Below are 72,089 nucleotides of genomic sequence, written 5' to 3' on the forward strand. Positions count from 1 at the left end.
ACAGTCTTCACTCTGAAATATTTGCCTTAGCTAGAACTGCTGACAAATGTTTTGCCAGCCTTTCAACTCCTTAGCTTTTTCCACATTTGCTGTCACATCCCAACACCAGAGGTGCAATGACTTCCACTGGGACATCTGCAGGGACTGTCAGGTGCCTTTGAAATAAATCTCCCCATCCTTGAGGAGGACTTGTTGTCCTTGAGTGAACATGATTTTATGAGGACTCTAACTGTAAATAGCTCCTGAAAGCATTAAAATTGAAACAAGGTTTCCCTTTTATTTGGCAGTTCAAGTCTTTGAACCAAGCCAGATGTTAAATATTCTCAAAGGGAAATAACCACATTACCTTTGGATCTGGATTTTCTGAGAAAACATTTTACTGGACCAAGACCATAAAGAGGGAGTTAAAGCTGAACTCCAAATAAGAAATATGCAGGACAGATGCAAATGATGTTCTAATTCTCAGATGTACTTTGTAAATATGTTAATGATTTTACTCTGTTGTTCTAACAAGACGGATTCTGGGTTTGTGTGCAATTGCAGGGCATATTTCACTCAATTCTAACACTTCTAGATAATAGGAAATTATAGAAATTCTGACCTTTTTTAAATTGTGCCTTGAATAACATACACACATGTGGCCCAGGAGGAAACTATTAATGAAAAGTCTTCTTATTAGAGGAAAGGAGGCATTTTCTAGAAATTAACAAAGGGGTCAAGCCACTAAAAAAATTGTCAGATGTACAACTTATCTATTTTAGAGGTATAATTCCACACTACTTGTGGAATACTTTCATAGGTATTGTAAGCCAACACAAATTTCTTCAATATTATTTAAGAGTTTTAATTTTCTTTTTCTAAATAACCCTTCCTTCCTCCTTTGTTGATGATTTCTCTTTTTTATATCTCTATAAACAAAGCCTGAAAAAGGTAAATAATATTAATCAATTAATTTTATTCCAGATTTTTCCTTAAAAAAAATCTAATTAGCTATATCATTTGCATATATCTGAATTTAAGTGAAAGTGTACTGTTGAAATAAGGAGAAAAATCAAAGAATCATTGCATCAGCCTGGTTGGAAGGTACCTCTGGATACTCTCTGGCCCAAACTTCTAGTTCAAAACTTGATCAGCAGGTTACTGAGGACCAAGTACCTAATCATATTGTTTGATAGCAGTTGAGTTGTAGTTACTTGAAAGTCTTGGTTAACAAGAGACCAGAATTTATAGTTAAAAAGCTGAGTTTTTCTAAAAAGTAAAATCCTGGAATTAAAACACGGATACTGAAAATAGGAATTTGTTTTTCTTTTAATAGACACCACAGTTCTTACATGGAATACATGGATGTTCAAGAAGTACTAAATAGAAAGCACAAAGTAAGTAGTCAAGATTCCTTGCATTTTAAAATTGAGTTTCCATGTTAAAATCAGCTTTTAATGTGGCCATGATTTTGTTTTACCAAACATGAGGCAAGCTCCAAGCTGCAAACAGGAGAGAATCAGTATTTATTTCTATAGCCAGACTATTATACCCATATATCTGCTGACAACCAGAGTAACAGGTAATCCTCACCATGGGCCAAATCAATCCATAAATCCATAAGATATTGCTCTTTGATTGGATCACATTTCTACACTTTTTCTATGTCAAAGCCCAGAGGCTGTGCTGTATTTTGCAGCATGTGTACCCAGGCTATGGCAATGGCAGGAGGGCTGTACTTGTGCACAGAGCTGCCTCTAAGAACCCTCCATGCACTACTGAAAGAGCAACCACTAGTTACTGAGCAGCTGCTCAATACAGCCATGGAGGAGCAGGAAGACTGTTTCTAATTTTAAAGACTGGAAATTTGGAACTACAAACAGTAAATGCAACAAATCTGGCCAACTCCTTGATTAGGAGAGGCTATGTAATTTAGACAGAACATACACTTGGATCAGTTGCTGCTCAGGAAAAGAGGAGTCATCCTATTCCAATTTAATTTCTGCACTAATCTTAAGTAATAACAGCCATCTAGGATGAGGATATACAGAAAGTCTTCCATTCTCTCCAGTGAACAATACATGTAGATCCTAAATAGCAAGCTTTCAAAGTAGCCTTGTTTTGGATGTGTTATATATTTTGATATAGGGAGCTGACTTCATATGCTGCTAAAAGAAGGCTAATCTGATTTCTACTACAGCACTATAAAAAGCTATATCAGGTTGGAGCCACTACAGACTCTAATGATATCCTGGAACATCCACATTTACTGTAAAATCTTTTTTCACCTACAGCAGAATAATTTTATGTTGTCACAGTTCTACCGGAAAAAGGAAAAAAATAAAAAGGACTGCAAGTGCAGCCATATGAAATCATTTTACTTAGGAAGAAATGGGATGGAAACCTCTAGAGATATAGCTGGAAGTGTAGGGGTTCACACTGTAAGAAAGTGAATTGAATTTTCTTATGCAGCCTGCATTTCATCTAACTTAGAATAAGCCAGCTTGTTCTCAGGGTCTGGGCCAAATTATCAAAATGCAGTTTTGATTTTTGCATAATCTTCTCTGCTGATCACCTCCTGTAAATAAACTCAGTAGAAAGGAAACACCCTCTTGCATACAATTAGTATTTTCTTTCACTAGTTGTCCCACTCATATTTCACCTCCTGTTATGCAAGGAGATTTGTTGTGTATTTAAAGAAAAAGAGAGACACAGAATAAATATGTCCGGCATTACTTTGCTCCCAGCAGTAAAAACAATAACTATAATTCTCTGTTACACATTACAATAGGAGTGTAGTCATTACATCATTTCACTATTCCATATCCAGTGATGTCTGATAAAGAATAATTTTACCCAGTCCATGATTCAAACATTGATATAGCTCAAAAGAATTTGTTCTTGTTTACATGTTTGTTTAAACAGAACAACAGCATTGCTTATCATTGAAACATTTGTTCAAGAGAACAATGATCTTGTAGGTAATGCACTATCTGTCTAACTTGGTTATACTGCAGGAAGCACTGAAAATTAAAAGTAGTTGTTTGAGTCTGATGAAGGAGATAATATCATATATTATAAAATATATTATAATATAAATATATTTGCATTATCATATATTTTCTTGATATAATATTAATTAAATAACATATTTAACATTATGATTCATTAATAAATATTTAATTAATAATTTAATTGATTTATTTATAATTTATTATATAATTATGTTTTGCTAATTATAATGCATTTTATTAAATTTAATTTTATTATTATTTAATATATTAATTCTATTAATATATAATAAATTATATTATCAATAAGAACATCATGGGTCTTTTGTTTCTTTACTTCCCTGATAATTCAATCAGAATGTAAACCTCTCCTAGTAGTAAACTGGCATAAGCTCCAGTGCCAACAGCAAGTCTGGCTTTTTGAAGACACCACGTTATCAGACATACAGAGGAATTGAGCATTGCAAACAGGGATTTAATCAAACAGGATGTTGCTATCCTTATCTACAGAACTAAAGATACTAAAATGATTCAATTTTCCTGAAGGTTTAATCCTTTTGGAATTAGTTTCTATAGGGAGACAGGGATGAGATATGAGATAGGGACATAATTTCTTTTCTAACTTGGTGCTAAAAGAAAATACGTAAATTTGTTAGGTATGAGAAGTATTCATTTTCTTCTTTTTTGACAAGTTGCCTTACAACCACAAAGCTGTCCTTTCCATTTTAATAAAACCCATTGGAAATGTTATTGTGGCAACTCTGTTGTACCACTACACATCAGAATTTTCCTGTACTATTGTTCTGAACCTTTGGGATCAATAGGTCAGTTATAAACATTTATTGTTCCACCCTCACAGTCCTTAAACTATGGGATCCTGTCTGTTCATGTGCTGGAGTTAAGTGCATTCAGAAAGTCTGGAAGGTTGACAGTGGACAAATGTATGAGCCTGTTTCCTTTTGGGAACAAAACTAAACAACTCAAGTAGACTCAAGTTCAGAGGGGTCAGAGATCACCATTTGTATCAACATAACCAGAACAACATCTTTGCCATGCAGTAAACATAAAGTATTTTCATACAATCAAGTTCTTCAGTTATTTTAAAATACTTTTGTCCCTTAGATAAGGAAAATCTAAAGCAGACACTGTCCTATTCAGGATCATACATCCATTGTGAGGCTTTTGTATAATCATCCTGCAACCCACTGAGCCAATTCCAATTTCATTGACGTTGTAAGCTTCTATAAAATTAAATACTTCCCCTTTCTTCTTTACTATATTTTTCCATTGCTTTTACATTGTTGACATATGGTCTTATACTCCATAATGTGGCATGTACTGTGTTCTTTATTGCCTCTATAATCCAATGGGTTAAATTCTGATTTCTGTAGCTGTTTTTAACTTGGGCAGTATTCTTTGTATGTGTATTAATTATGATAATGTCATCACTTACACCTATACATTTGTAAACCATTTCCCACTCCTTTTATGTTGCTGAATCATTTGATTTTGATTAGAAAACTTAATTCTAAAGCAGAGAGACAGGAATCTGTGATAAGGGAACATATGTCTGTGGCCTCTTCATCTGTTCTGACTTAATATCTACCCCTCAGGGAACCACAGAGGTAATCAATTCTGAAGACTGGCCTGCCTAAAGATTGTATAGTGCTCTAGTAATGCAATGAGAAAGCAATGAGACATTATTCTAGAACACCTAAGTATCACTCAACCAAAATACTCAATAATTTTTATTGACTGATACAGTCAGATACATTTTAATTGTGCAATTGCTTGAAGTTGCTAATGGTTTACATCTTTTTCCCCTGCAACTTTACCCTGTAAAATCCTGTGTTTTAGTAGATACCAGGTAGTAGTTTTCCTAAAGTCAGATAAAATTTAGATAACTCACTAGTTCACAGAACGGATCTTTAAGACAGATCTTACCCCAGACTTATGATTCCTTCATTCAGCTTTGACTGTGAATTTTTAAAAAGTTAAATATTTTCCTGTTTCGGGAAAAGGAGGATGTGATTCATAAACAAAAGTGCAACATTTCCATTCCCCATGTGATAACTAGCAACTATACTGGGGTCTCCAGTTTCACATAAAATGAACAGAGCCCAAAGCCAAACATCATTCTTGGATCCATATACTCAGCAAGCCACTGAAAGCCTTTCCAGAATGTAATGTTGTTCCTTGCAGACTCTATGACAAAATTAAAGTTGATCTATACAGCAGTCTGAGTACAGGATTTAAAGCTTATTTTACAGCTACTTCTGCCCAACGATGAACTGAAAAAATAAAACAGCTGTTGTGTAGAATATTCTAAAAGAGAATGGGTTCCAAAGCAAAGATACTGTAAACTCCCTGAGAACAGTGAAATATAGTCAAATTACATTTGGATCCAGCTTTTCCATTACAAATCCCATAGGAAATTATAGTTTGCAGATGGAAACTAAATGTCTCAATGAGATGTGATCTAAGTGGTCCAGAGAGAGGTATTTATGAAAAGAACAACTAAAAAAAATAACAAATATATTATTGATTTTTTTTTTCTTAATTCCTGTTTCTCTCTCACACTCATTCAAAGTCTTACTCTAATTCATAAAACAACCATTAGTTTCCAGGGATGTTTTAGATGCTATTTTACAAAATAAATGAGGTAATTTTTTTATTAACATGATATCCTTATGATATATCAAACAATACATTTCATTTAATGAACCAAAATCCAGATGCGGAATGAATTTTTTTCAAAGATTGCTCTACTGCTGTCTTCACAGATTCAGAGAAATCATCTTTTGCTGTTGAAGTCATTGCACACACCCAGTCATAGTAGTCAATTCATGTGCTGGAATTCCAATCAAGTTGTCAAGCACTTGCATCGAAAATATGTCAGGATTATTGTAAGTGGAAGACTTGCAAAGATCTGCTTTATTCAAAGTCCTTTAAAGGCTTTTTCTCATGAATACCCAAACTTATTTCAGTTTGGTACCACCAGTGATAAGAGTGGTAACAATAGCTTTACTTTCCTTCACTATTCTCTTCAGCTTTATAATTTTTCAAACCATAAGCTCATCTTCAATAAGCAATTGTTGTACAATATCTCCAAAGTTTCCAAACAAGGACTCTTCTCCATTAAATCAACATTTCAACAAATGTATACATCACTGCCCTGTCTTTATTCATCACTTAGCTTCTCTTGATTATTGCAGCAATTTCTTGCAGACTAACTACGCACAGGGGAGTTACTGGTTTATTTACTTTGGGGCCATAGAGCAAGTACATGTTTTTCCATGCAATTACTCATGCTTATGATTCAAACATCATCCTAGGTACGTAATAAAGATACATTCATGAGCTTTCCAAGGGGAAAAAAATAAATCAGGCAGATGCAGACGAAGAACTCATCTCGCAAACTGGTAGCTAGACCCAACATGTCCTTTTTACAGAAAGTCCATTGCCTTGCTTTGATGCAAGAGGAAGTGAGCACTGTAACATGGAGTAACCCATTGGTTCACAGCATATTTTATCCTCAGTGGTTATCCAATGCAAGAAAAAGCCACAGTTTGCATTGAGCCAAGTAGATTTTTCCAAAGGCCAAATAAATTCTGGATTATGTGTCTTTCATGATGTGGAAGCTGACACTGTCTATGTCCCTATCAGGAAAAGGCCTGCAACCCAAAACTCTGCCTCCCAGGGAAGGCAAAATTCAGTTCTGCCACAGAATGCAAACTGTGAATATTAGGATTCTACACACACAAGTATAAAATGCCAAAGGATTTCTCAACAGGTAACTAAATTGCTGTAAAGAACTGGAACATGAACAAACCTATAAAAATCTTCAGCATGCAACAGAAGGGGACATAATGAAGCCTAAAGATTAAGAATAGGATGCATACCTTTTAAGACCTACATTTTTAATTTTTGACACAAGACACTAATATTCTTCCCTGTACAGTTTGCAACTCAAATGGGGATGTTAGCAGTTCTGTGTATAGCAATGGAAAATATCCATTGAATTGTCCATCCAAGTCATAATAACTGCTGTTATTTGTACACAACACTTTTCATTGATTATGTGGCACAATTCGCTTAAGTTGTCACACCTTTACTGATTCCCAGAAGATGACATTGGTGAAGTAAGACATATCACAGGGTTCTTCTTCATTTATGGCTATGGCAAAGAAGAGAATGTTTTCTTAAAACCTTTCAATTACTTTTTCTTTTTTTTTAAATAATGTACCACTGTTTGTTAACAGACCAAGGGAATTTTTGTTTTGTTTTTACATAACTGAATCCATACAGCCAATTAGTAAAATACAGCTGTCCTCATCTGGGGGACCACCTCAGTAGACAGTCCTACAAAATTAGTGTGCTCTTTGGGTAAGAAAAGCAGAAGCCAAATGAGTGTTTCACTTATTATAAACTCAAAGTCAGAAAGAGTCAATTGTCTTAAGTTTATTTGCAAAGTAAAATTAGTTTTCCAATTGAAAACTAATTCACAAGAGGAAGCTCAATTAGAACATAAAGAACATGTCTGTATCCAAGAGGAAGTGAAATCATTTGAAGTAGTACAACAGGGCAAAAATTTGCAGAGCTAAAAAATTAATTGGAATGCACAATGAACAGCCAAGCAAAGATGATTTTGGGGGCAGGGCACTAGACTTAAGTTCAGAGGCCTGGTTTCTACTATGAGCCTTAAAGGACCTGGTTTTAGGAAGTACTGAGTGTCCGGACTCTGAGAAGTTGGCCAATTTAAAGTAATAGGAAATCACAGACCACATCAGTTGATTCTGGAAGCTCCCTCTTTGCTTACAGAAATAAAGTATACCCAAGATACAGTTCTGAATTCATTAAAGTATAATCCCTTCCCAAGCTCTGCTCTATGTACCTCTTTCCCAAAAGACATATTAATTTATTTCCAAAGGGATCCTGATAGAGGCAAGAATGTCAACAGCAGTACTGCAAAGCAAATAATAAATTCATTGGGCTATCCAATCCAACCCTCTACACTAAAGCTTTTCCTTTAAATGCTACCAGTTTTGCATCTTTTACATTCATGGAAAGTGTGTTTCCATACATAACTATTTATTTACTATATAACTTTCATATTCAAAAAATTTTAAAAAAACAAAAACCATAATTCATCACCACTGATCTTTATTGCAGAATTGCTCGGTCAAATTACTGAATATACTGCAGGATAAAATATTGTGATGATAAATCAAATTCTTTGTCTGATAATTTCAGGTTATCTGTGGCCAGTGAAATGGCAGCTGCATACAAAATCACTGTAGCAATCAAATATTGACCTTGGTTTCCCTGTAATTTGCAGCATGATTTAGAAGAAAAAGTCACAAGGAAATTTAGGCAGGTATTAATCTAATGGGAAATGAGGATCATGGGGATTAGGTTATGTAAGCAAGACTGTGACCAGGCAACAAAGAAACAATCCTCACAATTCATGACAAAAAAAAAAAAAAAAGAAAAAATTCAGTTGCCTTACTGAGAAGTTTTGAAAATAGTGAATGAGAAGATTAAAAAGAACGTCGATACCTGATCCACAATCATACAGGGTTTGCATTCTTCCAAAATCAAAGGTACATTACTCTTGTAACAATGTTTCACATAACAGAGTATCAGCATAAATATCTTGGGGAATTTGGTAATTTGTTTAAACCAAGGCAGTCCAGGATTATAAATATGTAATCATCAAACCCTTTGATTCACTACATATATATATATATATATATATATATTTTTTTTTTTTAAGTGACAAAAAATTAAGCCAGAAGAGACATAGAAACATAGAATCACAGGATGATTTGGTTGGAAGGGACCACCAAAGGCCATCCAGTCCCATTCCCCTGTCAGGTGAAGGGGTATCTCATACTGGATCCAGTTGCTCAAACCCCCATCCAACTAGATATTGAGAACTTACAAGGATGGGGCATGCACAATTTCTCTGGGCAACCTGTTCCAGGGTCCCACCACCCTCACCACAAAAAATCTCTTCCCTATATCCAATCTAAACCCACTAGCCTTACATATAATTTCAAGTCCTCTCAAAGATAGAAACACATTTTGTTTGCAGAGAACAAAGCATATTGCTTAATACAGAAAGTAATTCAGATTTACAGATCTAAGTGAGCAGTAGCTACTGGCCACCAGAGCCATCCCTACTCTAGGGATACTCCACATACACTGCAAACATATAAAAGGTTTCTTGAAATTAGCTCACTTGTAACCTGCTTGCTCTCTAAGAATAATCATTAAATGTCAGGCAAAGCAGGCTTACACTAAAATACATCAGCCAGTCACTTCACAGTCAGACAGGGCTTGGATGTGTCCAGATTTCTTTGTTTTGCTTCTTTTTTAACTCTCAGTAGCTTTTCTTTTGGAAAAGCAAGGGAAGGTTTCAGGATGTGTTTATTGTGAACTCTTTTCTCCTTGTCTAATCCTTTCTTTCACCCCCACAGGAATCTCTCTGGCCAATGAGCTAAAAAAATCTCCTTTAGGGAAAATTTCACTTCCGTTTCATGTACAGTTTTCTCTAGACTAAATGACAGTTCCTAATTTTCTTCTCCGAGGTCATACTCAGGAAAGCTAGCAGTTCTTCTAAACTGCCTTCTCAATCTCCAGCAGTCAATATATTTATTTGACTAGGGAAAAGAACACAAAGATATTGTATATTAAAGAGACCAAGTGAAAGTCGAAAGTTATACATCAATAGAAGCATTAACACAATTATTTGCTTCGACTTCAAAGACACACTCCGAATTATACAATTTTTATTTAGATTTTGAATCAGAAACCTACATGGACTCCAAAATTACCAATAATTCCTTTTTGCTTTGGTAACTTTAATATTCTTGATTTCTGTACAGTAAGTCTGGTTTTTGCTGCTCTATCTTTCTCAACAAATTCCTGGGCCAATAAGTTCCACAGTCTAATAATATTTTGTGTGAAGAAGCCCACCAGATTAGAATTTTGAACCTATTAAATCTTCTTAATATTTCCATAGCCCATGTTATGCACCAAGGAAAATGTGGTTAATTAAAAAACCAAAGACTCTTCACAGCCTCTACTGCATTTCATACAAAACTTACAATGTATTCTTTGGCACCACTCTGTCACCACTGGTTTAAAAACATTTGGGCAGAAACATTAATAGAAAGTTTTTTATACTCACAACATGAATATACTTCCTTCTAACTGAAAATAACTCTGTTTCAAACAAAATCAAGCAAATTATGACTACGGCCAAATCTACTGTGTGCTTTTGTTTCCATTCAGCCAAGTTTACTGATCTATGACGTCCTCATAATTCATAAAGACTAATTCCCAAAGACCATGACTATGCAGTTCTCATCTTTTGATCCCCAATAAACATTCCCCAGAAAAACAAAAATTTTTTTCAGTGTCATTGTACTATTGCTTATATATTTGTTAAGTGGCAAATTACTTCTGTGGACTTTTATTTTAAAATAATTATCATAGGCACACAAACAATTAATTTATTATTTTAGGGGTTTTTGGTACAAATTTCCATCCCCTTAGAGCTGTGTTTCATTAATGGATTATCTTGGTTTATCTCAAAATCCTCCAGTGTTCATAACTGTATAGCACACATATAGCACACCAGGACTCTACTACTCCACATTTTGTCCATGGTTTTCAGGTAAATAATAGTAGTTCATGATTGCAGTAGACATACTAGTTTACATGCATGATGTGAAAGCAGGCAAGCATGATCAGTGTTGCTTGGCCACTTTTCTTTTTTTTCCCTTATGTAAGAAATAATTTTGGAAGAGCATATAACCAGGGATATAAGCAGTTATCTTCACAGAGCATACAAGAGAATTTGTGTGGCTCTAATAACATATGTATAGATGCAGGACTCCCACTGCCCAGACCTATAAAGTCAATAGAAAGTGGTAGACTATTCTAATAATTTGCAATGGGTTGATAACCTGGGTGCCACCCCTCAATACTGACTGTATTGGCAGAGATCCAAAACATGTTACCTTATTGAGAAAGGATCAAATCACTCCCTTGAGCTCAATGGTTACATTACACACCTTAAAGCAAAGTCATTTTCAGGCACCACAGTGAATAAAGAGTCAAATATATCCACCAGGCCAATATTCAATCTTGGTTCACATGGACAAATTTGTGCAAGGGAAAGCTGGGGAGTGCCTGGTTTGCACCCAAGCTTCAGTGCAGAGAATCCACACCAAGCATGGACATTCACATTAAGGATCAGTTCAGTCTCTTGTGTATTATATGGTCAGAGTGAACTTACCTGGGACTCTTCTTCCTTGGAAACTGTCTCTCAAAATACAAGCCAACTGAAATAAAAATGCCCCAACTTTCTTCTGAATTATATTATAAGCCATCTGCAGTAAAAGTGACCCTATGCCATCATGTAGGTTTCTTATGAACTGCACCTGCACTGTCCTTGTCAAAAGCTTGACTTTTTGTCAATCAGTCTCAAAGGAGAGCTATAAATAGAGAGCAGTTACTGCACACTTCTGATCCACTGCAGCAGCCAGGAACCCTGCAGTTTCTTAAGAGAGAAACACACAACACAAAGCTATAAATATTTCTATTTTCTTTTTTTCTCAGGCATTTTTTCCACCCCAGAGAGTGGAAATAAAACTGAGGAAGCTGATCATATGGCCCTGGGAGAACTGAAATCATTGTTCTCATATGAAAAGTCTTTGGTAGGAGCCTAAGGAACAGTGCATTGGTGACATTGGCAGCAGTCATTAACTTTTGGTCCTGATCATCAGCCCCAGGAAATCTGTGGCTTGCAGCATGCCTCATATTTACTGCTGCTGGTCTAATACATGGTTTACCACTACAATCTTCCACTTTGGAAGGCCTGGGCTGTCTCAGATGCAGCATGTTTAGTGGGAGAATTTAACAAGAACTTGTACTCAGTTTTTGAAAAAGGGAGAAATGTTTGACACAGATTTCTGTGATTTCAGGTGTATTTTCTGTTACTATCTGTAAAGCTGTAAGACAAGATATTGTAAGGGACAATACAATTCCAGTTAATTTTTTCAGTCCTTTTTTTCTATTACTTTTAAATCTCTTGTATTTTTTTCCTTCAAAAACAAAACTCTTTAATAGACTAGTATCTACATAATGACTACCAGCCCACAGACTAATAATTTCCATGATGACTGATGACTAATGCAAGAAGAAGGTATCTGGTTGAAAGTTCTTCTGCATCTGGAAATGTTACCTTGCCTTTCAGCCTCACAATATTTGGAGCTGAATTTGTGATGGCATTCAAAAGACTAAATTGAGGTTACTAACGTTGAATCAGATATTAAACATCAGTCAAACCTTATTTTGGCATTGCTCTTTCTCTTCCATCAGTTTCAGAGCTGGATCCAAATTTTTCCTTATACATGTCATAGTTCTGGTATGATCCAGCCAAAGGCAGGTCAGTAGATCAATTCAACTGACTTCACTGGTGCTCAAGTAGATTCTGAAGTCATTTAAGAGCAAGTCAGGAAAGAACCATGGAAATGTACAAGCTTACAACCAGCTGAATCCATCAAAGACACTAAAATCTTGAGCAAAAATAAACAACTTCCCAGATCAAGGACTATATGCCACCCTTGGAGTACTGACTGGTGGATTGCATTGTAATAGATTGCACTTTAATGCAGGTTTGTTTTCTGGCATCCATTCAGTTAAAACACTCCCAGGCTAACCAGGCAATTTAGCTTTACTGCTCTTATTGCCATTAACTTACAAACATTAAGTGACATTTGCCCTGGACACTGCTCTTATGTTACATACAGCTAATGCATTCTTTGACTCAGATTTGTAGGGGTTTCTTTTATGGAATGGAATGGGAGAGAAGCGTGTCACTGCTGTTGATAATCACAGGTTTGTGAGAATGATGTCATGTCCTTTTGAGGCATGAAAGTGTGTATAAGAAGTCAGTCGGTGTCTCCCTGGTGTGCAGGTGTCAGGGAGCAAGGGCAAGGCAGTGCACCCTAATTCCTCTGGCACATAACAAGGTGTGGTGTCAGGCACCCACCAGACGGCAGGGACATGCCTGGGATGTCACCTGGCTGCAAGCTATGGTGGCAGGAAAGACCTTTTACAGAAAACTTCACTCTTAATGTCATACTTGGTTTTCATCAAGCATGAATATTCTCCAGCCTAGCTATCAGTGCAAGGTGATATTCCCTGAAGTCACACTTTAAAAATTGACTTGGAAAACCTAGTGCATGAATTAAAAGTGATAACCACCCACCCTAAGAAGCAGATTCATTCTCCATAAATAAAGTGCGTAGCACAAGTGCAAAAACAGGGCCAGCTTCTGTTGGTTGCTCATCACACTGTATTGTCTGGCCATTTTCAAATTCCACCAGTTAGGCATCAATTCTCTTGCCTATAGCCTTGAACTAAAATAATGCTTCAAAAGAGACACCATGAACTGCATTTTTTTTATTATTATTCCAAGGCTTTTACTTTGGATAGTACTTTACAGAAGGGTAAATGGTGCATTCCATTTATAACAAACATTTGGAAGGACAACAGCTACTTTTTTCCTTCCAACTCTGTATCCCCATGAGCAAGAATAGCATATATTCAAAAAAGAGAATTATGCTCTATTTTTGTCTGTGAGCTGGGTGGTCCAATGGGTTGCTGCATTGGCCTTTCTTCTCTGAACACTTTGATTTTAATAATAGCTTTGGGCACAACAGAATATGAGTATGACAAATTCATTCTATGTGTCCTGACTAGTGTTACAAAACCCCTGTGCAGTGCAGAAAACCCCTATCCACAGTGTACTTTAATGTACTGGGGAAATTTAGAAACCAACTTCTACATAAATTAATTTTACAAATATAATAAAAATTTAAATGAATGCTTACATTGATTATATTATTTTTGACACCACACTTGTTACTGGTACTGTATAATGTCTTCCAAGTTTTACATCATCTGGAAACTGTAATTTTTTTCTCAAGCAATATATCTGTTACCTTTTACTTCTCCTTATATGCACCTTTCTAGCTATCTAGAAGTCAAGATAAAGGGGAATAGATAATATTTTCCATTTGCTAACATTTATAATTACCAGCAGCATTTTAAAGGAACCTTAAATGCTGCTTGGTATATTTCTGAAGGGCAAATATTTTTAAGACTCTGTAGACTGCACTAAGAATGAAAGAGAATTAAGATATGCAGTGGTGGAGATAATGCTTGACTGACATTTGTTTAAAGCCATTAAGCTAAAATTAATGTTCACCTGATTAAAGGAAATTGTTAAGACAGGCACATGCTGTGATCCAAAGGGAAAGTTCTTGTTCTTTGAATTCTCCAGACTGCAGCACATCCTTGTCATTGGGCTCAAAGGAATTTGAGCCCAACAGAAAGGATGCACTGCTCTGCCTTTACCACACTTCTCCCTGAAACTTATCATGGCAATTGGAGTGATATTAATTGTCCAAAAAGGACACCTTGTGTTTCCAGACCCTTTTTGTTACTCCCCTGAGAGCAAGGGAGTCCAACTCTGATTTCTTACCAAAAGTACATTGGCAGAAAATTAGCATGTTCATAATGCTCTATAAATACCATACAACCAGAGAATGCAAAACAAGAGTTTGGACCTATACAACTAACCCACCTCTAAGCAAGTGAAACCAAAACTTTCACATTTTCCAGCCTAAAGTGATAAAAAAAACTGATGTGGGTTTTTCAAAGCAGAATTGACTGCATTATGGTCTCTGGAATACACGTTACTTAAGTTGCACTGTTTTGTAAATTTTACTTAATTGGCTGTGTTTCTTCTTGAATTTCAAGTTCTTAAAACTTCTGGAACCCAGGAGAATTAATCATAGCAATCCACAGCAGAACAAAAACATTTGACAGACTCAAACCAAACACTGTGGACATTTGGGAAACTCCAGCAGCCAACACAGATCTAGGTCTTTGCTTTTCCAAGCATTCATCTAACTGTATTCCTGCTTGTCACCAGGGCTTGGGTTTCATTTTTTAATGAAAACCTCCACTGGCATCATAAACTATATTGGATCCTTTCTGTAAGCAAATACTAAAATGTTGATTTTTCCTCCTGTTTCATTAGTATACTTTCGCAATATTAGAAGTATTTGTGACCTATTGCTGCCCTTGATTTGTATTTCTAAACTGTTGCCCTAGAGTACACGCTGACAGTACTGCATTTTACACCAAACACCATATCTTTAAGTCTTATACTCTGCCAAAGTATGTAACCAAAGTCAGAAGCATTTTCCTTCACTTTTTGCAGCTACACAAAAATAATGTCATAATTACTTCAGATTATACACAGCATACAGATGGAGAGGATCCAGTGATCAATCACCACATCTGAAGTACTGAAATCATGCTTACTGTTTTCTTCTCCTGATAAGAAAATCAAAGTGTATGCAGCAGATTTATGAGAGCATTTTGTGTTCAGTTTTAAGGCTTTAGTTATTAGAAAGGACAGCTAGTTCTGCTACTCTGCTCAAGAAAGTACTCCAAAAACATGCTATTTTTGCTAGCAAAACCAAATTGTTGAAAGACAGATAAAAATAGGTAGTCTTCAGATGTTCTGCCAACATGATTGTCAAATACAGGTGTTTCTTTAGATGTTTTAAAAAGTAGTTTTAATGTCCAGATTAATGCCTAAAATGGGTAAAATTTACTGTCAGAGCTCTTCACTTTAAAATAAACTGGGACAAATTAGGCAGTCCAAGAGAACTGGGATTCACTCCCTGCTGACAGGAAAATTCATTCCAACCACCTCATAAATGTTGTACTCCAAGCAATCTCTCCTTAGAGACTCAAACTCAAGGGAACATGCTCATCCAAAATCCCAGCATGGGGATCCCAGTGCACAGGTCTCTAAGATGCTGATCCTGTATCTCTTCTATAAACTTCAACTTCAATCACTAATAGTTGCCCTTAAAAATTATTCCCTTTGTCAAAACACTGCAAACTCAAGTCTTTCCAAGTGAGGCTTTTCAGACTGCAGAGTGACTCCAATAGCCCCAAGCAGCTCTGTACTGCAGTGCCCTACTAGGACTAAGAAGATTTCCTTTATAATCTGACTATAATATTCCTTCAGGTCTGCTGGCTCAGACTGTGACTCTGTCACAACTGTGTCCAGTATTTTCATCAAAAATAAAACAGAAAGCAAGGCACCACTTGTCCATTTAATTACTTCATACCTTTGAAAAATTATCCATACTGACCTTAAAGAATATAATTTACTTTAATACAAAGTCAAAATTGCAAAATAAACCAGAGCGATTAAAAATTATTATTTTAATAAATTAGCAAAATTCTTGATACTTCATAAAATAATTTTATTTTTTTCCTTACTCTTCTGTCTCCATTCCAGTTAAAATTCATGTAAAGGGCGTAACTTTGCATACATTATTTTATCTAGAAGCAAATATTTAGTTTAATTTGATTTCTACAGCTCACTCAAATCCAAGTCTCATTTCAGTAATTTGAAATAAGAATGACTGAATGTGCTACTGCTTTCAATTTAGCTCCTATCCAAGTTCCTAACAAAACAATCTGTTTGTTCAGTTCTCATAAAAGACATATCTTGTCTTTTACAACAATTGACCAATATCATCTACCAAAATCTGAGTATTTTGGTGGGTCAGGAGTCTGATGAGACACAGGTACACTCCATGACTGGTATGAGTTGGTCTCCCCAGGTGTCTTGGTTCTAATGAAGCTTGGCTCTGTGCTCATATGTGCCTCCAATGGCTTCTCATGCACATAAACCTGTGGGATTTCCTCTTTGCAGTGACAGGCACCCACATAACATTTTCTGGTTTATATAGAATTTATTTATGCATCAAAAGTTGAGCAGATACACCACTCACACTCAGTCACGGAGTCTCCATAATGCATAAAACAACTATTACCTGGAAAACAGCAGCACATTCCCCTTGCAGTTATGTTACAGTCCTGTTGAAGAGAGGGGAGAAATAAGGTGCATATTTCCACATATAAGTAGGTTTCTCCAGCTGTTTTTGAATAACAAGATAAGGTTGTTTTTATGAGGTGAGCAATTAAATGTATCATGATTTCTTAGGATTTTAAGTGATTTGTGTCAGTGGAATTATCTGTGCTCCCACTCATTGTCTCTACACCTATGCAGTTCTCTGGCGTGCTCTCCAAGAATAGTTCAGTTAGTTTCCAAGTCACTAACATATTTCACTTTTAGCTATGTGCTAAAACGCTTCCATTGTTGTCATTCTGAATCTTTAATGGTTTTGAAACTGTCAGGCGAAAACTGCATTCTCCTGCAGCTCTGAGCAGCAGGAGAATGAAGATGACAAAAGATCCGTGTTAATCTTAATCATAGATGAGGAATATAATGGCATTTTTCAGAAGCTTAGGGCTCTGCTTCAACAGACACAGGCTCATCATTTCCCCCTTCTAGCCCATTAATTTTTAAAAAAGAATAACTCCAAATAAAACAAGTAACAACAAAGAAAAACAATTAGCCAAATAGGCTGAATCAGGAAAATTCTCCCTGCATATATTTCCCATTGATTTTCTAACTGCTGTCATTTTGAATCATTAGACTGTTGTATGTTCTATAACTCAGTATCTTTAAGTAACTTGTGATCATTCACTTCCTTATGCTTATAGCATCCTTTCAAGATTATTCCCTACTCAGACAGGGCATGGAAGAAGAGGTCTAAGGTACCTGGAACATGATTAACATCCTCTGTAATTTAAATGTCTACTACACTGTAGCTGAGCCTACAGTGAAACTGTCACTAGGATCCATTTGATGGTTCTTTGAGAGCATTTCTGACCATTAATCTCACCAAAATCAAGAGCCTCCCTCATAATGTGGTGAAGTATGAGACCCTATTCTATGCAGATATCCACACCTTAGATATAAAAAAAACTTTAAATGAAAAAAATATCCCACCATGAAGGATTTAGACAGAACTCAGTTATATCTGAATGTCAAATCTTAAGGAGCTCCAGCTATGCTGCTGCTATGGCTGCAAGTTGCAAAGGAAAAAAAAAAAAAAAAAACCAAAAACAGTAGCCTGGCAGTCTTGTCTGTATACACACACTCCAGGAAACTCCACAAAGGCACATCTGCAAACTCATTTGAAGCTGTCTCCATTCCAGTAGTCAGACCATCAGTGATGGATTCTGCAGAAGGAGAAAAAGGCACATCCCTCAAAACTGAGGGAGGAGCACTCTGATGTGTCTCCAGACACTTCTGAGCAGAGTCAGCTCCACAGCAGCTGCAGGGTGGCACCTTTACACTGCCTGTGACCACCTGGGTCTGCCTCCACTCCCCAAGGGATTCAGCACAGTTGGTGTTGACAGATTATGCCTATTATGCACATTACTATTTGTGTCCTTTCAAATTGTTCTGCTGAGAGTTCAGCCAAGATGAGGTAGTAGCCTTGATGCTCCTCAGATTTCCTACTGTGCAGAAAAATTGCTTTTCTTATCAAATCCACAGTTATCTAAGGGTCTCAGATTATTTCAAAATTCTGTCAGAGTGGCTGAAGCACAGACGATTTAACTAAAATTCAGTTGGTTTTTCTATGTCCACTTCTAAGTATTAAGACACCATTGCATGTTCATAGGTATTTCTGTCAAAGCATGCAGAGAGCTCCATTCTTCTTGTACTCAGAAGCAATGACAGTCACTAATTGTCCTTATCCTTCCAAACCACCCATGAGCTAAGAAAACATGTTTTCTTTTTCTCAGATGGAACTCAGACTTTGCAAATACAGCTTTTATAAAGCTTTTATACCCCATGGAAATACACACTTCCCCAGTTGTTACTGAAAGCAAAAATTCCCAAAACTCACAGCAATTAGCAATCTCAGCTAGCTGTTACTTCTCTTTTGTCCTAAATTTTTCTGGGGATCAACCACTATTCCAGTTCTAGGAAGGATTTTGAACAAGTTATTTTCTTCTTTTTTGAATATTCATATTCCTGAGACTCTGTTGGGACATAAAACTAATTTGCAATTAATAAATGAGCCAGGTAATAATCTGGTACCAGATGTGATTTTCTTGCAATGGAAACAGGCTTTGGGGGAGAGGTAACAAGGTCCATGCAGCAGAAAATAACCACTAACTCCCATTAAAACATAGTACAACCTCTGTCAAAAGATTCAATAATTGTCATTCTGAGTCTCTATTCATGTACACAACTGTAAAGAACTAACTCCTGCAGCTGCTTTTCTGCTAAAAACACCATAAATAGTTCTCAGATTTAAACCACTGAGGCCACATTAAATAATCAGTGTTGTTTCCCATGCACTGTTTCAACTTCTCTGCCCTTCTTCGGTGATATAAAAAGTAATGGAAGATCACACCTGGATGAGGAAGAAACACAACTATGACTAAATTTTCAACTGCAAAGCACAGATTGGTGTCAGAATCCTCTGCTCCTACTCCATGGCATATGAAGTAAAATCTACTAGTTCTCCTTCTTTGAACCTTACATTTTTAAGGACTCTTTGAACTGGGTATTTTAAACATGGCATTCTTTTTAAGATCACAGTACACATCTGGTGATATGAAGTCATTAAGCTTTCTTCTTCACTTACTACCCAGGCCAATCTTATTTTATAAATGAAGCTTGTGAATTAAGCTGACTGAGATCTCTCAGGCGACCATCAGGTGAACATAATTTCAAATGAGTCAAAAATGGTCCAGAATTTGCCCCAAACATGACAATTAGGTTGAAATGAATGCAGCTTTTCAAAAGTCAAAATTTTTGGTTTCCAAACCAAAATTTTTAAACTAGCCTTGAAGCTTGCTGAAGTTTAAGCAAAATGAGGATTAAAACAAAACTCCATGCAGAATATAAGACTGATTGGTTTTGGCCACACAAAATTCTTAACCAAACAATATTTTGGATAAAATGCACAGGTTCGGCTTTTTAAGTGACCACTAGTTTTGGTGGTGCAAAGCATTTTAATACAAAAAATAATAGATAAATATAAAATTTAACCAAAATCCTTAGTACGCTATTTCACTCTTCTTTTTTACAAAGAGCAATTTCTGCTAGCATCTAGAGAATGAGGAAGAGTCTTTAGAAAACCACACAGGAAACACTTTTGAAACTGAATTATTCCAACATTAGTGTAATGAAAAAACAAGTTGCCTTCAAACCTTGTGAAAGGACATGAAAACAAATCAGTACAGCATACAGGGGTTATTTATTTATCTATATACAATGAACAAATAATCTAGCAAATTGAGCACTTCTAATTCGATTCAAGCATGGAAATGCCTTTCATACTCACTGACTTACCTATCAAACACAGAGCCTGAATCTTAAATATAAAGAAAGTCTAAAGTATATAAAATGCAATTGCTTGGCCATTCAACTGTATTTTATTTGTGTGCATAAGGTATGGAAAAATGAAAATTCACTTGTCATACAAGAGCACTTTGTGAAAGGCATGTTGTGAAAGGAGGGTTTGCAAGACAAAGTTCTTTTGTTTTGAGCATATGATCTTTATTTCAACTATTACATAACTTGATAGAATAAGATTTCTGAGTTGGATTTTTTCTCTTTCCTTCTACTTCTATTCCAAGTTTTGATGTTCATGCTTTAGTTCCCACACTCTCCACAGGACAAAGAATTTTTTATGTACAATACTCTGAAAGGCACCTCAATCAACATGACACCTTTATATTTATTTTTAGGATATCACTTGCACAAATTGAAGTGAGTGTGGGGAGTATACAGTGAACACAAGTCATCAAGAATTATAATTATAAAAGAGGAAAAATAAAGAGTCTGGCATATGAAAGTTTCTTCATTACTTCTCAGTATATTTATAATAAACCAATTTCCTCTCACATTTTCCAGCTCTGTAAAGTAAGACCTGTGAATCCTCCCAGAGTTTGTTTGTAAGACATACAATTCCAAGCAGCTGTGCTTAAAGGAATTTTATAAACTGTTTTATAATGTGGCATGATAATTTCCCTGTGCAGATAGTCACTGGACACATAAATTGTTTCTTTGCCAGAAGAATACTTCCCAGTTTTGATAATGATGATTCTAGGAAAAGCTGCCACCTGGATCCACGTTAATCAGTTAACCAGTTGATCAGTTCCTTTGCCAGTGATCTTGCCAAGTCACGGATGAAACTTCGAATGTCCTACACAAAACCTCAAGAGATGTAATCTCCCCCACAGTCAGTATTATACACATACAGCTTTGCAAAACTTTACCAGCCAGCTTTACCCATAGAAAAGTAACTTTATCCCTTTTGCAGACAAGAGGTCCATTTGCCTGGGAACTTTCCTGTTTCTGGGAGCTGCCTGTGAATTCCACGCTGATGAGGCTCAATGGAAGTAAAGTTTTCCACCAGCAACACTCATGGTCAAGGCAGAAGCAGTGACTTGCAACAGCAGCAGGCAGCTCTTCTTTCACAGGAGCATCTCAGCATCTCGCTGGTTCCATTGCAGCAGATATGAAATCCTTATGCCAAGTTCCTCCTCTCTCAGTATTTAGGAAATAAAGAAATTAAGAAAAAGAAAGCCCAGAGGAAGGACTTACACCAGGATATCACTTCTCTTGCTGCACCATACCACCAGTGTTATCATGGCACATGTCAACATGACTGGGATCAAGATCAGTGTTATGAGAATTTCATCCGGTGGATCTTCCCAGTGAACCTTCTCTGAAGTACAGTTTGAAAAGAATTGTTTATGAATTCCAGTGATAAAGCCTTCTGCAAGGGGGTTTGGCCAAAAGCAACTTGCATTGTTGGCTTCACGTTCTGTGCACTGGGTAAAGTTGTCATAATACCTGGGAGAAGAAGAAAATTAAGAGAAGTTGAAATAGAATGTACATGCATATTACACTAAGAGAAAGCCATGAAGGGCACAACGCAAAATCTCTAAGAGTGTGTCTATCATGTAGATACTCTGCTGCAGGACCTCTAATGGAAGCTGTGGCTATTCACTACACAGTGAGGCAGAAGGAGACTTCACATGTGAAGGTCTGAGACTCCAGATGGACAATAGTCAAAAGCCCAACTACAGCCAAGACCTCCTAATGCCACTTCAGCGAAAACAGAACTCCCTCACTACAGACATCTACAGATTCTTCAAAAAACATGCACACAAATGTGCCAAGAACAGGATATTTTGAATGAAGTATGGATATTTCATGCCTTAGCTGCCACTGGACATGATGTTGTGGTGAAAACTATCATGTTGCCACAGGACTGAACCACAACATGCAGTACTGTGTAAACATTTTGGTTCTGTTGCACTCTCATGCAGCCAGAAAATAATGGGAAAATAAACACACAGAAATTTAGCTTTTGACAAAATTCCTCTTCTTTCCAACTCCAGCAAATGCCCAGCAGGGAATAAGTAAATAAACAATTTCTAATTACATGTTCGCTTATGAAAGGCTGGGAATTCCTTGTAATACCTGACATGTGATTTCAATGTTGCATGTGCTAAAATTTACCTGTTCAGGAATAAATTATATTTACGAGAACTGGCTACCCCTCAGGGAAAAAAAGGAAACAATAAGCCTAAATGAGTAATCATATGGGCTTTGTGGTGTTATTATAAGCCAAAGAAATTCAGGAAGGGAATGGATATGCGGGAGGAGATCGGAAATTAGGAAGACGAACAGTGTCTGGTCAGTGCATGAATAGGGCAAGAAACAAGGAAGCTGAATTATTGTCTGTCTCATTTATTTTAGTCCTGCATGACTCAACAAACTCACTTCAAAGGGGAGCTAAAAATAGAAAGGAGGGAGCAAAAATCCACATGACACCTCCAAGGACAGCATCCTTTTATAGCATCTGATGACCCTGCTCTCCCTATAGAGTCCATATAAATATGGTAATTCCTGATGATTGACTCCTTCTGACATTAAGTCCTACAGGAATTGTTGACTCAATGCTTTTCTGTAAAGTAAAGAAGAGACATTCAGTGTTTGGGCCAAGACTGAAGCCTGCTGTGTGTCTGTCAGGAGAAATGTCTGCCCACCCATGCTACACACACACAAGTTGGGAACACAGCCTGCTGAGCATCTAAATTCTCATGGCTGTGTTCACAGAAAAAGGAAAAGCCTCACAGAAAGGGCCTTCTGCAAGTTCCTTGCAGTTCTCATTCTCAAGGATTTTGGACCAATAGTGCCCCATTCATAGACACATTGGACAATCTAACACCAAACTCCAGATGAATATGTATATGCACACAATGTATGTATATTTTAAGCAAAGCTACTAGAAAGGAAGCTTTTGTGACATCAGCAACCATAGGAAAACAACAGGAAATAAGCTAAAAATAAAATACAAGTATCAGCTGCTTGCTATTTTAACAGTTTCATTCTTCTGTGTGACCTGATGGATCCATTCTTTGTGTCCTTGGACTAAATTAGAAGCTGGAGATGTCTAGTTGAATGGGGGACATACAGTCCCAGAGGACCTGAAGAGCAGCAGGTCTGAAGGCCACAGGGTTCAGCAGGTTGCAATGCAGAGATGGAGGAGCATCCAGCTGCCCAGACAGGTCAGTGCTCCATCTGGCACAGGCACCAGGCAGGACCCCAAAATGCTGGACTCTGCTCCAACCTGCTCTGGGCCATGCTCTTATGGGAACCCTTGTGCCATCAACTGCTGCTGTTACAGACAGCTCAGTAAGAAAACCAACAATAAGTACATTTTTTCTGCATAAAAGTACCCTAAGCTCAAATATTTGATGATAGAATTTTTTTCCTCTGTGTTTAAAATCCTACAGAAAATTCAGTGTTTTATCAAGAATTCTGTAGATTTTTTTTTCTTAAATGTTAGGTGTTGTGAAAAAAATAAAATTCCCATTGATTTTTGATTGCAAATACAACATAGCTAGAAAAAGCTGTTTTAAGTGCTGCCAAAAGGCTAGATAAAAATAACTTGTGACATACACTGTATTTGAAATAGTGAATCCCTAAGAGCCAAAGTAGAGTAAAAATGTTATCATAATAGCTGGAATTCTGTACAATTTTTCCTTAAAACCTTCTCCCATGAAAAAAAAAAAGGGGGAAAAAAGCTACCTGCACTATAACTCTCAGTTCACCCAATTGTGAGAAGGTACATCAACTAAAATCTCAGCTGCTGGAGAAGTGCATGTCTGCCAATAAAGCTGAATTCACTTAAATATTTGTGTAGTTTAGTAATTTAGAGTTTATGCACTGCAACAGAAAGTTCGTATTTCAAAAAAAGATTCTCTGAATGGAACTGTGGATCAGCTGCCTCAGAGGGAGCAACTGCATCCTCATTACTACAGCAAGGATGTTTTTGTAGCCGACCAATTGGTTTGCAAGTTGTTGGGCTTTTTTAAGAGGGAGATGGGGGTTAATAGGTATTTAATTCCAGTTCAATTCTCCTACACTTAGTTCTTTTATGCCTTATGTAGTTCTTTTTATTCAGATGGTAAAGGCTGGAACAGGAAACCTTTTCACTCTGTATAATAAAACTGCTGTGACAAAGATGTCCTGGCTTCTGACTGGAGATACTCCAAGAGGAATGCATTGAAGTTACACAATTTGTGAAAGGAAAGAACAAGAAATGGTAGTTTCTACTTTTTCCCAGAATTAATAACTGGAGAGCACATTGGAGCTCAAGCTCCTTCACCTCTCAGTTTATAACAGGGTGTGAGAACATTCTTACTCTTTGTGCTGAGACACATTTTCATCTCTTTCAGGCTAGCTACAAGAGACATAGGCAGCACTCAGGAAAGGGATATTCACTGGGAGCCAGGGCACAAGCTTTGTGACAAATGGGCCAAAAAACAACTCAGCTAAGTAGTCCAGTAGAAAAAAAAAACAAAACAAAACAATATCTAAGCATAGTCTGAGCAGCAAAATTCATATAAAGATGAATGCACTCAGGACAACTCTAGTTGCTATTGAGGAACCAACTCCTTGGTCATACTGCACAATATTGGAAATACTTTCAGAGAACACAAAAAATAATTCCTTTCAGAGCAACCTCTTAGCTATAACACATTTTTCATGAAAGACAATTTTCAATACTCTAGAACAATACTTCATTTTCAGAGTACACACACTTTCTCTCCTGTACTATATCTTTCCACTAAACCAGATAATAACATTTGTGTCACTGGTTTGGAGGTTTTTTTTGGCTGAAACTGTGGAAGATTTTATTTTGTGAGTATTTTAGCCATGAGAAAATATATTTTTACTATAAAACATATTTTACCTATAACCAAGGACCTGGACAGTAGGCAGTTATTATGAGGAATGATAGTGGACACATTTGCCTTAATGGGACAGTGTTTCATGTCTATTTAAAAACATGAATGCTATCTAAATAAACAGCAGGATTTATTACGTCCCATCCATCTCAGGGTACACAGTTGCCTCTCAGGGCACTTCTCAGTCTAAGTAGAGCTTGAATCTCATCTGTAGTTTCCCACATCCCCAAAGAGGAACGTGGTAAATTCTTGCTCTTTCTTCCTCAATATCCCTGCACAGGAAAACTGCAGATTGTTGGTTTACAAAAGCACAAAACCCACAACCGTTTCCTCCACATTTTTGTGAGACTAAGAAAACAAATAGATTGTTTAACTGAGAGTTTTAACAAACAAACATTTTCCAATGCAAAATTGTTATTTGAAAGAATCCCAAACAATTCTCAGGAAGCCAAATACAAAATATACCAAATATATATGCTACTTAAACATTTGAGGCCATTTTCTGGCTGCAGCCAGTAGACCCACTGTCAGTTCCAGTAGGAGAATCTTTCCACCTCTCCAGCACTCATGGATAGACCACCACAGAGATACTCAGCACAAAAGCAGTCAGCAATGTTTTGCAGTTGTTTGATGAGGAGGGCCAGGAATTAAAAACCAAAACATCACACTTTCTCTTCCCCACTTTAAATAAATCAGTTTCATGATTACTGATATAATTGTAGTAGTACAAGATACATTTAATACATTGTGAGTATTTTTTGTTATTTTGAGTCAACTAAATACTCAGAATACAATGAAAAATCTTTCTAGTATAACTGAGTCTTGATGCAAACTAGGTAATAGATACACCAGGGACATTCACTCCTGCTATTCTACAATCCCAGACAGCAATCTAGAGGCACTGCTCCAGGACACTACAAGTCATGTTTTGAATTCTAATAAAGATGCTTTAAAACTATTTGCTTTCGCCCAGATTATTGAATAAAAAATCTCTTTATACACAGTCATATATAATATTGAATTATCAATTGAATTACCCTTGTAACCTCCTCCCAGACTGGAATATGAATGCCAAAATGTAAAAATACTAACAAGAAATATATTACAATGAGAAAGACTTTTCTCTCAGTATTTCCAGGTGAAGTGGAGGCAGTAAGTAGCAAAAAACTTCACAAAACTAAAAAGCCTATTCTCATGTGAGATGCAGCCAGACTCTATAGAACTTCAGGGTGCAACAGCCTGGATGAACTTCAAATAAGGATCTGAACCTTAAAATGATAATTTCCTGAGGTTTCACCACCATCTTATAAGGACAACTTTAATTTTATAGTGAGTTAGGAGCCTATAAATATGATGGATATTTTTGAGATTTTCTCACTCAACATCTCTCAAATAGATTTGTGTCTGTGTCTCACCATTCCTTTAATCACATATTTTCTGCCAAGTATTCTCACAGTCACATTTTTACCTCTTTAATCAGATCAGATCTACTGTTTTGCAGCTCCAATACAGAATTCAGCCTCAAGAAAATAAAGTGCTACAAAAACATAAGGAAGGAAATTAATGAGGGAGGGGGAAAACTGGTTTAATGACAAAATTATAAAGCATAGTTTACTCTCATGTCACTAAATAATGAACATTGTGACAGATTTGCTCACTTGGGTGAAAAATAATAAACATATTCTGGTAACCTTTGAAGTAATTACAGATCTTCACCCTTAATTTCACATCAACAGCTGTCTGGAAAATGCAAAATGATTGAATAAACATAACTAAAGACCCAAAAATACACAACTATTACTACATTGTTGTAAATTGCCTAAAGATACAGCCAGAAAATAAAAATATAAAGAGCAACTGTAGATGTAAACAGTTATTTTATATACCTGACAGTCATCTCTAATGAGCAGCAGGAACAACTACATTACACAAATGTAGAACCCACAGCCTGATATCAGGTACTATGTGAATAAAATCAAATATTTTGTAGCACCAGAATTCTACCCAGCCAGAAACTTCTACTGGCAAGCAGGCTATACCTTCCACCCCTCCTGACCTAGATTTTAATGATTACTAAGTTGTACATTCAGCCCATTTTTGGAGGACACCCAGTAAGAGGGGAAGCAGTGTCTGAAGCCATCAACTGCATCATGTTTCCAGAAGCCAATCCTGTAACTCCTTTGAATTAGACAAAAATTAAAAGAGTAAGTGAAGGCAAATCCTAATCCCACAAACAATCCCACTTAACACTTACATATCCAACTTCTTATAAGCACAGTATCTCTTAAGTAGCCATCACTGATGATGTGTGGAAGAAGATGTCCTTAATAGCATGGATACAATCATTATATACCTACCCCTCACAGTCAAGGACATCAAGCTTGTGATTCTGTCACAATATTAAATTTTAAATAAATTTTAAAACTTCTTCATATGGATCAAGTTTCAAAGTTTTTGTCAAGCTGGTCAACTAGGGAAAGCCCTCCATTTTCCTAGGCTTCTCCAAAGGAGACAGAATGTTTCTGGGGGCAAACATTGAAACACATCACATGTTTTTGTGAACATCAGTTTTTGAAATTTTACAACTATATTACAGTTTTGCACTATAACATGTGAAGGGAAGCAGGAAGCTTCAAAAATTCAGATCCAAATTATAAGACTGTCTTTTGATCTCCAGTAAACACTTCTCAGTGCTGAAAATGGCAGATGCACAATGTCTGCTACCTCATCTGCTTTTTCTCTATTACAGTCAATTATTTCTCTATTGAATTCTGATTGCTTCACAGTGATAGGGCAAAGGCAATACCTGACTAAGATCTGGATTTTTTTCTTTCTCATCAGCTGTGCATCTCCCCTCAGTGTCATTAAGAAAGTCAATAGCATTTTCTGGTGCACATCCTCCTTCAAAGGCCAAGCATGACAAAGATGAGAGCCCTGAAAAGCCAATAACATCATTTGGAAGCACATTCCTGCTATTTATGGTCATGTTCCATTTTAAATCAAAGTTCTGCATGCTTAGAAATTATCAGTGGAGACACTGGAATAATTGTAGGGCATGATACACAAAACAGCTTCCTTTCAGACTCCCCTGCCAAGGAAGAGAGTCCAGGACAATTTGTACAGATGAGTGCCACACCTGTTCTGCTTAGCAAAAATAAAGCCTCACAAAAAAAAAAAGAAAAGAAGCTAGTAGAGCATTGCACTCAAATCTGCCACTGTAGTGATGGAGAGACACGCAAGCAGTACACAATCCTTGTATCTATCTCAGCTCAACTCCTTCTCCAAAACATTTCCACCCAAGTCACCAGGGATATGCATAATCATCCAAACCTTGGGAGGAGCCAGAGCCAGGAGGAAAGCTGCTAGCCCAGAGCTGCTCTGAGCTCATGCCACATTTCTGGAGCTCAAGGCTTTTCTTTCCATCCAGAGGAACCAAGCTGACAGGTGAACAGAGAAAATGTGGCTTGAATTCAGACTGGTGCTGCACAGCTGGGCCTCCAGACAGCAACCCAAAACAAGCAACCACGAAGATAATCATTTTTCTGACCAACAAGACAAAAACTCACAGGGAAAGAAATAACAGAAAGGTCTTTCTTCAGTCTACATCTACAAACAACTGCTTCATCTTCCATTTTTATGAGGATATTAGAGAGTATTAAAGTGTCACCTGCTGAGTGGAAGCTGTTATTAGACTCCACTTAGTCCAAAGTAGTTTTATAGCACTGTTTCTTCAAGTGGAAAGAGGGGAGAGAAATACCTGGCAATATGCAGCTATGAAATATAAATCATCAGTTAATCAGGCTTACACTTTGAGAAACACCCACTGTACCATCTCCACAGACTGAAAAATTAAAAAAAAACCAACCCAACAATTAATCTGCTTCTAAGTTGAACTTTTCATCATCATTTTCATAACCTTCTTCACATAATTTTTATGAGCATTTAAAGAATGCACACTTTTAATGATTATTTATGGAAAATTGGTTTTATATAAACTTAAAAATTCCTGTAAAAAGCCACTTGCTCTGAGTGGAGAGTAGCTGCAAGCAGAGCACAAATAATGGGAGTCAAAAATCAGTCGACTAATTACAGATCTTAAGCTTCAGATTATGTCAGCTACTGGACTAGTTAAAGAATAAATCCTTTTTGCAGTCTTGCATAATAAATGAATTATGTGAAATTGCAATCTAAGCACAAGACAGTTCACAAACTAGACCAAAATTGATGAAAAATTAACCATAAAATCAGAGGAACAGTAACAATATTAGAAATTAATTTAAAATTAAGCATAAAGACCATTAGGGAAGAACCCTATTATATAAAATTCTGCTTATCTACTATTCAAGTACATGATTATGTTAATATAGAACCATCTTAAGATCATTGTGTTTCTTAAGCTACCTTCCTGCATATAAAAATTGGACTCAGCATCCCACTGGTAACTCCCAGTCCCACAGGCAGACATAGAATGCAATTGTAGATGCCAGCATACTCATTTTAACATTTCTATGTTTATTTTACAATGATACCTTAATATGAAATTTAGGAGTCAGTGAAATGCATGAAAGGTATTTGTGTATCTGAGAGAAAGGCAAAACATCAATTTCTTGAATGCTGCAAAGAACAATTGTTCATCAATGCACTATGCTTTGACAACCTTTGATTTCCACTCCTTTTATATTCAGCACTTATCTTAGAGAAAACTTTTAATTTTACAAAGCTGCCAAATCTCTGTTACTTTTTATAAGCAATACAGGAATGTCATACATTGCCTTCAAGTTTGTCAATGCACCAGCAACGTGTCTGCCTTTGGCAGATTACACAACAGGCTAAAGAGGTGATTTATGTGCTTAAGAGTGCAGAAGACTGCATTTCTTGTCTTGGAACTACTTTCCAACACTGAATTCTATACAATTCTGTAAAGATAAATAGAAATCCCAGAGCCTTGGCAATTAACCATATAAAATACTTTTTTTTTTAAAAAGTGTTATTACATAATAAACTTCTGTAATTGAAACAAGACCCTGAATACAAAACATATTAGTATTAATTCATACCTATTTTGTTTTCAACAGTTAACCACATGAACAATACCACATGTAGGAGTTAAGAAAATCTATTTTTTTGTCTCTGCTGAGTTAATTTCCATTATTGTATGATTGTGGTTGATCCATTTAGAAAACAAGAATGTAGAAACTGTTTTGCAAACCAGAAGTACCATAAAAGGTGCATTAACTTTTCCTTTTCATAATACATTTTTATTTTCATTTTCACTGCCTCTTAAAATATACTGTCCATTATATATGACTTTCATAATTTATACCAATCTATCAAGTTATACTGTATTATTTTACCACCAAGCAACTTTACACAGAAATCTTATGCAATGTTTTTTAAATACAGCCTTTAATAATAAGCTCGATAAAGACTGTTTTAAATTGTTGATCTTACCACAATAAAATTCAAAAAGGTCACGAAAGGTGTTGAAACCCATATAAACTGCCAGTCCTGAGATTTAACAGCAGACTGCTTTCTAACATCACCTCTAAATTCCTTGCATTATTTTTTCCAAGTGACTTAAAATTATTATATTACTATATTTTTACCTATTTGTTAGTTGACTTGGAAATATGAGCACTGACATACTGATGCTACTTTGTGAGTATAAGCTATCACCATTAGTCCAAGACAAGAAGTCCAGGACAAGAAGTCCAAGACTTCTACTGAAGTACACATTAATTTGACTCACAGCACCCTTGCTAAAATATTGCTACTGGGATCTTCAGGTGACATCAACTTCACCAGAGTTGAAAACTCTTCCAAAACTTTAAGAAAATATTGATATTGACTGGCCACTTGGCAAATGCTAGATTTGACTCCCTTTTTGGAAAAAAAAACAAACAAACAAACAAACAAACAAACAAAAAAAAGACTAAGGACAAATAAATGTAATAAGTGTTGAAAACTTGCTGAAAAAAAACCACTTGAAAAACTGAAATCTGACATAAAAAACTGAAAACTTTTCAGCTCTTGATAATGAAAAGGTACTTCTCTTCCTTCTTAGCAGCAGGCTCAGAAGATCCTTCTCTTTTTTCATACTAACAGAACTTTCACAAAGATTATCAAAATTATTGATAAACTGAAGAACAGAAAAAATTGAGCTCTTAAAAATCTTGAAAAGATGGATAATAGGTTGAAATAGCATATTATTCTGGCATGATATGTCTCCTGTGGTTTAACAAAGGAAGAAAGTTATCTGTGATGAATAACAAATTCCAGTCATTCTCTCCCTATTCCACAGCACTGGTATCCCTGAATGGTGGCTTTTGTAGACTGTGATTTCAATATGCATTGTGATATAAAAAACAAATACATAGTTTTAGTTCACCAAGTCTGAGTTATTGATACTGTATATAATTCAGCAGCCTCTCAAGATATTGGCAAATTTCTCCTAATCCTCTACAATAAACTCATTTACAGGTTTCAAGTGAGCTCTTCAAACCAAAGTTTTGGTTGCAAAAAGCAAGATTTTTCAGTGTCTAAAATGAAAACCCAAGAAATCTCATCAGATGAAAAACTGATAAGGCTTTGGTAGTTTGTACATAGCTATGTCTGCAGAACAAAATGATGGCTTTGCATTTATAAGCAAAGTGGTCTGCAGGTCATCACAGAATTTAGAAATGCCAGTGTTCTTAATATAGCATTACAATTCAGAAGTCAGAGTAATTCACTAAAAATTCAACATCCATGAATGCTTTCCACCACCCTTCTGCACCATCTAAGATGGCCACAGCAAACACAATTTTAGAAATGCATAGCTGTAATTCTGCACTAAAGAGAAAAAAAAGTATTAGAAATGAGTATCCAAGCATCTCTTATCAAATACAGACTTTCTTTTCACAGTCATGTATTATATAAAATGCCTGTGCCTCTCCCTTACAGCAAAGGTGATATTTATAACTGCACTGAAGAACCATATTTCAGCCTCTGCATCCCTCAGAAAGAAAGCAGTTATAAGGGAATGAAATATTCCTGCCTCATGTCAAATTCTGGTGTCTGAATTCAAACTAACCCCTTTGTTTGTATTCATCAGGACTATTCAATATAAAATAAAGCCAATACATTTCATATGGAAGTATGATCTGAAATATAGATCCTATGGAAGATATTCTACTATAGCCCCATTAAGGGACCTGCTGTGCCTTTGCATTAACTTCATAGCAATGAATTAGGATGGCTGATCCCAAAACAGCACATGACTGCATCCATTCTCAGCACAGCCCTGAAACTGGCTAGTCCATGAGATTTTATAAAATTTAGGTTCCTTTCATTCCCAGTGTTTTAAATAATAGAGGGCAAGCAGTATTTCTGCCATGAAAAATTGCTATTGTCAGTTACCAGCATGATGGCAACACAAGTGCTCAAATATGACCATCTTTTCCATTGCTTTACTTCCTCACACCTAATTGATTTATAAGCTGCTTTGCTTTTGAAAAGAAAGGCATGAGTCACAGAAGGAAAACAGTATGTTCTTGGGGTAACAATTACCAGCCTGGTTTTGCCACTGCTGACATGACCTGTAGGAGTTTTTAGATGACTTTTTAAGTACAAAACTACTGTAAGTTTTGATAAGCAAAGAAGTGAAAGAAATATACGGGTAAAAAGCATTAAATATCAGCATCATCTGCATTTCACTGAGAGCTCAAAAAAAAAGCACCAACTGTATCTATGTAAGAAACTCAAAGGGAGACAATGCTACCAAAGATGATGAAATGCTGGCATCTAACACATCAGTCCTTTTCCTGTACCCCACTGAACACTGAATGGTAAATCAGCTGCACTGACCTGAGGCCACACAAAGTCCAGGTTTACTCAACCTTCCTTGACAGAAACACTGAGTTGACAAAGAATACTTCCTTCTATAAAAACTGCACTAACAAAACTGGGAGGATTTACAGCTAATAAGGGTTTTTGGTCTCCTTTCTCAGCTAGATCTTCAGGGGGAAAGATACTACTCTTCAGACCATACAGAACTTTAGGCAATAACGTCGCAGAAAATTACCCAGAGACCAGGCAGTAAGATGGCCTTTTGTTGTGCAAACACATTTGTGATTTGCAGCATTTCTATCATGACTTTGTCCAAGTAAACCATAACTGATGTACTTGTCTGTCTACAGGGATATGTATCCCACCATACATCCCAAAATACAGACAGCTCCCTCCTAATACGACACAAATGAGGAAGGGTGGGACTCCCTTCAATCAGTATTGTTCTGGATCTAAAATTGTATGTCACCCAAACATCCAGTTTCCAGCAGCCCCAGGCTGCCTACCACATGAGAAAATCACATGCAAAAATGCAGAAGCAAGACTTTCCTGAAAATATTTAAAGAATGAACCAAAGGTGTCAGTTTTCTAATTGTTAGACCATTACCATGGGAACATATTAGCTCACATGAATCAGTGGCTCACCTCAGCTGCAAAACAAACCCAGTGGTTTGTCCAAGATATTCACTAGGGATTTGTACTGAGATTTGATACTAGGGAATATGCCAACCCTATTGGAAGGAAATGGAAGAGGTGCCTACTCGGGAAATGAGAAGGCTGAGGTACTCTAATGACTTTTTTTGACTTAGTCTTCACTGGAAAATGCTCCAGACTCCATAACTTCCAGAACACATAGCAGGAATTTGGAGAATGAGGAACTACCCACAGTAGGAGAAGATCAGGTTCAAAAATATGTAAGGAACCTGAAGGTCCACAGGACCTGATAAGAGGCATTTGCAAGTCCTGAAAGAACTGGCAGAGGAAGTGGCTAAGTCACTGCCATCACATTTCAGAAGTCACACCAGTTTAGTGAAGTTCCTGCTGGAAAAGAGGAAAGAACTCCCATTTTTAAAAAGGTGAATTTAAAGGAGAACCTCCCCTCTGAAGACAGGCTGAGATATTTAGGGTTGTTAAGCCTGTAGAAGAGGCTTTGTGAAGACTTTACTGCACCTCCCAATACCTAAAGGGGACTAAAGATAGCTGAGAGGAACAGGAGTGACAAGGAGGAGTGGCTTTAAAATGAAAGAAAGTAGGTTTGGATTAGATATTAAAAAAAAATTCTTTACTTTCTACAAGTTGCCCAGAAAAGCTGTGGGTGCTTCATCTCTGGAAGAGTTCAAGGACAGATTGGATGAGGCTTTGAGTAACCTGGTCTAGCAGAGGATGTCCCTGTCACAGCTTGGAACCAGATTATCTTTAAGTTCCCTTCCAACCCAAACTACTCAGTGATGCTATGGTTTTCACAGAACATTCCTCCTCTGTAGATGTTTTGTCATGAGCAGCTGGATTCTGATCGGTGTCTAAATTTGGCTTCCTGCAGCAGTCAGTGGGGAAGATGAAAAAACTCAGATAACTGACCAAGAAAATTACTCAGTTTGGAGGGCTCTTACATACACACACAGCCAGCAGAGGTTCTTAGCTCCAAGCCTCAGAAGTGTGGGCAGGTAATTTCATATTGGGCTGCACATATTTCTTCCAGAGTTTGCCTTCCTGTTGATGTTAATGTGATCTAGCTTTCTTTTACATAATATTTTACATGGTTTCTTTGAAAACTAGGCACTGTTACAATTAGCTCAGTTGGGCCAAATTCTAACAGGCAAAACTCCCACTGATTCTGAAACTGAGCAACAGGATTACTTTTCCAGATTACATCAAATTTAGTCATACAAATTTTTTCCTTAATTCTTTTTCCAAATTCTCAGCATCTGTACAGAATATGGGTGGACTCCCTCATCATCTTCAATGGGACAGAAACTGTTTATAGAATTAACATTCCATGTAAAGTGTTGTGGGAAAACTGCACTAAGGCTGTAAAGAAAAAAGAATCATTATTTACATGGGTACAGACCATGGACCACAGCAGGTACACACACATACCTGCAATGAATCTGCTTCAGACATACAGTTAAAGAAAAAATGAGCCCTCTCCTATTCTGCTGTGAACTGAAATTTAAAATATGAGAAAAATCAGACTTTTAACATCATCTGTGTACCGTAAAGCAATGTCCCACAGCCCCTGCTTCACAGCAAATTAGGGACTCCTAGAGCTGTGAAAACAGGCAAAACTAAATTCAGGGATTGGAGGAAAAAGTTTGTTACGATCAGTTCTTTTTCTCAGACAGAAAGTCCAGATCTGACATGTGTTACATGCATTACTTTGCTGGAACTCCCTTCCAAAACACAAATTGCTCTTTCACCCTTGGACTCTAAATCCACAGCTACTCCTTGGCTGGCAAACACAGAATGACTGACTGGGAGCTCCCAAAGTAGCAGGTATGCAACCCTAACACTTGTGAGATGAGTGCTGCAGCAGTAGTATTGGCTTGGAATAAGAGAATGCCTCACCTGTAACAGATGACACTCTCTGTTTATAGATGTGATGGACCAATATTAATCTTTCAAATGAAGAGTGGATGCCTTTCCATAATACATTCACTCACTCTTACAGGGTTTAGAATAGTGACTACTGGGCAGATTGTGTGGCCTGTATTATGCAACAGTGCAGACATGGCCACAGACTTCTCTCTGGCCTCAAAAGAACCTAAATGCTGGTAACTACACTCAGAAATATTTGAGAAATGGTAATGTAGAAGAGAGAAGACTGGTGCTTGGGAGCAGACCCAAATTTTAACAAGCCACTGAAAATCATCTTTAGTACATTTTGGTCCCACATTTCCATAGGGGTTAGGCCTAGGACAGACACAGATTTGTTTAGAGACTGTTTGTTCTGGCTAAATTGTTTCCAGGATCCAGTTAGAAGGATTTGAAAAACTGTTTCATAAGCTAAGAATAGAAAGTAATCTAAGCCATTACAATAAAGGACATTTTTCCAGGTTCATGTAAGACAGCTCTGGGCACTCTTGTCTTCATCTGGCCATTTGCTTCAGGAATTAGTCATACCTGGCCTCTCAGCTGTAGTCCCACACCAGGATTTATCACAGCACACTAAAAAAAAAGTCTGGACTGTTAATAATGAATTTTGGTTTGTGGACAGTAGCTGATTTTACATATTCAGCTGTAGTTGCCAAGTATTAAGAAGATAATACAGAAATATAATACATAGTTATTATATGTAATGCAGCACTAATAACATACATGTTACTCTAAGCAGACATAACAGAAATATTACACATGAAAAATAAAAACCTTTCTGCAATTTCCAGTCTTCTTGCAAGTTAAAACTGTATTTGATTTTGTTAACTCCCCATATCATCCACACTTTAGTCTCTGGTTACTCATTTGCCATGTACAAAACTTTGAGTCTTTTAAACAACCTCATTGTATTTTTATCTTCACAGGTCTCTCTTAATCATCTAAAAGCCTCAGCAAAACTGTGACTAGGCAAACTCCTTCTCTTCTGTCAAGGAACACCTCTGTCTGTGTATTGAAGGTTTTACCTTTCTTGTAAGCTGTTTCTGGTTGGCCTTCATATACTGATTTCCAAGCTAGAACCACTGAAACCAACCACATCCAAATGACTTTAAATATTTTAAAATCCCACTTTGATACCTCATCATATTTAAGCTTTCAAATACCTTTGGACAACTTGACCCAGAGTATTTGCATCCTAATTGCAATTAGGATACTAACTGCAAATCCTCACAAAAATGTACGAAAATTAGAAGGAAAACTTTCTTCTAATAGTGTTCCTGTAACTCTTTACCTGAGAATTTACTGTTTACATGTGATTATTTCACGTTTGCAGCAAGATCAATATCAACTGTGGAGGCTAAAAGTCTCATATTGGTTTGCAGTACCAGCTGCCACACACAGAAGACTCGTGTGTTCAAAATCAGTAAAAAGGCTGCTTTTTAAAGAACACAAGTTTATTAAGAATGTCAGAGATGTCAGAAAATCTTACAGTTTCATTAAGTTACAGCAAATTAGAGTCACTGCAAATTCTCTCACAAATGCTTGGCAAAACACTGAAGCTACAGATAATTTCTATGTACAATCCAAAGGACAGCCACTTACACTGAAGAGCTAAAACTCCTCCACCAAACAACAAATTTAGAAAATTACCAGATTTCCATTAACTGTTACATTTCAATACCAGTTACAAAGATTTGTTTCTAAAATTAAAACTGTCATGAAGAAATTATTGCATGAAGAAACAAGTTTTTTATACAAAACTCACAGTTTTAACCCACTGTCTGATCCAGGCTGGTTAATTGTTACTGCTGGAGACTAGATATAAAATCAGCACAAACTAATACCACCATGTTTAAACATCTGAATTTTAAGTGCCCATGGCTAGATATACCAGGTTTTCATTAATTTGTCAGATTACTCCAAAGTAAGAAGTGGTTTTGTCCCATCTCTCAGGGCTCCTCCAATGAGCTGGAATAAAATAGCCTCTATGTGTCCCTGTCCAAGGCAGGAGGTTTGGAACTCAAAGATCTTTAGTCACTTCCAAACCAGCCTGTTCTGTGATTCTATATGCTTCTTACAGAAAGCATGACATCAAATAACAATGTGTATTCTCAAAAGAGTAAAAATCTTAAAAGGTAGACGCACATTTGCTGCTTCTTCAGTGCAATGAACCCCTATGATAAGTTTGTAATCAGACTTCTAATGCTTGATTAATCCTTGATTCAGAAGACAAATTTCAAAACAAATTCATGCTGCTACTCTCTCCAAAGTAGAACTTGAAACATTAAAAAAAAAGGTTTTTTAGGAAATGTGTATTATATAAAAATGTAAAAGATTTTTCTTCCATAAGAGCCTTCAATTCTTCTGGTACTGCTTTTGAGCTAAAATGAGCAAAGCCTCAGACTGACCAACTTCTTCAGAAAAAATTTCTTGTACAGGGAATGAAAACAACATCAAACCATGAGCACAACTAGACAGGATAAAATCAAGGCTGATTCTTAACTCTAATTAAAAGTTGAGAAAACTCAGACACTTCAATCGTCTCCAAACCTTGAAAAATTCTTGCACCAAAATATGTAAATTATTGAAGAAATTTTAGCAGAAATCTTACAAAAAACTGTCTGTTTTTTCACCTGCTTTAATAAAGGCATAGTCTAATATTTAGGCTCCTGTAGGTACTTTTCATTGCTGCAAGTAATCCCATTTAGTTGAGGTCACTTATCAATTCAAACAAGACATCAGCCAACAACTCTTGTGATCATAAAACAATTGCAATGAAGATAAAATGGAGAAAAATTACAGTGTTTCCTTCAAAATAAATAAAACATACTGTACCTAGATGAATTATAAAATTGAATTTGTTGCTCTGTAACATACAGATATTTATTAAATAAATTTACTAGTACCAGCACTGCAAGAATTTTCTTTTTCTTTGTATACACACACTTCTCTGTCAGATTTGACTGCAATTTCTTCAAGCTGGTTTAGAAGAGAGAACCATCTCTTGTTCTTCCCCACAGCTGGAGAGAGTTGCATGAGTGCATCTTTCATTCCAGTGCCACAGGATTTAAGAATTTACCTTTTAACAGACTGCAAGATTTTAAAGTCATCAAAGTGTGCAAATAAATGTTCTAAGAAGGAATCACATCTAAATTGATAATATGCTGTCAGATATGAAGCATTATCAATATATGGGGCATTTCAACACAGGTGCTGGTGCCAAGGGAGTCATGGGGAGCTGCTGCAACACAGCACTGCAGTCCAACATTTCATCATCTGTGAGTCTGTTGGTGATGAGCTAGTCAAAGTCTTGCACCACATGACATGACACTAAACAGGACACAAGACACCAATGACCCTACAAGAACATCTGGGGCTCAGTGACACTGTAAGAGGTGTGGTGACAGCTGGCTTGGGGCTGCTCTGCCTCCAGAGCAGCCTCCAGGAACAGCACCAGCACAGTTTCAAATGCAGGAAGATATTCTGCTCCAGGCTGGCTCGTACCATACCAGCTCTTGTTCACTTGAGTCTTGTTTTCTGAAGTGCTGAACACCTGCAGTTTCCTCTGATTTCAGCTGGTGTAGAGGGTACTCAGAGCTTCCAAAAATCAGGCATTATGCATGAGTAGGCATAGTCTTAAGAAGCAGATGTTTCATAATGCCAAAAATGCCACCAATTTCACAAACTCTGTGAGTTCTCCAGATCAGAATTTGAAGTGTGCAGCTTTATAGAGAGATGTTTAGATATCTTCAATAACTACAGATCAGGAAAAGAGATTAGAGAATAATAATACCACCCTCATTACTGTCAGTCTTGCAGTATTTTAGACATAAAACAGAATGGGTGCTGCTCACTCTCTCCATGCTAGCTGGCAGGCAAAGAAACATATGCAGCATGTTCAATAGGACAAATAATTTTAAATTTGGATAGGGCAATTTCCTATGAGGTGAATTTCTGAAACAGTGTTATCTAACTGAAAAATAGGAAATCAGAGGAGGGAACTGCATTGCTGTCAAGAAAGAACAGCATGATTCTAAAAGCATTATTGCTTTAGTGGCTTCACAGAAAATAAATTACTTAGGGATTGTCGGTTTAAAAGGCACAGAAATATAGATTAAATTCAACATGACTGTCTGAGGTAACACAATAGCAACCAGCATTTAATAGCCCATTGGTTAGTTTTCATTAAAGTGGATTATTGTGCACACTGTTTGAGTTAAGAGCTGGGTGTCTCTGTATGCACATGGCCCTACTGCAGGGCTTAAGAGCTACAGCTTAGCCCTCTGCAAGTGGCAACAAAAAACAGAAGGTTTTCTGTTTTCTGGAGCAGAAATATTTTATATGCATTATGCGAGAACTATTAAAACCAAAACTAACTCTTACATGATAAATTCTGTCAGGTTGCACCACTTTTTTGAGTCCACTTTCTTCATCATCTCTTCAAAGAATTTCCCACAGGCAGGCAACTTTTCTAACATGAGAGATTCATTGCAGAGCTCAGTCTGTTGACGTGCACCTAGGAAACATCAGAAGCACTTTAATCACAAACACTGAAATAGAAGCACAAACACATCACTCAGATTTGTTCACACAGTCCAACTTGCCACTTACATTCTCATAAGATTAGCATTTAATTTTCTAAGCAATTTTAGAAAATAGACAAAATAAGTATTTACATAAATATGTTAAAAACATAACTTGGCATAAAAAAACTAAAGGTTATCATATATTGTACGTCTTTTAAACCTAGCATAGAGGAACCTATCTAATAACTTTTCTAATCTTATTTATCTACTACTCATACCATCTCATTATCACCCATTTGCATTTTTAGTTAAAAGCTAACTGGATCTCCCAATCCCCCATCTCATGTAGAAAACACTTTTCAAGCTTACACAGATGCATTGCATTCAACTAACTATATTACTTTAGCATTGGAAATATTTGTATGTCTTACCAGCTAAAGGGTGTGAATTTCCACAGTCACAGCTTTTTCTTTAGTTTAGCTGCTAAACAAACTGTCTAGAGAACAAATCCTAAGAGTGGCTGAGGGAGCTGGGGTTGTTTAGGGTGAAGAAAAGGAGGCTCAGGGGAGAGCTCATTGCTCTCTGCAACTTCCTGAAAGGAGGCTGCAGCCAGGTGGGGTGTGGTCTCTTCTCCCAAGTAACAAGCAACAGAACAGCACAAAGTTCTGCCAGAGGAGGTTTAGATTGGATATTAGGAAAAATTTCTTCACCAAAAGGGGTGGAACAGGCTACTCAAGGAGGTGGTTGAGCCACCACCCCTGGAAGAATTTAAAAGTGTGTAGATGTGGAACTCAGGGACAAATTTTAGTGGTGGACTTGGCAGTGTTGGAGAAACACTTGGGACTCAGTGATCATAGAGGTCTTTTCCAACAGAAAGAATTATATAGTTATATTAATTCTGTAATTATATGAATTATCTATAGTTATCAAATGAAATTAAAATTACAGCATATAGCTACTTGCAAAGAAAGAGACTTGACCTTGACTTGAGCAAGCCTGCATCTTTTTCAACCTATAATGGCAACTCCAGTATATTTAGTCAGTTAAATGTTTTTCTCATCCAGCACGCCTGCACTGGAGTACAAAGACAATATTTTGATGTTTCTTATACTTTTCAGAGTAATGTGTTTGATTTTGATAAGCCTGAAACATGTTTTTTTTGACCAAGCCATTAAACGTCTTCCTTTACAGATGCCACTATTTTGACCATTCTAATGCATAAAAAATGCATTAACATTGAAAATTACCTGTAAATATATGTATAGAAACATCTTTAATACAAATGCCTACATTAAATTAGTAATTTAAAAACTGTGTAATTTTTCCTCTTCACAGCAGCTCAAATCCAAGAAATGTATTTGCAGTTTAACTCCAGCTGTCACAGCTGACTCCTCAGCTGGTGGTCACTCTCCCCCTGATGCTGTATGACAAATGACAACCATCTCATCTGGCCAAATAAACACTTTGCTTTCACATATTTGCCAGGAGCAGCAGGCCCATAACAGGACAGCCTATGCTGCACCTGAAATAAGTCTCCAACTTCCTACAGACCACAAACCTCTCCAGGTGCATGGCTCACTTACCTGGGACCTAATCCCTGCTCCTTCATCATATCTGACTGTCAGTGCTCCTAAAGCTGTCATGAAGCCTTCATCCAAAAAGCCAGAACTAAAATTAATCACCAGTGATAGAAATGGCAAAAATTACCACACAGGGGCAGCACAATTTTATCCAGGAGAAGTTAGCAGGTTAACATGGATCCTGCCTGCTTAAGTGTTCCTGTTAATTCATCTGGCAGCTGCAGCAGTTACCAGTTACACTTTCCTCAGCTAGACCTGCAGATGAATGCTAAAACCTGCAGAATTCAAAACCACATGAAAATTGCATAGCTCACAACTTAAATCCTGCACTGATGCTTTGGCAAAAGTTACACAAAGCTGCTCTTGCTGGCAGGGTATTCTAAATAGCCAGCTATCATTTGATTTATAACCAAATCCAACAGACTACAAGTTTTTCTTCCACTACATCACGTGTGCTGACAATTTAATCCAGCCCCTTCCCAGCAGGGTGCCTGAATGGATTTTCCATGCCCTTGGTATTTTTGGTTGTCTGCATTTAAAACTGTAATATTTTTCAGGGCCATTTAAAAAAAAAAACCTCTATCAGAGTCATTTGAGCACAATCTGATGACACAAGGGTTTCTGTCTAAATCCCTGACCAAAAGAGATCAAAATAATGGATAATTCTGCAGTTTCACCATTACTATTGAGAACAACCTTTACAAAACACTACAACACTCTCTCTGCATACAGCCAGTGGACAAGACCAGTTGTAAAAAATTGACTAATTGAGATGAGATAGGATGGAAGGGTTTCTCCAAAGTCAACCATTAGCAAAACAGAAACTGAAGTTCGAATTTTTGAAGTGACTCACCTGCAAATCCAAGCGTCATTAGACCGTTAACTAGGAAAAAAAAAAATATATGAGTTAGATACTTACACTCTTATATAAAAGGATTAGTGTGATTACAAGCCAAGTAGAGGATAACTATGTTTCAACATAATATTCAAAATGCTTATTCAAACAATAGTTTTGGTTTTCTTAAAGAGAGTGTCTGAATGAAATAATGAGCATTTAGAGAACATTATGTTTTTAAATTCCTTTCTATCTATCCTTTAAATGGCTGAGTCAGACTTCTTATGGGATTGTATATACCACTCCTTCCTCTAGTTTCTAACATTAAGGATTAGGGACAGGGCTTCAAGCTTCTTAAAGGTGAAAAAGTTCAATAAGATAACACATACACTCAAAACATAGGCATGCTGCACATTCTAACATGTAGAGAAAAAAAATCCTTTCGTTGTTAAGCAAACACAACACAGCCATAAGTAAGTGTGTACTCACTTTGTGAAAAGCATATTGCTGTGTTTAAGTCTCCAGCTTTTGCACAGTGAAGTCACACAGTTTCAAAAACATTACAATCAAAACCTACAAGCTTCTAATGCAGAAGTTACTCTGACACAGGTATGTGCTATATTTGGAAGAGCATCCAAAGAGAAGCAGACTATACCAACAGAAGAAGCTTTCTGATTAGTGATTTGCAGTATATTCAGATGGATTAAATTAACAGCAGCCCACTGTGTTTGCACAGCTCCAGCCACACCCAGGATATTGTAATAGCTAAGAGAGACATGGCTTCAATTATTTTTGATGTCCCACTGAAAAATAAAAATTGCTGAGAAATTTTTATAGCATTAACCTCATATCAGAAATTAAATGCATGATTCCAAACAGATGGGTGCCTCCCTGTTTGTACAACACATGGTACCCCAGTAAAACAAACCAAGATACACATAGCAGAGTATCAGTACCAACCATTAATCTAGGCCATGGTCACTGGGATGTGCCAAGCTGTCAACTGAAAATTATGGTGTACATGCATGCAAGAAGAATTTAGACCCTTCTAAGGAACATATTTTTCTTCCAGAAAAGCATTAATCTCTGTCTTAGTTACTAACGAGCCAGAATGTACTGTTAAGAGCAGGAATCCACACATCGGAAAATTGTCATGCATCCAAACACACAGAGATGAAACCCCATAATACACTCTGATGGCTGTATGTCTTTCACAAATAGAGCATTTTCCTCTCCAAGCTATTAGGAGATGGAGCAATAAATACACTTGATTCCCTGGGTAGGGTTTTCCTGAATTCTCATTTGAAAAAGTGCCTTATCGACCACAGAAAACTGAAGATCACACTAAAAGCACATGCTTTGCCATGAACCCAAACCCACCCATTCTGGGTTAACAGTGTAGGGCACACATAGATACCCCCCTGTAAAATCACAGACTGCACCTCCAATTCTTATTCCATCAGTTCCTATCACTGTGCTCCACATCTTCCATAGTTATGGCTGCAGTGATCCTCACAAGACCACAGCAATGCAAATAGAGGGTTTACAACTGGAAAGAACCAGCCTGCCCCAAGTGTCAGTGAGGAAAGCAGAGAAAACCCAAATACTGACTAAAGGCTTAAAGGTTAGTGCTCAAAAATCCTCCTGCCCACAGAAAAAGTGCCTTTTGCATTTTTTTATCATCTCACAACAAAGTAACACAGGATATTTTTCAATACCCACACTGTCTTATAAAACTGATTTTAAATACTGAAAGAGCCAATCTTACAGCAGTTCAGTGTTTCTCCAGGTATTTAAATGTTGAATAAAGCTCCCTGTTGCACAGGTACTACTGAGGATCATGTTAAAAATTCAACAATATTTTATGCAAATCCCAAGTCTTTGTACCATTACAGGTACTCTAGCAGGAATGCACAGACACTTCAGGGTATATAAGGCAAAAGAAATTCCCTGTGAAAATTACTTCTCTTATCCTCTCACACAATTTTAAGAGGCATTCTACTACATTAAAAAAAAAAAAAAAAAAAAACACTGGTTAAATTGGCATAGGGTTTCTTTATTATCTGTTTCCTGGGCACTCATAATTTTAAGAGATTCATTTCACTACAGTCTGTTTGAATACAGAAGGACAAGATGAGCTAACACAAGAGTCACATGGTTGCCTTCCAAAGACTTTTCTAAAACTCCTCTACTTGGGTCAGGTCAAATGTACATGGCCAAAACACAACACACTCTAAACAGGCTAAGAAATCCTACAACTTGATGAGAAAGCCCAGAGGCCACTATAAAAGTGGAAGGAAAGGAAAAATAATGCTATTGGTACAAAAACTAAACCACCTGTCACTCTTTAAATAACTCTCTGCACAATATACATGGCTCAGAAGGTCATCTTTTGTTCTCAGCTACCAACTGTCCTTTTGACACTTCTTCTTAAGAGGAGTAGGATGGGGAGAGGGGGACAGGGACAGGACGCAAGAACAACATGACATGGTATGAAAGCAACCAAGGAAATGAGGCAACTGAAGTTCACAGAGTCAGGCAATGACAGGAACTCAACACAAAGGAAGGATGCCAGGAATAAACAGAAGCTTGCCATAAATATAGTACTTGAAAGAAGTGTTACACTTGCATTAGAATTGGCCCAGAAAACAATATGTCTCAGTGTATGGAGTGGCAGGAGCAAGGTAAACCTGTTGGCAGGGTGCACTGATCTATCCCTGGGTTCAAGAAATTTTCTTGAGAGCTAGCATAACAAGGAACTCAGCTTTGCATTGTCTCCTTCTTTCATGCTGAATCCTTTTTCAATGTTCTTTTTAATCCCCTTGTGTCAATGGTATGGAAGATGCATATATAGCCATAGAAATACAATATTCAAAACTAAAAGGGCAGCTCAATGCTTTATCACAGTTTGAGGCCCTACATTATTGTTTTTTAATTGTGAAGGTAATTTTAGACTGTTAACTATTTTGGACATTAGGGTCTTTATCCTGCAGAGCAAGAAAAGCATGAAAGGAAGTAAATTAAGCCTTTTCATTTCATCAGTAGAAATCAACAGGGAATGCATCTGAGGGCATCAGCTGTTCCAACCCATGCTGGTACAATGCTCCCCAGCTTTCCAGTGACTGCTGGAAATGTGGAAATGAAAGGAAATGTGACCATTATTCTGAAATCATGCTTCAACTGAGACTCTTTCAGAGTACCAATACAAATTACTGCCCTTTACATTGTTTTTTTCAAGTTCTTAAATCACTGCTGGCAGCATATTAATAATGAGCCACAATTTCTGAGCAGTCTGTCTACTTCCAGAAGAGTTGGATGGGTTTTCTACTACTCTGAAACTGGTATGCTCTATTTAAATAAATATATAACCAGTATTTTTAATAAAATATTTCTTTCTCTATTAATAATTAATCATTTAACAAATAAATAATTAAATTAAACATACCAGTTCAACAACTAACTTGCAAAGGGATTTCTTAGCCATACACTAAGATCTGTACTGTGCTGGAAGTTGCACGGCTCAGTCAAAAATTTAACGATGTTTTCTTCAAGCCCTTTCTGTCCCATTACATTTTTGATGAAGCAGTATGTAACTGAAATGTAAAATACATTTTTTTAGAACCACTGACTTTCAGACAGTAAATATACTAAAATTCCAAGGGCAGACTCAATTGCTTGAAGTAAACTTTGTTCACACCTTTACAAAAGTGGCATACACAAATATGATCCTTGATTAGAGATCCATCCTTCCAGAAAGTAAAATAAGGAAGGGTAAGAGGAGTACATTTGTCCTTATTCTAGAAGGAAATCTGTGGCATTAGAAACTGTTTAAAGATGGCATTTAGCAACAAGCACCGCATCACCAGCTGGTCCAGGGGGTGCTTGTGCCACTCTATGCTGCTGTGGCCTCACCTCAAGTCCTGTGTGCAGCTATGGGCACCTCAACATAAAAAATACATTAAGCTATTAGAAAGCATTGGAAGGAGGGCTGCAGAAATGACAGAATCAGTTAGATTGGAAAAGACCTCTGAGATTATCACATCCAACCTACGACCTTGTCAACTAGACCTGAGCACTAAGTGCCACATCCAGTCTTTCCCTGAACTCTTCCAGGGACGGTGACTCCACCATCTCCCTTCCAATTATCAAATCACCCTTTCTGTGAATAAATTCTTCCTGACGTCCAACCTAAGCCTCCCTGGCACAGTTGAAGACCATGTCCTCTGTCGCTGGTTGCCTGGGAAAAGACACCAATCTCCACCTGGCTACACTCTCCTTTCAGACAGCTGGAGTGATGAGGTCTCCCCTGAGCCTTCCTTTCTCCAGGCTAAACACCCCAGCTCCTTCAGCCACTCCTCACAGGAGTCACCCTCTAGACCCTTCACCAACTGCACTGCCCTTCTGTGAACTCATTCCAGCACTTCAATGTCCTTCTTGAAGTAGAGCCCCAAAACTGCACACAGCACTCAAGGTGTGCCCTCAACAGCGCTGAGTACAGGGTAAGAATCACTTCCCTAGTCCTGCTGGTCACACTACTGCTGATACAGGCCAGGATGCCATTGGCCCTCTTGGCCATCCTGGCTCATGTTCAGCTGCTGACCAGCACACCCAGGTCCCTTTCCACCAGGCAGTTTTCCAAACACTCTGCCCCCAACCCTGCAGCACTGCATGTGATTGTTGTGGCCAAAGTGTAGGACTTGGCACTTGGCCTTGTTGAACCTCACCCCTATTGATCCAGCCTGCCCAGATCCCTCTGCAGAGCCTTTCCACCCTCCAGCAGATCAACATTTGCATCCAACTCGGTGTCATCCAAAAATTCACTAAGTGTAGACATGATCCCCTCACCCAGATCATCAATAAAGATATTAAACTGAGCTCAACACTGATCCCTGGGGAATCCCACTAGAACCAGACACCAAGTGGCTGCAACACCATTCACCACAAAGTGAGCACCTGTCTAAGCTGTGAGCTGCCAGCTTCTCCAGGAGCATGCAAGGATTCAAAGGCTTTGCTGAAGTCCAGATGGTGAAGGGGATGCCATATGAGGAGCAGCTGAGGTCACTTGGCTTGTTCAGCCTGGAGGAGACTGAGGAGAGACCTCATTGTGCTCTACAACCTCCTCAAGAATGGAAGCAGAAGGCCTGGGAGTGATCTCTCCTCCGTGGTGCCCAGAGACAGGACCTGAGGCAATGGCCTGAAGCTGTGCTAGGGATGGTTTAGGATGGTTATTAGGATAAGGTTCTTTATCTAGAGGATGGCTGGGCACTGGAACAGGCTCCCTCAGGAAATGGTCACAGCACCAAGCCTAAAAGAGTTCAAGAAGAATTTGGACAATACCCTCAGGTACATGGTGTGAATATTTGGGCTGTCCTGTGCAAGACCAGGAGCTGGACTTCAGTGATCCTTGTGGATCCCTTCCAACTCAGGTTATTCTATGATTCTATGATATGGAAGGAAGAGAGTTCCAGATGATTGCACATAGAAGGTTCCTCTGGTCAAGCAGATAGAAGCACAACACTCCTAAAAACCCAAATTCACTGAATTAACATATGTGTGTGTAACCTAAGCTGTAAGGCAAAGACTGTCATTCACCATGTATCTGTGGGCCTGCCAAAGGCTTTGTGTTCTTGTTTCCATCTAACTTCTGCCTGCAAGACCTGGTTTTCTGAGTCTCAGCACACAGCAGTTGCCACAAGTGTGTAATATCTAGAACAACCAGACCACAGCTCTTCATGATTTATGACTACAGATAAATACACTGCTAGCAAATGGAAGTGACAAATCTTTCTTTCACCCCTGAACATCTCTACTTCAGGTTCACTACAGCCTTGTGAGGTACTGCTACTGAGGTCTCCATTTTAGATGAACTATGGAAATACTGACAGAATTAGTAAGAAGTCTGTCTAAGGTCACAAGCAGAAACCAGCACCAGCCTTAACTACAGTGTGAGCCAGCAGCAGTCTGGTGCCAGTACCTATTTCACAACTATCTCCCCTCACAAAATGTTACCAAAGCAACTGAAGAACACGATCTCTCTGCCCAAAGGATAATTGTGCAATATGTAAGCTGTGCAATTTATGGGAAAGGTATGTCAGCTAATGAGACAGCATAATTCTGATTCTCTGCCCTCAACAGTGAGATAGCTTGCAACTACTGTTGAGAGTCACACACACCCCAGAGCACACGAGAACTGTGACAGCCCCTGAAGTTGGCCATCTGCATCCAGGAGCAGCTCCACACTGTATCATTTGATCACCTGGAAGCACCAATGGCTGCTTATTATTACAACCCAGATGCCTGTCATTAGTGAAAGAGGCAGGAAAACACAAAAGAAAATGTGATGTAAGGTTTCCCTATAATAAGAAAAAAAGTCAGCACAATACAGACTTTATTCCATAACTAACCACCTGTGAAAGAGTGTGAAAAACCAGTCCCTCAAGGCCAATAGAAGCTGCAGTTTGCTCCTGTGAGGTAGCAAAGAGAGATAAGTCAAGCAATCTTTTTTTTTTTTTTTTTTTTTTAATAACTTTGGGAAGGGGAAATGACCCATGGAGATTTCACAGACAAGGGTCACTGCACACTCCCTCCTGAGGAAGTGTTTAAAACCATGGGATACTTGAAGACATTTAAAGTTCCTTCGTCCCTTGACAGGCAGAACATTTAAATCAAGATACTACCATCATAGAAGGCCTGGGAAAATTTTTTCCTTTTCTGACCAGATGATAAAAATTCCCACCCTGCAAATCCACCTTCTCTTGATGTTTCATGTAACCCTCTAGCAGATTCCTAATGCTGTTACAATGCTGAGACATTACATTAACGTGATTCCAGTGAATTCGTGTTTTCTTTCAATTCGTTGCCTACTATGAAATACTAAGTTGGCCTGACCATCCAAATGTGGGTTGTTTCTCTTCAGCAGCCCAGCTTGACTACCAGGGTTCCAGAGCCCTGGATATTCACCTATATCATCACAGAATATTTTAAATGACACGTTGCCATAAAGAACTCACAAGAACAGTGGAACACTAATAAAATTCCAGAGCTTCACATGTCTATTTATACTGCTGTATATGTACCTGCTCATAGTAGGTGTGAGTGGCTTTTCACAACAGCACCCTTGCTTCAAGGAATAAACACTAAAAACAGATCTTTGCATGGCAGATGATCCCTGCACACCATAATTTTTCCTAGGTGTATACTGGTATATAGGAAACTGCAAAGCAACAGATTCTGGCATAGGAAATTACTTAGGCCAATCTACTGGAGTAAATCATTCCATCAGGTGTCTATCAAGCCACTCTATTACAGCCCTCCTCAGCAGGACAGGAGATGACAAAATATAATGAAAAGCTCACAGGTCAAGGACAGGGAGAAATCACTTAACAGCTGTCATCATGGTCAAGAGATTCAACATGATAAAAGTAATTTAATTTATTGCCAATTAAAATCAGAGTAGGGTAATGAGGAATAAAACCAATTCGTAAAATACATTCCCTCCTACCTCTCTCTTCTTCCTAAGCTTCATTTCACTTCTAATATCTCTATTTCCTCCTCCTGGAGGAGTGCAGAGGGATGGGGAATGGGGGCTGCAGTCAGTTCATCATGCTTTGTCTCTGTCACTCCTCCCTCCTCAGAAGGACAGCTCCTCACACTCTTCCCCTCGTCCAGCGCTGTGCACTTCCACAGGAGACAGCCCTCCATAAACTTCTCCAGCACAAGTTGTCCCTGCAGTTCTCCATGAAACTGCTCCAGCTTGGATAATTCCACTGGGTCTCAGGTCGTGCCAGGAGCCTGCAAGCTTCCCACAGGGTCACAGCCTCCTTTGGGCCCCCATGTTTGGGAATGGGGCCCTCCAGGGGCTGCAGGTGGATCTCTTTACTGCATGGTCCCCGTGGGCTGCAGGGGCACTGCTGCCTCACCCTGGTCTTCAGCACAGGCTGCAGGGGCATTTCAGCTCTGGCTCCTGAAACACTCCTCCCTCTCCTGCTTCTCTCACACATGCTCATTCCACACTTGCAGCTGATGTTCTGCAGCAGACTTCTTCCCCCATAACTAGGTAATCCCAGAAGAGTTCCCACTGCCACTGATGGGCATTGATGGACTTAGCTGACAGCAGATTCAACTGAACAATACTGGTTATTCTCTATTCATCTATAGATCAGGGCTTGTTTAGCTCCAACAGTATCAATGGGTCTGAAAAACAATTTACCTAAATCTGCCTGCTTTCACAGTCTCAGAGATGCTCTAAGGCTGATATTTTCTGTGGCTTTGCTCCCATATGGCAGGCAAACTTTTTCATCTAAAGCCTAAACAAAATCCTCCTAAGGAGTTTGGAGTCATGCAAGAAATAAGTAGAAAGGAGAGTAGATAAGAAAGAGCACTCCCTTCCCTCTAGTTTTGCTAATGTGTCAGCAATAGTTTTACTCATGAAGTTATAAAAAGCTTAATTTATTTATACAGCTGTGGAGTGGTACAGTCTGACACCAGAAGGAATCCCTAACATCTTCCAGATCTTTTGTAGAACAAGGCAAAGAAGGTTTTACAATAATTTCTGGACCAAGCCTAGCACATCTGCTCAAACACAGATATGGTTCATCAAGATTTCCAGTGTACATTTCAAGACTGCAAGAATCCCCAATTTCCTACAAGAGGTGTTTATTTTACATTGTTCCTACCAGCACTTTTTATTTCTTTGAAAATTTTTTGTTTTCTAAACCACTGCATATAAAGTATGAAGTAGCTGGGAGGAAAAGAAAACCTAAATATTGCACAGGCACATTTGGCATGGAAGAGCACGAGCCATAGATCATCAAGCATCCTTATGGTGTTGCAGTGCACATTTACCTGTTCTGTACTGCTCCGTCTGAAAGGTAAGACAAAGAGGAGTTAGAACCTACTTTAACTAAAACTCACTGAAAATAGGAAGTCTAAAATGTCACATTACTTCACAGAGATTTCTCTCCCCATTTTCAAAAATATTTAAATGCAAGAAAAGAGCACTAACATTTATTTCCAAAAATTTTATAATATAGAAAGAAAACAAGTATTTTGAGGAGCTTAATTTTCTTTTGACCTTTACTTCACAATGCTCTGACTTTTTTGCTGTTTCGGGTTTACAGTGGAGCCATTTAAATAGAAATTGGACTGGTGGCTATTCCAGCAATATTATCTCTATTTCATTGTGCATCACTAAGTGTTTCATGGTAAAAAATTCTCACCCCAAACACAGCCCTGCAAGGATGATCAGCAACCACCATACTAATGTCAAAGGTTATAATTCCTGAATGCAAATCCACCTAGGTCCACTGGTCAAAAATAAAGAGATCTACATTATTTTTTAACATGACACAGTCAGTTCTGACTTTGTGCCAGCTTGAAATACAGACATAGCTAATAAAAAAACTAAATATTGATCTGCTTTCTAAAAATAAAACAGGTACAGAGGAGATTTCACACATACTGAATGACAGTTGATGACTCCATGGAAATAAAGGCTTTGAGCATCTCTTCACTGAAAGCCAAAACAAATTTATTTTTCCTCTTTCTCTTGAAAACATAAGCTTAATGCTTTATCATTGTAAGTTTACAATACACAATGCTAAAGCAACCTCTTCTAATATTAAATTGGACAAGTTATGTTCTTGGTACATGGAGATCCTTGAGGAGCAAAGCTGAAACAACTCATGAACTCAGGAGTTGTGGAAAGACAGCATTACACTTGTAGCCACTTGTCAAAACAAACTTGAAGAGAAAATCTCTTCCACATCCCCCTGTGGCTGCCAGACAGCAAAACCCTGATGAGGAGACTGAGATCCTCTTCAAGCAAAGAGCCACCTCCACTCCAAAGCTGCAGAATGCCTGTCTGGATGTGCCAGAGACAGCCACAGCTCCCCAGACAATTCCAGCTGCAAGCACCCACGTGGCTTTCACGCCACCACATCAGCAGAACAGCCCTGGGGACACTCTCCAGCCACAGAGTGGGGGCAAGACAGAAGATCACAGGTCAAAGCTTGAGTCCAAGTGCTGAAGTCTCAGAAGAAACCTGAGCTTTGTGTCCTGTTGACGACCACTTGAATGACTTCTTTAAGGTTCCATTTTCGGTTCTAGTATCTCCCCATCTCTTCATAACATTTTATAGCTGTGAAATCTCTTCTCCATTCTGCTAAAGGCAGGAGGACCACTCAGAAAAAAGGCGGCACACCCCGTCAATCTCAAACTATGTATTTTGATAAAACAACAACAAGAAGAATGCAATAATATTTTATAACAATTAGAGCCTCTAGCATGAATCTCTGGACACAAAAGGATGCAAAAGGAATCTGTCACTTGTGACATTTGGAAACCAAATGATTTCACATAATAGGTGACATTCATTACAGGCCAGTGTTAATCACACTACTTATTCTGACACTGCCCACAGATAATGCTCTGCAAAATAAAGGAAAATTAGACACATTTATTAGAGTGTGAAAATCTTAAGACAGATGTTCCATTGTAGGGCCCAGTGCTTCTGCAATCCTTTGATCACCCAGCTTAATCTGGTTAGATGCAAACGAGATGTGCTTTTTGAGTCTGGTGCTGTGCTAGGGTCTCAGCAGTGCCTCTCTTCAGGTGAGAGTAGAGGGGAGCAAGTGACACCTGATCTGCAGCAGGCCATCAATCTGTCTCCAAAGAGTCAAAATTCCGTATTCCTGGAGACAAACTGAGGCCAAGGGCTGCTATGCAGGCATGCCCCTTGTCCAAGGCAATATTAAAGCTCATGTTAAGTGCTCTGAAGACAACAAGGAATCATCCTCTCCACCATTTCTAACAGTGCCACTGCATTTTCTCTTGAGGTTCTTAGCAAGAAAAAGAGCTGTGTCCTCTTTTCAGACTGTTTTCAGGGAAGCCAACATACAAAGGGAGATTAAGCCTACAAATTTCGGAAAGGGCACCCTTCTCCTATTCCACTTTGCTACTCCTTTCTTTCCTCATACTTGCACATTTCCACAGAAGACCTAAGAATCCTTCAAGCAGCTATCAGGTTGCTCTACATATATATTCATATTAAAATAATGACAATTTTTCCCATTTATATCTTCTAGTTTATCTCAATGCAAGCCTGGTTGTGAAGAGATTCCTATTTTAGAAAAGACAGGCTGTTTCCATAAAACACAAAATAATACACTTCTAAAATTGTTCTGAAATAAAATGGTTCATGTGACAGCTTCCACTAAACTAAAAAGGTGTGAATTAAAACAGGTTTCATTATGCTTGTGAAAATTAATCTCTCTGAGCCCCAAATGAAAGCACAGTTTGCTTTTTTCATGTGTCTCTCAGGTACTAATTTCAATAGCCAAGACACAGATGGTAGCAAATGGTGTTTTGTAAGGGACCACTCATTGCATTTTTTTCCTTGATACGGTAAACTGGAAATTGATTCATTTGTCTGCAGTTCAAGCCATGAATCATCTCAGTTGCCAGTAGATAGGTGGGAGAAACAGAAACATAAACAGCACAAAAACTACTGGTGGTACAATGCTTCAACACAACCCAACTGACAAAACCTCCCATAGATCCCCTTGAGCTCAGCTCAAGACCCTGTCCTTCAAATCATGCAGTTTGTGTGTATCTGCACCTATAGCAGCACCTGTCTATCTCAGACAGTGTAGAATTCCATCTCCACTTCATAGTCTCTTGTGATTTGCCTCACAGGCAAAACAAAACTACAGGCGAAGCCCTGAGACGCCAAAGGTATTTAAAACCTTAATGAGGATATAGATAGCAGGATCTTACTAATTTAGGAGCAAGACCAGCATCAGATCTCATTGCTGTGCATCAGGATTTAAAAGCCCAATTTCTCCTTCATACTTTCAGCCAGGAAAATTATTCAAAAATGCAGCACCATTCCTCCTGGGACCAAGGCAGCTGGAGACAGCATTGAATGCTCTGTGCTACCACCTGCAGTCCCCTTGCCACCACAGAGACAGCCCTGCCACTCACCCTCTCAAGGGAACTGCTGTGAACCATCCCCTGTTGCACATGTACATCTTAGGAGAGAAGCAACACCTTCTTGACAGAATCAGGAGGCACAAACAGGCTGAAGGGTGGTGGGAAGAATGCCTGGATTCAACAGCAAATTGGAACACAGGCTGCATGTACAGCAGGATCTTTGCTTTCAGGATGGATGGTGGTGGGGTCTGCTGCCTGTCTTCCTGCTTGCCTAATGTGGAAAATCACGTCTTTAGAAAATGAAGCACCAGTTTGGTAGAGAAGTGTATTTGTTAGAACTCTGTGGTCTGTCTCAGAATAAGATGTTCTGTTTTGCAAAGGTTTCTTTGTTTTACACACACACACACACACACACACTTGCCTGGGTCTATTAAATTCAGAACTCCTACGACAGTATTCTTTTTCTTTGTTCCACCCTTTGCAGCTGCAAAACAGCATGATATTCACAAGAAAATAATGGAAAAAAAATCCCTTGATTCGGTTTTCAAACTTTAACCCACTAAAATTGTTTCCTGTTGGGTATTTTTTTTTTCATCATTGGAATCCAAACTCTCCAGGACTCACATATGCCATGTTTCACACCAGAGGAGTGCAGGACCTTACAGAATTTGGACTTTTATACACAGTGGGGGTTTTTTTCATTATTGTTTGCAGATGAGATATAGTCTTTAAAACAGAAATTAAAAAGGTAATTGGAACCAGGCTGTTTCCAACTGTCCAGCTGGTCACCTGGGACCAAAGCACTAAGCTTGGCTAACCCCTGTGAAAACAGGATTAAGAAATGCAAAAACCTACCAACTGTCTTTGAAATCTGCATACAAGAACTGCTCCAGATAAGGATGACACCATCTCCCTTGATATGGGTTTACACAAATATATTTAGAAAGATTACTCTATAATTTTAAAAATACCCAGCTTTATTCCAATAGCATCTTTAATTCAAACACAAATAGCACCACTGAAATGCAGGTGTTACATAAAGAATGAAGGAGAAACATTTGGGCAGGAATTCTGAAACAATGACCTGTGTGAAAAACCCACTTTGTTAAAAGTTTTGGTCAAGCCCTTATGTTTCTTACCTCAGCTTCCATACATAGAAGTAGAATAAGAGAATTTGCTATGATGATAAATACAACACCTTTTCTTAGGTGCTTTATTCTACAGTTAGTAGGTGTCTTCTAAGTATCTACAGCTCTGGGAAGCAAACCAGAGGATTTCACTGACAGCTGGTATTTCCAGCTCTGCCCCAGATGCTACCAGCACTTCACAGAACATGACCCTGTACCAAACACCTCAGCTGATGTTTTCTTTCCCCTGCACACTCAGCAATTCCAGCTTCTCCTACAATCACTGAGTGAACACACTGCCCTTTTTTTTGCCATCCTTACTAAGCATGGACAACACAACAGGTAGTTATGCACAGAGATAATGTGTCAATAGTCCTAGGCAGAAAGATACAGAAAGTAGTGGTCTGAGGTTACAGAAACACAGTCTCTCACCCCACCCAGATGGGCTTCCCACTGCCTTCAGTGGGCTTAGCACTGAAGAATGGAGGTTTCACCTTAATGGCAGAGGTCACAGCTCTCTGCTTAATCAAAAGAAGCCATTAGGAATGACCATTCAATTAAAGCAAAAATTCTTCCAAAATAACTAGTTTTAAAACTGTTTGTATTCCCAAAGAAGAAATTTCTTTCTGTGCCACTTCAGGCTTTTCTTATTAAGAAACCTGGTTTCACATCCTTGAACTCTACGTTTTTCCTACTAGGAAATCAGTCTCATTTCATTAATTCTTGATTATATCTACCCTTTCCAATTCCAAGCAAAAGTAATGCATTAACAGTTAAGAGATATTCTTAAAATCTTTTGTGTTCTTTGTGTTATTCTATTAGGAATGGAGCTAGCACACTTAAAAATGTCTAGCACAATTGATTTATCTGTGCCTCTCTGGTGAAAAATGTCCTTCTTTAGCTTCCTGAGCCACAGGGACACTGTCCCTCACTCCAGTAAATATCTGAAAATAAATCTCCAGTGGGAAATTGTGCTTTGCAGAAATCATAGTTACATCAAGACATCTCCCCATACAAAAGGACTATTGCCTAGTTCCCTCAGTTCAAGATTGCATGTTCCAGACAACTGCTGGCTATCTTTGTATTCCTTTTCAGCTGAGGAATAGCAGAAATCTGAGCAACTAAGACAAGATTTTAGAAGTTCTCAAGCTACAGAGGACCAAAAACTTGTGCATGTGACATGTCATTCTTTTGACAGACCAGCTAGGATGATGCTACTGAACCCTGTTAATACAATTGTCCATTTGTTTGTGAGTCTTTCCATAGAAATATGTGCAGTGCTTTCCAGCTTTGTACTTTGGAAGGAGTCTAAAATAGCAAACAAAGTTCAGAAGTCCTCAGACACATCTTCTAAAGGTAGCAGGCCGGAATATTTGTCCCTTAAGTGGGACTCACAGGGAATCAACTACATCTCTTAGTTTACTGTTGAGTGAAGACGGTCAGAGCCGACTTCTGGCAACTTTACATGACTGCAACACATTAAATCTGAGAGCCCTAAAACAACCTTCCTCACAAGGAACAATAAGATAGTTTCTCCAGCAGCCGAGGCACTCTAAGTGAAAAATCTGACGGATACCTGTGCGTGGTAACGCCGTGCTTGGAACGCAGCTACTCCAACAGCAACCAGCCCTTCAGTATGCAGGAAAAACCTTCCCCAATAGCCACGCGCACCTCCCCAGAATCCATGCGGGATCCAAGACGGAGAGCCCGACTAACGCTAGAAGTTCGAGATGGCTTTCCCTGGTACGGGGCGCCCCGTTCGGGCATTCCCCCGGCGATGTCGGCGCGATGCTGAAGGGGACCGGGGACACGGCTCCGCTGCCCTTCCGGAACGCTCTCGCTGCCTGCTCGGGATGGAGAGCCGCGGAGGGAAAGAGAGAGATCCCCGCTGCGTCCCGACCCGCCGGCAAGGGATGCCCGGAGACCCGCTCCCAAAGGGATGCTCCAGCCAAAGTGGGGGCGCTCCCACCTCCCCCGAACTTCAGCCCCACGCCGCGGCAGAAAGCGCTGCCCTCGGGGACCGCGCACACGCGAGGATGCTCAGCCGGAGCCGGTGCAGCAGTCCCGGCCAGCCCCACCGCGGGACAGCCCCGCCGGACACTCACCCCAGAGCAGCAGGACGGGGAGCGGCCGCCGGCGGCTGCCCGGCTCCTCCATCCCGGCGCGGGCGGCAGCGGCGGCGAGCGGCCGCGGGGGACGGAGCCCGCATGGGGCGGCCGGTCCGCACCGCACAGGGCCGAGCCCGCCCCGGCCCCAGGCTCAGCCCTCCCGCCGGGGCGGCTCCTCTCCGCGCTCGGCGGCCAGCCCCGGGCGGCGGCGGGGCGGGGGCGGCGCGCAGCGGAGCGGCTCCCCCGCCCCCGGGGCTCCCGGCGCGGCGGGGCGGACCGGCCGGGCAGGCACGTGTGAGTGTGAGCGTGAGTGTGAGTGTGAGCTCCGTGAGTGTGAGTGAGTGTGAGTGAGTGTGAGTGTGGGGGAAGGTTCTGGCCTCAAGTGTCCGAGGGATTCAGGACTCTTGACCCCTTGCCCTGGGAGCCAGAGCAGCTTCTCCCCTCCTATCACAGCATCCTGGCGATGGGGGTGAAGGCATGAGGAGCTGGAGGGCCACCTGTGTTAGCCCACCTCGCATGGCACCGACGCGTGCTCAATATTCACAGCTGAACGTGGGCAGCGAGCTGGCTGACCCCACACTGACCCAGAGCAGCCCGGAGTTCTAAGATGCTAAGTGTGTTTTTATGTTGACATTTCGTCTTTGCCTGTCTCTTTTCAGAGATGGTACAGCTCCTGATTTTCATCAATATTTAAAGGCTGTGTTCCTGGAGCTCTCTCTCTAGGAAATTACCATCACCAAGAAACACCGGACTAAGAAGCTGCTAAAGACTTCTTTTCTTACCTAAAAATAATAGCATTGCTCAGTTACAAAGACACAGAGTGTTCTTCTGGTTACATGGACACTCCACCTGAATTCAGCAGAACATTAAATCACTGCCATTATTAAAAGTCAAATATACCATAAATTTTCAAATTTCAGAAGAGATTTTTCAAGCCACACACATGAACAAAGGGTACCTTTAGGTATTAGTCAGGCTGTTCACATAGACTTGTATGTGTGTTTGCCTAGCACAATGCTTCAAAGCACTTTTGAAGAGTGGGACCCCAGCACAGGAGCAGAATTTTGCATTGCATGTGCCTTTGTAACCACTGTTTTCAGGACACAACCTTTGTCTGATTTATGCTGTTATCTAGGCTGACGGAAATGGAAAACTTTGGAAACCACAGAGAAGGCTGGGAATCCAATGTTGAAACAGCTCTGCAGACATTTAAGTGTGTCACTTAGAAAGAACCTCCTATCACTTGTGTGCTACTTACTCCACTTAGCTGGAAACAAATCCTGTAAAATACCATAAACCATAAATAAACCATAGCTCAGGGAGATCATCCTTCAGCAGAGGGGCTGCCATTTCTGCTCTGTAAGGAGTGTTTGCAAGCTGCCCCTGCCAGAAAGAACTGCAGCAAAGTGACAAGCATAAAGGCACATACACCACAGACTCCCTATACCATCTATAGCATGCTTTCTAGCAGTAAGAACTGGATTTCCATCACAAATTCCATTTCTTGCAAGTCTGAAAATATAATTTCTATTTTCAATAATTTAGACTGATCTCCAGGAGGTTAAGCATCATGCTTTATATGCAATATTATATGTTTAAAGTGTTTTAAATGTACAGTATATTATGCAGTATAAAGGCAGTATTTTTCGTAACACATATAGAGATAATGCTGACAGGTCTTTTTGCATCAATTGCATTTGTTTTCTTTGCCTGTTTCAGATGAAAAACTGGCAAAGTGAATGTTGCTTTTTCTAACTCTCAGGATTCAGCAAGCACTTGCCATTTTGTGCTTGCAGCACATAGTTTGAAGGTGCAAACAGTATCTCTGAAGTAGAACAAATAGACAGAATTTATAAGTAAATGCACTAATGCAGCATGGTGCATTGGATCACAAGCCAGCTTGTGATTGTGAAGGTGATATCTTCAGCAATGTGGTCTAAAATGAGTTAGTCTGATTCACATTTGAGCAAAACCATAACAGTGTTAGAATAGTCCATAAGATGGTTCAAAAAACTTGGGCTGCTTGCAGGACTGCCCACTCCCCCCATGCCCCTTGTATTGCAGCAATGTGAACAATGTGAACATATTCACTCCAGAATGATTGCAAACAACCTTCTTGTTCTGCAAATCTGCCTCAGTAGCACCATGCACCTACACCAGCAGCAGAAATCCAATTCACCTTCAAATAAGAAATACTATAAATGCTTTTAGCTGTGCAAAGCTCTGAATCCCTGACACACACACACTAACAGTAACCTCAGAACCAGATTCTGTTTTAATTATCAGGCATACAGCCTCCAGAGACCACACTGACACCCTCTCAGGTACCCTGAAGACAGTGCTGCAATCACATTACTTCAGGTATTTTCTAAAATGCTTAAATCTGCTAACAAAGCACTGAGTAAAAGAAAATGTAGTGACAGACATGTAGGTAGTAGTTTCAGTATGGCAAGTTCCTGAGGAGTCCATGGTGAGAAGAGATGGAAGAAGTCGAGTTGCCCAGGACAGGTATTATTGCCAGCACTACAGGCAATATATAATTAAGGATAAGCTAATAAACTTTCCTGCTCCAGAGTTTAACTGATTCAACAGAAACTGCTTGCCTGTATGGAGAGACTTTGCCTTGTGTCAGATGAAAGCTTTCTTCACCTCTTCTTAGCACAGCAATTTTGTATAAACGACACATTAAGATTTCAAGACCACATTTAATGGGATTGCTTGCTGGACTGAGGTTTGAAAAAGTAGGTTCTGTTTGCCTGTGGTTTCAAACCAAAGTAGGTCATCCTTCCTATTTAGTGCTCCTAGAAGCGTGCTATTCCTACTCCAGATTTTTTTTTTTATTAAAGGATCTGCGGGTTATTAAAATAATTCCTCTCTTTTTACCATCAATATAAGAAATGTAAAAACATAATAAATGCCACAGTTTAAAAAACAACTTCTTCCTGCAACTCAGAGGCCCCGCTGTGGTATATTGATTGCACATAATACCCAAATTTAGTTTGCATCAGTCAGATCTGATGAACTGAAATTCTTTATGCCTCTATTACCTGAAGTAAAAGAGGAGAATAAAGAACAATTTTTTAAGTAAAGATCCTAGACTTTTTTACATAAGAATGCATACATTAAATGCATAAAAAACATGGAATACAGAAGCAACCAAATATCTTGACAGCCTTCTAAAGCTTAAATTTTAGGCCATGTATGGATGTGCTCTGTGATTTCAGCAGGATTTCCATGTTCAGAGCAAAGCATCTAGAGAGTGTTCACATGTTCCAGATTGCACTCTATTTCAAAAGTGCTGAGCTGTGAGTATTTAGCACCTCTAAGACCTCTAAGCACCTCTTATTTTATATACCTAGCTCTGACATGACAGTCTTCCCACAGCACAGCCTGTGGGCTTTGTTTGAGGAAGTGTAATATTCAATTACTTTGTTCCATACTAGTTTCTAGTACAGTAAATTGTCTTGATAAAAAAACCCACAAAATCCAAGGAACTTCTGTACACTATGCCATCAACACCAACCAAATAAAAATTCCACAAGTGTCATAATGCAGGTTAAGGGACAGTAGGCAGGTTTTATGGAATGATGGCAAACACCTCTTCCCTCTCAAGAGAGAGAAGCTCCCCAATCAAGGGTCCTCCACCAAGGCACTCACCCCTAGTTTTACACCCAGCAGTGCAAAACACTCCTATCAAAGGACCTGAGTGCAAATCAGTAGGAACCAGGACATTTTGCTCATTCCTATCTGTTGTTCTTTTACCAACAAGAGTATCCCAAGACCACTGGTGACTGTATGTCATGCACATCATAATCCTCTCTTTGAGTTATGCACAGCTATTCTTTATCAACACCAGCCAGAAGCTCTATTGCAACAAAAAATCTTTGTAATTTGGCTCAGGGATGGTAAACAAATCATGCCTTCATTTTTAATGTAAATGTAAACATAAGTAAAAGGCACACAATGCCCTATTCCTTCTAGACTAAATAAAGCCAAAACTAATTTTAAGTGTTTTAAACACTTCACTGTCAGTTATGTTCTAGAGGCCCTGAATTGCTACTCAGAAATTAATTTTGGTTTTTGTTGACAGGCTGGCTGAGCAGTTAGGAAAATGCTGGGAAAAAATATATATAGACTGTCTACCATACATGGTTGTGTCTCTGAGAAATAACTCAGCTTGGAAAATCAGGGAGAAAGATACAAGAAGAGAAGTTGAAACACACACCATTGGGCTTTTTGTTTTGGTTTTTTTTTTTTTTTCTTTTTTTTCCTATTATTTCCTTAGTAGTAATAACAATGTTAGAATTTATTTTCATACAAAATCTTACAGAGCTGAAGGCTGAGATATATCTGAAGGAACATTCAAGGATGATTTTATAACCATCATAACTCAGTGACTCCACAGAGATTGGTGAGATAACAACATAAACCTACTGCAAGAGAAAACAGCAAAGCCTATTTGAGTTCAGTCTGAGCACAGGATTTCTGATTCCACATGTGGGCTCTGATCAGTGCAGTTTGAACCAGAATCTCCTTACATGAAAACATTTTAATTGTCCTTCCTAGGTGCATGAATGACTTTCTCTAGGGCTGAGCAAGACTGATCTTAGGACACTTCTTAAATGAGAAATTCCATAAATCTCCATTCAATGGAAAAATGCAGCACTATATTAAATGGAAGGTATTACCACAGTAAATAGAATGTTATTTGGTGGCACAAAATGAGTGCAATACATAACATTTCTTATTATCCAGTCCTAATATTGGACTATATCTATATATATATCTATATATATATATATATATATACAAGTATAATATTTGACTATATACTATATATCCAAGTATAATTGTCCTTCTAAAGTAAAATAGAAAATAAAAAAATAAGTCATAACATATTTTCATTAAGGTTGAGTTCAACCTGCTATTGCATTCACCCATATTTCTACCATAATAAATCATCCTATTTTAATCTTGTCATCTCTGCAGCCCCAAGGCAACCCCAGTTCATGTACAGAACACTCACACCTCTTTCACTGACACATCTCACAGCATTTGCGGCAAATTGAATAAAATGTGAGAGCAGGCACAGATAGTGCCTTGTGCTGTTCTACTTGACCTATTTCCCTCCAAGTGCCATCGTGTAGAGCCCCAGCTTTCATTACTTGAGGAGAAAACCCAAAGGACTTCCCCTTTATCATGCATTCACTTTATTAATACTGCCTCCCTTACTCCTGACTGGGAAGAAATACACAGTACATACTTTCACTCATTAATGAGAAATTTGGAGAAAAATTGTTGGTAGTGTGCCTGAAGAACATCACTGATTTTCACTGCCATTTAAAAAGGGGAAGGAAGGAAAGAAAGGTGGAGTTTCAGAGACACCATTGCTTGTGTTTTCCATCTCTTTCATAAATCTGCACAGGGATTGCAAATGTATCCATTCACAAGGGTTCTTTCACTATTTGACCACATGCTTTCATGTCTTGGAATTCCCTTCAAATTATCTCAGTAAAGGAGACCAATTACTTCCCCCACACAGAATGAAATTACTGTTTGCATTTACAAGTGCACCAACTAAAGGCTTAATCGAGTTTATTGCACTTGCAGAAAGGAGAGCATCTGCTTGGGTTCTGCTGACCTCAAATGACAGAGAGTATCTCAGTGTGACAAGTGACTGTAACTCTCATTTGAAAAAATGATGTTTCTCAAACATCTGGGGCAGCACAAGAATAAGAACAGGACATGGGTGGGAACAGTGGGTTGAAGATTTATCCTGGTAGCACTCACTATCCTTGCCTTACATCAAACAGCAGTGCAGGTTGCTGGGATCAGTGTGCTCAATCTCTGATTCATAGAGAACCAACCTAAATTTCAAGGAAATTCCTATTATTAAGAAAAGTAAAGTGTGTATTTATGCATTAGTGAAAATAATATCAATCCTCAAATGAAAGTATAAATTATAGAAGAAAGGAAATACTATCTTTTCAAATGCTTACTTTTTATGAAAGGCTTTGTTCATCAAAAGTTCACTATACAGAATATAGAGCCCTTCACATTTAATCGAATTGCTGTGAACACCTCTTACTATTTTTTACTCTAAAAGTAGAATGATCTGCATCTCATAGAAGCATCAGTTAAATCTTCCTCAGGATCTCTTCTTACCATCACATATTTTTGCTTTAAATTTTAAAAAGATCAAGATCAAAAAAGTGAGATAACAATAGTTCCCATAACAAATTTACTAGATACTAAATGTTTCCATGTAAGGGAAGTGAAATAATATAGATGAGCAAAAGTGCTTTAAATAACCTAGATTAACCGACATATTTTGATAGTAGACAGAGATATAAAATATTCCAAAGTTGAGCTATCTTTGTCATTGTGTCCAGACATTTCTAAATCAGAGGAAGGATGTGAGTAAGTGGATGACAGGCACAGCAGGTAGTGTACCACTGGCCCACATGCACTTGCCATTTCCAACTACTGTATCAGCTACTGAGTTGCAATTCAATGTTTTCAGGTGGAATTTACTGCTTGGTCTTACCAGGCATAGTATAGTGCTGCACTAGAAGAAGTGAGAAAACATGAAATCTCCCCCAGCCCAAAAGGCAGACCAAGATTACAAATTCACAGTAAAGCCAGTGTTTGAACACATTGAAGGTAGAAGTTTTTTTGCACTGCTGTTGCAAGAGTGTCATTTGCCTCAATCATACACTAGAGCTTAAAATGAATGTGAGTTTCAAAACCCGTTCCAAACAGAACAACCCAGAACAAAAATAAATTATAATATTACATAATTGTAATTCCCCAAAAGTGCTTAAAGCACGTGTTGGGGGGAAAAAAGAATTCTAAATATTTAATCAAAAAACCAAAACCTGTTCACACTGTAAACTCAGCAACTACTTTTAAGACAGTATTACCTCCAAATATCTTAAACTTGCTCTGTCCTCTATGTGTATGTTCCAACTCTTCATCTGTCAGAACCATCACTGTTAACTTTTTGTCTACTCTTCAGAACACTGCTATTCTAATTCTGAATAAAGTAGAGGCCTATGACTGAACCTGTGATGAAAGCTCGGTTCATAGTTTGAGACAGAAAGTCCATTTCTTAAATGAACAAATTTCCTTTAACAGATTCCTTGTCATATATCTTCTTTTCCGAAAGAAAGAAATAAAAGGATCTGTCCTGGTTTCAGATGAGATAGTGGGATAGAGTTACTTTTCTTCTTAGCTGGTACAGTGTGATGTTCTGAATTCAGCATGAGACTGATGTTGGTAACACACTGATGGCTCAGTTGTTGCTCTGCAGTGTTTACCCTGAGCCAGGGTTTTCAGGTTCCTGTGCTCTGCCAGTGAGGAGCTGCACAAGGACCTGGGAGGGAACATGGCCAGGACAGCTGACCCAAACTGGCCAAAGGGATATTCCATACCACAGAGCATCATGTGCAGTGTACAAAACAGGGAGAGTTGGCTGGCAGGAGCTGATCACTGCTTGGACACGGGCTGGGCATCATCAGCGGGTTTTGTACAGCTATGGTTTTGTACATCACTTGTTTCTACTGAGTTTTACTGCTCCCTGTCTCTCTTTTCCATTGCAATTGTCAGTAGTAGTAGTAGCAGTATATTTAATTTTGTCTCTATTAATAAATTGTTGTCATCTCAACCCACGAGCTTTGCCTCTTCTTTCCAATTCTCTTTCCACTGGGGTGAGGGTAGCGAAGTAGCTGCTACATGTCTCTTACTTGCTGGCTGGGGTGAAACCACAACAGACATTTTTGGTGCCCGATGTAGTGCCCGGAGGATTGAGATAACAAAGATCTGATCCGAGCTTGTTAAAACAAATTCCTTTACGGACGCATTTAATTGGTTTAATCGTCTGGTCACCACGTTGTTTCGGTCCCTGCACGTGTGCTCACAGGCGCATACAGAACACTTGTTCCTAATGCACATGTTCCCTGAGGCGATGCTGATCGTCGGTGGGGTGTGGGCTAAAGTTATAATTGAGTTGTTCTTTGCAGGAGTGGTTTGTGGCATGATAGAACAGCTGGTAAGGAACCAAATCCAGTCCGTGTGCTTGGCGCTGCATCACCTCTGAGCCTCGGGAGCCATCTGGTGGGAATTGTTAACAACCGCACCTTTAGCTGCTGCTCTAGCCTTAAAAGGACCTTAATGTCCTGAACATTTCCTGAATTTGTCCGTTTTGCTGAGTATCAACGTGACAGTTTGCGAGATGAGCTCAGAAAGGCCAAGTGGGAGATTGTTCTTCAGGTAAACACTCACAAGTGTTACTTACATTAAATCCATATGTGTAAAAGATGGGCAGAGATGTTCTCTGCAATGACAACACATGGATTTATTTTTCTCAAATATCTTTCTCTGGAAGCAAAAAACTGTTAATTAATTGATAGTGAGCTTCCATTAAACTCCAAAGATGCTGATCTTCCTTGAGAAACTGTGGAATAATGTACTGCTCAAACAGTAAGTGAGAAGACTTAAGTAGGAAAGCATTAATATTATCTAGACATCATATTAATGAATTTCCTTAATCAAAGAAATCCTTTGGAGATAATTTTCTTCACGAGATAAGAGAAAGTAATTGTCAGTGGGGAGAGGATGTGGGTCACAGCAGAAAGGATGCCATGCTCTACCAGGGAGAGACACCCCATGGAAACAGCCTGAACTGCTATTCCTGCAGTCCCCTGCAAAAAAAAAAAAAAAAAAAAAAAAAAAAAAAAAAAAAAGCAGAATGAATCATATGCAATGATTAAACAATTAAGCCACCTCTTTAATAGTACAGGTAACAGCAGGACAGATCTGCTGTTAAAGTGGCAATTTCGGTTTTCAAAATGTCACCACAAATTGAAGCTCATCTTTAAGCTCAAAAATCAAAGTGTTGATCTTTTTCATGCCTTCCTCTCCCCTTGCCTGAGGTGTGACTGTCCATGCAGCTAGAGCTCTCATTCTGTCACATCCTCTATTAAGTCAATTCACAATAAATACTTTTGCCACCAGTGCCAGGCACCCCCACCATCTGATCACATTGAGAAAATCCTATTGCCTACAGTTGTTTTTTTCAAATTTCTTGTCTTCGCTTAAAAGATACTTCAAAGCTCTCCTCAACTCTGCCTTCTGCTGACACCTCTCTACACTTATATCTGTACACTAGACCTCCTAATTCCCAGACAAGGGATATGGAGGATGATCAAGACTTTCCTGACTGTAAGAGCCAAAAGAACTTACAGCCACAGAGGTCACTGCAGCCTTGGTCAGGTGTGATATGATGATGTACCCAAGCTGCCTGTTGAGGTCTCCTCAGCTCCTTTGCTCCACTCTGCTGCTCCCACCCAGGGGAGGCCATGCAGCAGACGTACCCCAAGAGGCACCATGTTAATTGGTTAATTGGCCCCCTCTCTGTAATTGAGAAACCAGCTGGGCCCTGCCAAATTGCTCAAGAGAAGTTCTGCCCTCAGCGGAGCAGAGGTGTTGCTCCATGGGTCCCTGCAGGTGTCCCAGAAACAGGAGGGTCAAGTAGGGCTGTTGCAAGGTAGGTGATTTTTCTAATACAGTCAAAGGGCAGCAAGGAAAATGGGGCATTTTATCTTCAGAGGGTTTCCTGATGCTTCCCATGTGTGTTGGAAATAAACGCTGTCTGAGGAACTCTTCATTGGATGTTCATGGTGCCTCTAGCTCTGGGAAGGCAGAAGATAACACTGGTTTACATTTTCTTCCAAACCTACCAGGCCAGCTAAACACACAGCCACTCCCTTGCCTGGTTTTATCAAAATGGGTTTAGCATAAATAGTTTAATCTAATTGAGACAGGAGAAGGAGAGGTTAACCTGGATTTAACCTGAACTGTGTTCACAGAAACAGGCTCAAGGACAAGTACATGTGCCTTTATATTGGCATTGGGCTGAATTTCAGGCTCAACTGAAACAATTTGATGGCAACTAAAACACACAGATAGACAAAAACCTCAACACTTAAATAATCTGGAAAGATTATTTGATTCTCAAAGTACTAAAAAGGTAACTGAAAAGTAACTGAAATATATATATTTAAAATTTCCCATTTAATGAGTATTTCTGAACATAAATAGCATCAAGGTAAGCTGTGGTGTAATAAAATCAGATCAAAGCATATGGTTGCACAGCCTCCTCTGTATAATGTTCTACATGGTAGTGCTTCCAGGTAAGGCCATTTACACCATTGACTTAAAATGATCTAACTCATTTAACTTAGTGGCTTGGAATAAATGTCCATCATCTTCCTAAACTACAATGCTAAAACCTCATTTATTATTCCACCCACATTTCTCTTCTTTACAGGCAACAGTTGCACACTGAATATATAAATAAATAAATAGATTTAGCCTAGTAGTAATGTAAGGAAATATTTGCAAGTTAATTTTTGTTTCCCCCTTGTTGAAGAGCTAGGTTTTGCGCTTATTCTCTTGTAATATCCAGGAATCAGGCATTATGAACCTAATGTTGAATTACCCTGAAGCACAATATTGTAATAGAGGAAGTGGCCAAGACTCACTGCATATTCCTTTAAAAACTCAGTAGAATGCACTGGATTTAAATATTTAAAGAACTTCATTCAGCAGTCATTCTGTGATGAGGCCACATCAATGTGCTTCAATGTACATGTTGCACTGATGAATGGCTGCCCCTATATACACCATACCAAAATATCAAACTTCTGCAGAAAACGGCTCCAAAAGCACTTTGAAAGACACAAAGTATTCCAAGTGGAAGCAGGACTTTATGTTGGTTTATGAAAGAGAATGAGAGCTTAAAAGAATGAGTGAGGATCAATACCAACCACACAAAAAAAGAAGCAGCATGTGGTGCCATGGGGAGTTTTTCAGAGCAGGTCATTTATCAATGACAAGCACACTTTTTGCCTTCTAAAATGTGCTCTGCCACTGTTTATCTTGGCCAGCGATGCATGAAAAACAGTCTAGTGCTTGTCCTGCACTTGTGTTGGACACAGGGAGAGCTGGGAAGCAGCACCAGTGAACAGGGCAGCAAGTCTGGAGCCCTTCCAAGCACAGGCTCTTTAGCACAAGGAAGAACCTCTGGGGAAATGGAGCCAAGAGAATAGCAGAGCTTGCTTCTATTCCAAGCTTGCAATGGGCAAGAAAGACAAAATATCAAACCACTGAAGAAAATAAAAAGAAGCAAACAACAACAAAAAAAAAAAAAAAACCTAGAACTTTTATTAAGCATTAATGAAGCTTATAGTTCTCCTTCATTAGAAGCAGGTTAGCTGGTGCTCAAAATAAAAAGTAAAATAATGAGAAGCATAGCCAAGGTTGTCTTTTAGTCTGTAAAAACTTCTACAGCAAACAAATAGAACTCTAACAAGTAAACCCAACGTTGTATGGTGGATCTCAGGCTAAGAGAAACCTTCAGACCAGTGAAGAAGAGCATGGAAAAGGAAAAGGAAGCAGCTCAGTGCATGATTTCCACAGTACACAGCAGAGTCAATAGAAGCAAAAAAGCACTTCTGACTGGAAGACTATAAGGAAGAAAAAAAATTACCGTCATCTTCTATATGAATTTTCAGAATAGATATGTGCCTTTAGATCTTTGAATACTCTCAGTTCTGGAATTTAAAATACTTTAAAGTTGAGAACAGGATGGAGATTTGATCAACTTCTACAAAGAGAAATAATTTATCTTTTTTCTGGATAGACAAATGGTGTTCCCCTTAAAATCCTCTCATCCTATGTTGCATAAAGTCTACACATTCCACTTGAGATTAAAACTGTCTTTAGGATTATTTGGTAAAAATGTATTGGGTAAAATTAAGCAATATCAATGCAGCTGTACCTTAGACAGCAAACTAACCTAGAAGAATGATAGAGAAGCTCATGCTGGGTGCTATTGAAAGACTTTTAAAAAATAACATAATCATCAGTCATAACGTGTTTTCTTCAAAAGTAAAGCTTCTTTGTCTAGGTATACAACTATTAAAAAAAACCCTTGCTGCTACTTTTAGGATTAACCTGAGGCAGTTTTGAATCTCTGGCCACACGTTCATTGGAACAGGTACTAAATTTCCACATAAATTATTATCCTACACACAGTAATTTTCACACAGGGTACTTTTGCTTTAAGGTAGAATGGAGAGAAGCATCAGGTACAGTTTCTTCCCTTGTTTCTTTGCAAGGTAGTTCATGCAGTCCTGCTCTATTGTTCACTGGTATATCTTAAGGAAAGAAAGAGGAGCTTTGTAAGCAAAGTTCATTCTTGTTCAGAATTGACCTGTAGTCCACAACTTTTGAGTTTAAGAATATTAATCTAAAATGTGTAGGATTTTATTGGGAAGCTTGTTTCAGTTTCATGTATGACAACTTTCTTGCAACAGTAGTGTTTATTTGCCTTTTTCTATTGATAGGCTTCTATATTGTTGAGATATCTATCTCCAAGAAGCTGCTGTGCTGCTTTTTCCACAGTAAAAATCTTACTATCATCTTTTTTCCTGTTGCTTTTTCCAACTGCTCTGTGTGACTGAAATATGAAGCTTATGAAGAAATCAGGTGTAGCAAAGGTCATTTATAAAGACTTCTTACCTGTTCTTCGGTTTCATTAAGGAGTACAGGAATAATAGGAGGAGAATATTTATTTCCTATGTACAAGGTATTTCACTGAACTCAGTACAATTACTGAATAGGGGAGTTTAGCAATTTCAACAGCAGCAAGTTCATCTGGCAATTCTTACCGTGCAAGAGAGAAAGATTTGCGACTGCTGCTGAAAAAGTATGTCCCAGTAAATGAAATTAAAATATGCTAATGAATAAAAAAATACAACATGGTATTGAATGGTGAATAAATGGTGAAAGCATGGTGAATAAAATACAAATTTAACAGTCTCTTTCTTCATACTGGAACTAAAAATTCAGCCTTTAGCTTCCCTGTGATGCTCATTATTGCATTTTGTGTCTTGAACATTTGCTTGAATATGATGAGAATGGTTTTGGTTTTGTCCTGGTTTTGTTTTCCAGGGTTTTTTTCTACATGCATCTCTTCTGTGTCTTTCACAAAGAAACCTCAAGGGACTTTGAGTATTCTTCTTCAGACACTTAAAGGAACATCATGGGCAGATGTGGTAGGAGGGAATTGAATACAAGTCTATTCACAACACATCAGACATCTTCACTCCATTGACAGCTGTGTAGTTTCAGTGTTGTGGTAACTCCTGTCCTGTCTCTGTCTGGGCAGCCTGAACTGGAGCTTAGAAGACTGTCTCTACCTCAAGGTGGTATGTAGTCAAGGCTTTAGACAGCTTTCTGGAGAGACAGTAAAAATGGACTTGGATCTACTCAGGTCTGAACCCATTGAAGCTGCCAATAGCCCCATAAGGAAGAAAAGGGAATACCAAACAGGACTCAATCAGTATTTTGTACTTGCAAAGTATAAGGTAAATGTATAAGGCTAGGTCATTGTAGCATTAATCCTTGTTCTCTAACAGCTGCATTCCAAGTCCCACACACATGGACAAAGGAAGAAAGAGAAGGTCCAAACCATCATCACACTGCTGAGGCAGAAGACATGCAGGAATCCTTCTGAGAGAGGGCAGAAATCCTCGTTGTAGTTCATCAGGCAAACACCAAAATGCTAAAACTTGACCGTATTCAAAACCAATGATAACAACCATAATTAAGAAAGAAACTAAAGAGAAGAAGGTGGGATGTCTGAAAGCTAAGCTCTAAAATTGTCATAGTGCACAAAAACAAAAGCTCACTTTGCACAAAAACAAAACTGTGGGGTTCAGTAAAAGGAGGAAATAAAGTAAAGGGGTGAAGTATGACAAGAAGAAAACAGAAACACAGCTACATAGACAGCAGACTTTATAAGGCATCTAATTATTCTGAAATAAGAGCTGTCTATTTTGTGTGTACTGAAAAAGGCAAGGACCAACTGCTGTAGCACAGCATGTTCCAAAATTGCCAGCCTTCATCTCCAGGTACAACCTGTTAGATTGGAGGGGGAAGAATCACTACACTTTTACAGCTACAGTACAGTGTCCTCTCCCAGCAAAAGTGCCACTACTCATCCCAAAGAGGTAGACATTTGGAATAGCAAATTCAAGTAACTTACATCTGACTAAAAAGTCATAGGTCAAGTCTGAGATTGAAAGAATGGCAAGAGGGAAGAAAAGGTAGAGGCAAGGATAAAGGAGCATGTGGAATTCTGTCCAAATATAAGCAAGGTCATAGGGAATCCAATCCTGTCATTTGCTATTCACAACTCCGTATCTTAGCTACTTGGATTATTTTTTTATTTTTTAAGTGTTCTGTAAACATAAA

The 72,089-nt window shown here is 38.5% G+C and overlaps 1 protein-coding gene and 1 long non-coding RNA gene across 3 annotated transcripts in view; both read right to left on the reverse strand.

Moving 5' to 3' along the window:
- The window catches only part of LOC306800282, a 12,419-nt gene extending 5,252 nt beyond the window's left edge, over window positions 1–7,167 (reverse strand). Inside the window, exon 1 of the long non-coding RNA XR_013773796.1 lies at window positions 7,100–7,167. This is a non-coding gene — a long non-coding RNA (uncharacterized lncRNA). The remainder of the gene's footprint in view (window positions 1–7,099) is intronic.
- A 13,286-nt stretch (window positions 7,168–20,453) lies between these two features.
- RAMP3 (receptor activity modifying protein 3) lies at window positions 20,454–57,947 on the reverse strand. Of its 2 annotated transcripts, XM_079302014.1 has the most exons (4): window positions 57,765–57,946; window positions 42,620–42,649; window positions 40,044–40,176; window positions 20,455–21,831 (listed from the first exon to the last, which is right to left on the reverse strand). In XM_079302014.1, exons 1-4 carry the CDS (start codon window positions 57,814–57,816, stop codon window positions 21,576–21,578), a joined length of 471 nt encoding a protein of 156 aa, XP_079158140.1. In that variant the 5' UTR covers window positions 57,817–57,946; the 3' UTR covers window positions 20,455–21,575. The 2 variants fall into 2 exon arrangements, with proteins under 2 accessions (XP_079158141.1, XP_079158140.1); XM_079302015.1 differs by lacking the exon at window positions 42,620–42,649 and having other exon boundaries at window positions 20,454–21,831; window positions 57,765–57,947.
- Window positions 57,948–72,089: the final 14,142 nt, after the last annotated feature.

Source organism: Erithacus rubecula, assembly GCF_903797595.1.
Source record: "Erithacus rubecula genome assembly, chromosome: 3".
NCBI lineage: Eukaryota > Metazoa > Chordata > Aves > Passeriformes > Muscicapidae > Erithacus > Erithacus rubecula.

Coding starts and splice junctions, on each gene's coding strand:
- RAMP3 (XM_079302014.1), bottom strand. CDS start 57,816: ATGGAGGAGCCGGGCAGCCGCCGGCGGCCGCTCCCCGTCCTGCTGCTC. Junction 42,650..57,764: donor CCCCGTCCTGCTGCTCTGGG/GTGAGTGTCCGG, acceptor TTTTTTTCCTAG/TTAACGGTCTAATGACGCTT. Junction 40,177..42,619: donor AATGACGCTTGGATTTGCAG/GTGAGTCACTTC, acceptor GATGTTTCCTAG/GTGCACGTCAACAGACTGAG.